Here is a 61182-nt window from a genome sequence, read left to right on the forward strand (position 1 = left end):
TTTGTGAGCTCCTCAAAATACACAAATACAGCAATGCATGAAGATACTGGTGAAAAAAAAACTGATCTTCATGTGGAAAATTGGTTTAGTGAACCTTAAACCCTCCAAGAAGAAAAACGAACATACTCAAATTCAGTCTGAAATATCTCCATAGCAATAAAATGAACAACCTTGATCTCCATGGCTGAGAGACTCTTTGGGGAATTTGGATACAATAAATACAATAAACCTCCCAGTCCCCATTACGAGGCCAGTGGAAGACTGGAAAAACTCCAGAGTACACTTGCATTTTTATTTCCACTTGATCGAAGCCAAATTACAGACTACAGAGACACTGATATTACTGAGGTTGTTTTAAGACCTAAAACTGCTGCAGAAATTAAGGAAAATAAACAATATATCCATTTTAATGTTTCATTTCGAGATCCAAGTTTGTAGCCATCCAAAAATGCTACCGATTCTGTTTTTTAAATGGACCCAAAACACACACCTCCTGATTGAAGGATGCCTGGTACTGATTAGTGGCCACACAAATTTCATGAGATTGCATTCACTGAATGCGGCGTCCACATCAGCGACAGGCTCGGTTGAAAATTGCAGTAGTTACTTGAAAACAGCTCTAAGTTACCTTGATTCAGCTGTGCCTCTTACCACATTCTAGGTGTTGCTGTTACTTTTACTGCTTTATTATCCTCAATACTTTACACCTGCCTTTTTTAAAAAATGATGTGAGTCTAAGTTGAAGTTTGGTCAGCTGTCATGCAGCGGTCAGCCTGTCAGTGCGGACAACACCAGGGAAACAGAGAAACAGAAGTAGTTCAGGGAAACAGGGCAAGGTATCAGTCAGTGGTCAGTTCCACTTTCAGAGTGATCTCATCCACTTACTAAAAGTCACGATAGTCACTGCTTTGAGATAGCACAAAATTGTGACCTCTTCTCACTCATGGCTTGATACTGACAGCTGTTTGCCTCAGATAAGATGGTAAATAGTGCGATTATTTCTGGTAATATTTTTGTATATGATATATTCTAATGTATATTATTGTGTCATGGAGGGTTTTTTTGGCAGATTAGGAGACTGAGAATCTCATACCTGATCTAATCAAGGAAATGAAAATGCTTTCTCTGGCTGGGATATTTACAGCATATAAAGCTTTTTATTTGGCATCCCTAATTGGCATCGTTGTTCTGTTCTGAACCATTTCTTGCTCCCGTGCACATGATTATGTACGGCAATAGACAGAAATTCACAGAATTACTGAGCAAACACCTCATACATGCAATTCTGTCACTTTCTTTGAACACTGATGTGATTCAGGTTGACAGATAGGACAGCAAAGAACAAAAGCAGCAGCCACAAAAAATAAGAAGAGTAAAGGATGAAAGCATCCCAGAAGCATATAGGTGATATAAACCACATCAGCGTCAACAGAAGCTGTGGCTAAACTGTATAAAGATAGTTTCTGGTTTTTCTGATTGTTTGGTTTGTCAGTGGCTATTAGCACATCACTGACTGAACCCAGCAGAGACACTGAAGTGAGGTAGGAGTCCTTAACAGCACATAAGAGAAAGTAATTAAATTTGTCACAGCTGCAAAGTGTGTCATTTAGAAGAAAGTCTATTAATGTCAGTGAGACACCTGTATTAGTTTAATTCTGAGTCAGACTTTCAAAACATTTTTTTTTTTACTGAGAATTGAGCGATCTGGATATTGCCTGCACTGCTGACGTTTAACCACAGTATGAGATGAAGTGCAATAATTGAAGCATTAGAGCCAATATGAGTTTACAGGAAATTAGAGAGTCTGATTTGCAAAATGCAGGTCGTTTGGAAGAATTAACAGGAGAAGTGATAGCTTGAATTCCTTTCTTTTGTGTAAATGTTCTCTCGCCAGAAGGAAAATGCTGTTTGATTGCGTCTTTTCCAACCATTTTCTTTTATGCGTCTGTTTGACTTTAAACAAAACTTTAAAAAGGACAAAAGTGGAAAAAATGCCTGTAAGCTGCTGATGTTCATTTGGCCTTGATCTCAACTTTAACTCCCTCCTGTCCTTCTCTCCTACACAGCTTATTCAGGCACTAAAACACTTCCCGGCTTAAGTAAATGAACCAGAACTAACATCTCTCCTGTGTTTTTGGCAAGGTCCTCCATGCTGGAAGCTCAATGACCTGGAAGGGGCCTGTAGGTGTGGTGAGTAAGGTGGGGGTGTTCGTCAGGGCAAAAAAGCTGGCTGTCCCCTTAAGGAGTGGACAGCTCACTGCCCCGCGCAGCATAATAAGTCAAAGGACTGTTAGTCAGTCCTTAAAGACTGTGAGGGTCATTTTAAATCAACGCATTTTAAATCAATTTCTCTTCCACCCCCCTACCCTTCCCCCCGCACTAAACCCCTCCATACACCAACAGCCCTTTACTTTCCTTCTTCCTCCCCATCATTATTATTTGGCTGCCTGTGGGAAATTGAGCCGCCCTGTGCATGTAATCGCTTTAATGAATGCATGTTTAATCAGCATATTTTTCATCTTTAGCTCCCAGATAGTGCCAAGTAGCCTTGTAGCAACGAGAGACCTTTAGCACAAGGCATGATGACTGCTGGGGCCAAATGAGCATGGCAGGAAAAGACAGTCAGACCCAGCTGTCCCCGCAGGCTGACGTAACACATATGGAGCTGTCTTTCCCACTTCCTTTCCATCTACACGGATGCTTTAACTCCATGTCACTCTGCCAGTCTCAAAGAAAAAAGGCAAACAGCAGGAAGTGGGGCAATTAGATCTAATCTGATTTTACATGCTCATTTGGTTATTAATTGAGCTGGCTCCTTGTTGCTTTTTTGTTTCAAAAAGATGAAAATATCATAATTATCATCAGTAAGAGGAGAACTGTGAGTGCAGTGACGTTAACCACGAGCTTCAGAATCGTTTGACGCGCCACTTTTCAATCAAAGCAGTTGGAGACTGCAATATCAATGTCAATCCATTATTAATGATTGCTTACTGATCTGTTACCTAACACCAGAACTCGAGTATATTGCCTTGCTGGCAGCTTCTTGAGGCGCTATGCGGAGTGTGTCCTAAATGCTACATAACAACATGAACAATGACAGTGTTACGTGTTAACTCGTTAATGTTCACAATCTAACTTTTAGTGGGAACATGCTAATGTTTTCTTTTTCTTTTTTTTTTTGGCCTGTCCCATTTGGTTCTTTAGCCGTCAGAATTGTTGTCTGAAGACCAACAAGGATACCCAATGGATTTATTTTGCCAAATGGATCATCATGGCATTGCCGTATTGGTCCATTTGATCGACCTTTGTTTTTATTTTTTATTTTATTTTATTTTCAGTTGTTACAGACGGGACAGACATGAGTGAGGGATAGGAAAGGGAGAAAGAAAGAGGAAGGAAAAGAAAAACAGAAGGGGAGAGGGACAGTGAGAAAGGGAAAAAAAACTCCTGGATCACCTGTTGAGAGAAAAAGAATAGAAAACAAGCAAAAAAAAAACAAAGCAACATACTAAACACAACACCATCGCATTAATCTAGCTAAGTGTAAACAGCAGTAAATACTAAATATTGAATGTTGTTGTGCAGCACGCAGGACAGACAGCGCACAATGTGCTTTGAAGTAGCAGCCAAGAAAGGTGTGATTTAAGTCTACGAACAGTGAACACCCATGTGCACACCTGTGTGGATCAGCGCGCTTGTATTCAAATAGTTTCCCCATGTAATGGTCTGCAAGAGGATGTAGAGAGCCATAGCCCTGTCCCCCAGGGCATGAAGCAGGCATGGAGGAGGCCCCAGACATCCAGAGGACCCAGAGTGTGAGAGCCCAAGGAGGACCACCGGAGGGGCATCCGTGCCACCCTCATGGGAAGGGCTGAGGATCCCATGCTAATGTTCTCTAATTAGCTCTAACACAAAGTTCAGGAGTTTTGTCACAAATAGAGAGATAAACCAAAAGTCGTTTTCGGACTGCAGCTTTGAAGTTTTCTAGAGATTTTCTGATTGAGGTGTAGTGAGAGGACGAATGTCTGGCACAATCAGTGGATCAGTTATCAAAATGTTTTAACGCTCTAGTTTCATAATATAAAGTCCATTTCTTGTTTTGTGCCACAAGTGTGAAAGGAAACACAAACAGCTCTTTTTCTTCTTTTTTTTAACATGAAAATTCCTTCAACAGTTTAAAAGAAATTTTATTCAAAACTACAAATATCAGCTTTAAACTGGAATTTAATAATAATAATGGATTGCATTTATATAGCACTTTTCAGGACCCCTCAAAGCGCTTTACAATACCACTATTCATTCACTCTCACATTCACACACTAGTGGAGGCAGCTACAGTTGTAGCCACAGCTGCCCTGGGGCAGACTGACAGAAGCGAGGCTGCCATATCACGCCATCGGCCCCTCTGGCCAACACCAGTAGGCGGTAGGTGAAGTGTCTTGCCCATGGACACAACGACCGAGACTGTCCGAGCCGGGGCTCGAACCGGCAACCTTCCGATTACAAGACGAACACACAACTCTTGAGCCACGATCGCCCGATTTTGGGAATTTGGGAGAAATTAGTCAAAAAATCAATAAAACACATCCTATAATGATCACAAATGTCTAATTTATCTAATCATTTTCAGTCCTTCAGCAGCTTTGCAAACATGGTTCTGTTTGCAAAGCTGCAAATTTCCCCTGTTATTGACTCAAACATTAAAGGAAAATTGTGACTTTTTGATTAATTACAAAACTCAGACTTTATAACCCCTGTTCCTGTTCCTGCAGTAAACATGGCAATAATTAACACAAAACACACAAACTGTCTCAAAATGGTCTGTGACTTGTATTAATGATTTCTTAAAAATAGTGCTAAAATGAAAAAGGTGAGAAAAAAGTCAAACACTCCATTTTCCGCAAACTCATCCAAACAAGACACGTCAAACCTTTTGCTGTGAAACTATGAGGGAGGGCTGACATACTGTAAATGACTAAAAGACTCAGACTGTTGTGACATAAAAAGTGGCTTAACCTTTAGTACATACGCCCATGTCATTGTGAATACAAGGCAATACAATCGTCAGATAAAATCTGAACTGAGATTATAGTGGGATTCAGGCTTTCTTTAAACTGCTGGATCAGGGAGAAGAGATGCTGTGTATTGCGGATGTTTGATTCCTGTCTGACACCAACCGAGAGTTCCTCTTTGTGTGAAATTTGGAGAAGTGAATGTGAGCTGGCAGGGGGCCAGGGTGTGGAGGATTTGGGTACACCACATTTTCATTTCCCCAGTAAGTTGCAGTAATGGGTCAGCTGTGGTGCCAGTGTGGCAACAGCAAGCTTTGAAGGAAGGGTTCAGGTCAGGAATCAAGCAAAAGGACGCACAAGCCCAAAACACATTTGAGAACAAATATTAATGATTCAATGAGAAACTCCAGGTGCTTTATGGACTTTATTGACCTTTAAAAGTCACAAATGACTTTCAAAAGTCATAAACAAAGTCATAACGCAGTAGTCTTTATATATATATATATATATGATTTGATGTCTTACTGCAACTCAGTGTAGTAACATGGCGGTTTTCCCTCCTGTTTTCAGTCTTTATGCTAAGGTAGGCTTACTATTGATTGTTTTTTATCCAACAGGATCTGGGTGATGTAAACTTCTTTGCTGAGAGAGTGTTTTATTTTAATTGCAAGGGAGCCCACCTAAAACTCAAAAAAGGAAGTGACTCTGTGCAAAAACAGCCCATCACTACAAGCATCTGAACTGCCTGGCTGACAATTCATGCAATAGCTCTATTATAATATAATATAATAATAATTATAATAATTTGGGAGAGGAATAATTTGTCTCTCTGCAGACACAAACCTCCAAGATGACCAGAAGACTAAGGAAAGCTACATATCTGTGTTTCCCATTTAAAAGCTCTGTTGCATATCTGGGAATACAGTCACAGCTTCTGGCAGAAAATCAACCATTTCCAAAAATGTTTCAATGCAGACGGTATGTCTTTCCATCAATAAGCTCTTACATAGCTTTCCTTTGTAGTGAGTAACTTACTTCATGTACTTGTGACACAGTATGTTGCATGTCTATCTTGGATTTTAGATTACTGTAATTAACATTATTATTGAGAGCAGGAGCAGGGCTGTGATTTATTTTCATCATGTTAAGGCTTCATCTGTGGGCATGGATTTATCTGTGCCTTATGGATTTGTGCGCATGCGATTTCACAGGAGCGATTTGCTCCTGTGAAATTAAGAAAGAGCTAAAATATATGTTGACCTGTGAGAAAGAGAACTCATTCACATGATAGTTGATCATAACATTAATCACAGTAGCGGGTAAATGACTTGGTTATTTACTCTCGGGATGTCAAATGAGAAGCTGTGGTATTGGTTTGAGGTGAGAGCCTCACTTCAGCCTACACAATTTCCCAGCAGGTAATTTAAATGAGAAATGGTAGCTATGTTTATGTTTCAGGGCAGAGTTAGTGTTGCTAATGTTAGATTATGTTACTGATATAGAAAAAAGTTTGAAACCCAAACAGCATAACCAGGAAACAGATTTCCAGGATATCTTGGAAATCTGTTCATGTGTTGTATTTACATAAATGCAATTTTAAAAGATTTTGATTTGTGTCTAATTTTCATTGTTCCCTGATTTCTAAAATGTGAGAGAACAATTTAATAAAAACAAAAATGAAATATCCTGAGTAGTGGTGAGAGTTAGGGTTAGAGTAAAGGCTTGGGGTCATCACCGATGATGACTTAGACCTCAGACTGCCATGCAACCGAGAGCACCTTCATTATGAGAAATGTTTACAGAGACACACAAAGGGGGAGGACAGGTCTATCTAATTGCGTGTTTACTAGAGATCAATGTTGCGAGTCTTGGTGAAACTGTGTAGGCGCCAAAAGCGCATTTTTGATGCACTCACTGTCACTGATGATCATTGAACTCAGCACTTCTGAACTCCATTGCTTCCTGGAAAAGAAAGAGACGTGCGTAGAAACAGATGCCATGGTATAATAATATAGCTGTTGCCATTATCATCAAAGTCTGAGTGTTGTGCACCAGCAAACGGGAGCTATATATACAGAGAGAGGGAATCTAGACGACTTGCTAATTTACGTTCAGTGGGTTCAGTGGTTCAACGGTGCTTCCCCACCCATTGATTCATTCATCAGAACAGCAAGTTCATCATGCTGTACTCAATGCAGCCATGTACATTTTGATAACAGTGCTGAATCCTGATGGCCACTCTGTTCTAGATGACTCCTTCTGAGAGACTCGGTTGTACTTTAAAACCTAAACAAAATCAGATTATCGATGTTGTTAAACTTTTAAATAAGCATGTGCAACTTCGAAGTTACTGTTTCGATTTCTAAAGCAATTTCATTACAGCGTACCAACCAACAATATCAAATACTTAACACAAAACTAAGATAATATTATTTTCGTATTCTAATTTCTTACATTGAGAGGGGTTACAGTCATAATACATGCTAAGTTAATCTCCTAATTAGTCATTCAAGCCCCTCAAACTTTCATCTGAATTCAGGAGTAAGAAGCGTTTCACTCAACCTCATTATTTACTGTCTGTTTCACAGCAATGTAGCGATGACACCAGCAAGTGAAGCCCACTTCTATTTAACTTACCAGAAGTGGTTCACCAGCTTGGGTTTTCACACACAGTCGCATATATGTGCGCGCACTCACACACACATGCACACACGCTCACACACGCCAACAGGAACTTTCCTGTCAAAGGATAGTTGTTCTCATACTAAGAAAGCCAAGTGAGAGAGTACAAAGGCGGTCAAAGGGGATTGCTTTTTATATCTACATGCACTGAATGCCTTCACGGAGCGCTATAACTGGCTTCCGCAATAATTTGGGCCAACCTATAAACGAATCAAACTGTGAAAAGAGGCATTTCAGTCCTTAAATGAGCAGCCGGCTCCGTCATTTACTGGATCTGCTGTTTTCAAGTCTTTTTACTGACGTTTGTGTGTGTGTGAGTGTGAATCTGTGTGTGTGTGAGATAATTCTGTCAGCCTTTTGTACTGGGATGCCTGTTATCTGACAGCTCTCTGATGTAAAAAGAATTTCCTGATAAATTACTCACCATCATATTGCAGCCTACAGATCTTGTAGTGTAATACATATGTAAAGGTGTATAGGTGGCTGCCTTGATCCGCCACACAGTGTGCAGGGAAAGATATGCTAATTATCATGTGACACATATCAGAAAGCCATTTTAGCGCCCAGTATTTAACCAAATCTAAGACATATTTGTACCGCTGTAAAATTCTGCCTAGCCACAAGGAACACTGACCAGCCACAACATTAAAACCACCTGCCTAATCTTCCCTGGATTGCCCCTGTTCCACTTAAACGACCCCAACCCTTTTGGGGCATGGGTATGAGTCCACTGTGGGCGTTTGCGTATGACGTCTGCAGCTGATCCTTTGGGTTCTGTGGGTTGCAGACCCACGTGAATCGAGTTTGTTTCAGCACATCCCGCAGAAGCTCTTTTGGGTTTCAGAGGAGGTGGAAGCTTCCTTAGGCTTGTTGAACCATTTCTGACCAGGTTTTGCAATATGACAGAGCGGACGGCTCTCCAGGGTAGGCTGCTATTGATAACGTGACGCTAACTCTTTCCCCCTTGAATGCCTTGTTTCTCTTTTCTGAAATGAGAAGTTTCTGTCATATTTCAGGCCTGCTTTCAGAACAAAGCGGCTGGGTGTGCATCAGAAGTTAGTAAGGGTGATCTCTGCCTATACAGCGTACTAGGGCTACCCTTGGAAAAACCCAGAACCTATTCTAATGGTTGTCAAACCACGTCTTTATTGATGTATATACTGTGGTGTCAAAATTCGTCATTAAGGGTACACAGAAGGTCACATGCTGTCTTATGGGGGAAAAGTTAAAACATTTTCCAAATAACAAAGAGTCTGTTTTTTAAAGTAACTGTTAATATACCATCAGTGGGACAAGCAAAGGTGATCGTGTTGTCTTTTTTCAGTTAATAGTTGCCAACTCATTGCACTGATTCTGAAGCACTACAGTTTTGAAACAAGTGCTGCAAAACAGACATAAGGAAACTTTTGTCATTTATAGAGTCAAGATAAAGAGAGTCAAGAGAAAAAGTAGTTTCATTGATTGTGCAGAAGTGGTCTACAATTGGAAACAAGTGTTAATGTGAATGAAAACTTTTTATCCCTGTGCAGCAGATTTGTTAAACTGAGCAAATGTAGATTGAATCTGCATTTGCATGTAACTTTACACTTGGAATTTAAACTTGGTTTTCAAGGCCATGGGATTGTAAAACTCTTTCAGCTGCGTCACCTCAAAAAATACATGTGCAACTACATAGGTGTGAAGTGTTTTGGTTTTACTTGTTTTCAGTTTTTGTGGATTCCACTGTGGTTAGCTTTCTGCGGTTGGATTACTTTTTAAACAATCTTCTGCATATTATGAATGAGCAAGTTAGCGCTAATTAGCATGCTCATCCTAGAAATAAAATTTTTTAAAAACTCCACCATATCTTTCTTTTTTCAAGTAAATCACCCTCACAGACCCACTTTTTCTGTTATGACAAGTAGTTTATGGTGAACCGTGAGTGGGATTCTGTCGTTGACTGCTGTTACTGAGTAAGTTCACCGTGTTGCTGATCTGCTCTTTTCTAACAGCTCAGAATTCCTCAGAAATGTCAGTTCTGACCACATACTGTGGTTGTTTGCCAAAGTTCCAGAGACTCACTTTAACCCTTAAGGACCCACAGTGACACTGGTGTCACTGCCTCTTTACACTTAGAGACTTGGTTATATATGATTCATTTGATATAAGACCCCCGTAATTTTCATGAAAGTAGAAATAGGTCTGGGCTCTTAAGGGTTAAAACAGAAGTAAGGCAGAACTTACCGAAAGCCTGCATTAACTTTGATTTCATAAACCTCTTCATCATTAACCACGACTCTGTTTGGTGTTATAATTCCAGTTTGCACAACTATTGCAAAACCGAGCAGTGTTGATAGCATAATTTCCTGATTCCATTGGCCAGTGCACGGGCAAAAATGTTCAGTACAGCAAAGATTTTGTGAAATCAAGCCTTCTTATTCAGATAGCACGACATTGAATTAATTGGTTAGCACAGTTTGCTCCACAAATTAAAAGAAAAAAGGAGTCCAAGTGCACTTGAGCAAGGTACTGAACTTCAGACTGCACCTGATGCATCGATCAGTGTATGAGTGTGAATGTGACAGTTAATGTGGTGTACATGTAAAATACGAGCTGTATGACTGTTTGAATGTGGTTTGAAGAGTTAGAGTGCTTCAAGGAAAGTGCAATGTACATGCCAGTTAATGTACCAATTTGCTTATTCCTTATTCACATTTATTTGTAAATGCAAGCAAAACTCATTTGTCTACTCTCTATCCTCATCTGTTTTTCATTACATAGTTTCAGCCCCTCATATTTACCCCCTTAGACTCCCATGAGAGCAAAGGGAAACAGAAATAGAGCAAGGGGGAAATGCAGAGTCATTTGTAGTCATAAAAAAACACCCTCCTGCACTAGCACTGAAATACATAAGTGGTGAACACTTTATCAGCATCTCTCAAGACGTGAAGGAAATGCGCTTGCCTCGAGAACTCTTGAGTTTATCAAAACATTTGGATTCATTTCAGAAAGGTGCAAATTATAGAGCAAACACCCAGCCGTTAGCGATGAGGCGCAAGGCTTAAAAATGCGTCCTCATAGCGTTCAGCTGGGTGTCAGGTAGCAGTAGAGACGGGCGTGACTGGGAGAGGGCTAGGGACACTTTCATCAATACTCACTAGAATGAAACTACTAATATAGAGAGACTGAGAGAGAAAGCTTTTAGTCAGATAACCACAGCCAGCTCAATTCTGTCTGGCAGTGAAACGGTTAAACTGCACTTTTGCTTTTTCTGCCTCCCAGCTGTCTGGTATTACTGGTGGAGCCTGATGCCCAGAAATGAGGTGGAGGGTGTTATCAATCAGATGGGTATGATAGTAACCATTAGGCAATGCGTGAAAAAACTGTCTTAGAGATTTTTCTTGGGAAAACTGTTTCCCTTTGTTTCTTGCTGTCTGTCTTCTCTTCTTATCTATCCATACTTCTACCTGTTTGTCTTCCTGTGTCTTCTTGTGCGCATGCATACATTATGCGTGCTTTGCTGAGCATGGTGTGTGCCCTTTGGGTGTTTTTTTAAATGCAGACATTCTTGGCACAAGCATAGTACTTAAAATTCTGCCCAGGGCAACACTTGACCCTTGTTTACAGCACAGGTGCATCCACAATAATGATGAGATTAAGTCTTCTTGTCATGTTGTTACTTAACTTTATAAAACTAAACAGGATTGCAAGTGTGCACATGCAGACGCTCGACTAACTGACGCCTCGCCTTCTGCCCCAGCATGGCACAGAGATCATTATAGTGTGGATAAAGCAAGCCTTTAAGTTTGTAGAAAGGTTGTTGAACATATGCTTTTTATTTGAAAAAAAAAAAAACTGTTTTACTGCACTGACTTTGTACCTTGACTGAAAATGAAATCTCAAGTTGACGATTGAATTTGTTACTTGCTAAGTTCTTCCCTAAGTGTGCCTTTTTAAGGGTTTTGATATTGTCTGGTTTGCTGTGCAGCAGTTGCCTAATCCAAGAAGATTTTCTTCTCTATTGTAGACAATAACGTAATCTTATTTTATAAACTATCTGCATGACAAAAAGCTAAGTCTGCAGCCAAGCGGATGGATTACCATTGACATGCCCGTAGCCCAAACCTGAGACACTGATGCTAAATCTGATTGCCCCAGAATTAAAAGAAAACAAAGTAGTAATCAGTTCATACTACATGAGATGAAATGAAAATAAAGAAGCTGGGATTTACCCCAGTTTTTCCTAAAACACTGTTTTAAAAGAAAAGAGTTAAAATGTAGAAATGTGTAGCTAGCTACCAGTGTTCATATACCAGTGTTGTGTTGGATTATAATGTAGGTATACTCCACTTTACAGGCTGAGCTTTAAAAACACGTTTTAAATGGTGAGTAATAAAAGTGTAACATGTGGTGAATAAGTTCATTAAAAGCCAGGATTAGTTTGCTTCTGTATGTGGTCAGCTAATTAGCCAGCTATGCTAATTAGCTGACAGCTAATTAGCCAGCTATGCTAATTAGCTGCCCACAATGATAAGTGTTAATGAACAAAGCCACAATGAGAACCTGTTAATCTAACTAATTATAATCAGTAATGATCTGGCTGAACACTTCAGATGTGCAGCACCTCTTTGTCGAATGAAGCTCACCATCTTGGGTGTTATTTTACAGACTTTTACTTTCCTAAATGAAGGACGATGCTTCTCACAGACAGTTTGATGAAGTAAAGTACTAAATCATGGTGACCTACTGTGCATAATTTAGTTTTAAATTGCATTTACACTCTACTCTAAAAGAACTACACATAAGGAGGGATTTGGGGCTTATTTCAAGAAAACAACTGCAGCCCTGCATGAAAAAAAACCTTTGAAAAATCTATGAAATAAATTGATGTAATGAGCTAAATCTAATTCCTGTCTTTGAAAATACTCAGTTGGTTCTCTCAGCATGCATCTTGTTTTTAATTTACCATCTCTCACACTCATACCATTGTGGCATTTTAAAAGACACAGATCTTCATTCATTAAACATGTGGGAACGAGGATCTCATATAAATATGATTACCACTGATTATAGTACTTCAAAAGTACTGTGAGTGAGACTGTGGTACACAGTGAGAGTAGCTCTCATTCATAAGAGACTGAAACACGGCAAGGCACTAACCTCACATCCTGTGTAAAAGCAGCAGGAAATGCTTAATTTCCTGTAGTGAAGTGTAGGTGGGGGCTATTACATATTTGCTCGCTGTGTATATTTGACACATTAGAGTGTATGATTATCTGTTAGAATCTACATTTTATCTGGAAATCTGTCACCCACTATCTTTTTTTTCTTTCTTTTTTTTTTAGAAAGATCTTCTTAGAAAGGCATCTTGATAAACACATTCAAACATTAAAACATGGGATAAGGGCAGGGCTCTTCTGGGTGATTATTAGATTGCCATAGATGCATTAGCATCACTTAAGTGTGAAAATCTTTCTTATCACCTCCATCAGTCATTTAATCAAGAGCACCTGATACTGTAGAATCAATCTGGCTATGTTGTCATTACTTTGTTTTCTTATTGCCTTAAATGATGTCAGTAAATTTCTAAGAAATTAGGTCATCTGACATAAGAGATTTGACGCACTGATAAGATTAGGTGTCTGTGCTGCTAAATAAAAACTCAAACCTGTTGCCTGAGGCCCTTCACATATACATCGCACTTTTCTTACATTTTATCGACTTGTGTTTGATAAACTTTTACACCTGTAATGACTTTAAGATGGAGAAGTAGTCCTTCTGTTAGTGATGTAAACAGTCGAATTCACCAGAATACATGACCTTGTTTTGCAGTTGCGGCCACATCCCTCTTGACTAACAAGGTGCATGGAGCGCATGCCCGCACGCACACACACACACACACGCACACACACACACGCACACGCACACACACACACACACACACACACACAGAGCTGCTACTTCTGATCCCTGAAAATACTATACTGTTGTCAAGGAAACTGCCAAAGCTTATTCTGTGTGTGTGTTTGTGTTTGCGTGTGTGTGTGTGCATATTAGTAAATCTTGGAATAGCTTCAGTGACGCATACATTTGCTCGCACCATGCCAGCTAACCGCCCTCTTTCACCTCCCCATTCTGTTACAACATACATCCATCTGTCCTCTGATCTTTTCCTTTTCCATTTCTTTTCTTTCTCCTCTTCATGCTTCAGTCTTTCTCTCTTTTCTCCTTCTCGCTCTGGTGGTCTCTTCCTTCTCATCTGTCTTTCCTCCTTTCCTTTCCTTTCATCGTATCCAACGCTCTCTTTATCTCCTTGATCGATTACTGTTCTTTTCAGTCATAACATCTTATTGGCTCAGCAGAAACACTACTGATCAATCCAAGTCTAATGTGTGTTGAAAAAAAGTTTATAAAAACCAGAATATTTCACCGGGAAAAGAGAAGAATGCACCACAGGCTGCCAAAGCTTGTTAGTTCGTGAGATCAGTGTTAGCAACTCTGCTTATGAGCCATGTAAGGTTTATTTTTACAGGCAGTAAAATCCCATGAGGGAGTGATGACTTCATATTGTCTCTGATTAATGGTTCGACATGAGGATGGGGGGAGGATGGAAAGCTCAGCCAGAATCCCTTCTCCTCTGTCCCTTCAAGGCATCTACAACCTACATTTATACAACAACGACGATGATCTGGTGGCAAACATAAATCTTATTTTCATATCTGACTGTTGAGTGAAAGGCTGCCCAGCTGTCACTTTCCACATGACATGGATTTTATTGTTGCTGATCTAATAATTATCCCCGTAAATAAGAAATCTGAGCGGCTCCAAGATCTTGTATAACACTTTTGGCATTTTTTAAGGCTGTGCCACCTAATATGGATTAATTCTGACATGACAACAATAGCTATTTTTAAAGACTAATCCTTAATCCACCATCAAATCCATCCTTCACTACTGATAAGTAACTTAAATGTTTGTGTTCACACTTTTATAGCTTCTGAACATATATATTAAAGATGTTTATTCGTTCCTGCTGCATTTATAATCACAAACAGAAGTGAGCACATGTGATGACACATCATATAGTCATATGCCATCGGATCTTCCACCTTTCTGTTCGAAGTGAGGTTAGGAAACTCTTTGTTTCAACTTATATGAGTCCAGCTTATTTAACTCCCAGACTAAATATAACATCACTCGTCATAATCAGCTCGCATCTACGGGAGCTCAGAGGACCACAACCAATAAAGTTTGTAGCAGTTTGGCATTTTGTTTGCGTGTATGTGAGAGTTTGTGCTGCGTGTGTGTGCATATGACTCGCTCTGAGTCACCGCTGCCCCTCTGGGTGCACAGCCAGGGCAATGAACACGGGTTTATGTGCGAGTGTGGGTTAGTGAGAGTGAGGAGAGTGCACATGTTTGTATGCACATGTGTGGATAATAGCATCCATATATTGGTGTGTTTGTGTGTTTATTTGTCCTGTGGAGCTGCCCAGACCTGAGCACTCTCCTCGGATGAGTCAAGACTGAGTGCATCCAGTCCTGAATCTGTTCAAATCTATATTCTTTCAAGAGCCTGCCTGGTTTAAGTTTCTCCCACACACAGTTCACATTAAAGTTCATCATTTTAAAGATTTTAGTTTTCTTCAAGTAATTTAATACATTATCTATCATAATGTCACAGTGGTGTTCAAATCAAACACAACCAAAGGTTCAGGAAATGAGATTATCAAACCAAGATGTATGAGACAAAAGCTGAAGCTTGAGATTTTTTCAGTTCTTGTCACTGCATGATGTCATAGAGAGCATATATTCCTAATACGGTCATCTCAGGCACAAAGCCGGGGCTGTGAGCACAGAAACTCCACCCACTTGGTGTTAAAAGTTTCTGCTCGTGGGGGGCAGCGAATCAGGAGAAAGTGTTCTTAAAGTAAAGGAAAAAGTAGCTAAAACTGCCCCAACACTGAGTAGGATGAGTAGAAATTTTTTTGAATCACAAATGATGTGAATAAAATAAGAATAGTGAGGTATAAATAGTCGTCTTACTGTAGCAGTAAGAAATCATATTAATAGTCCAAAATCACCAGTGAGCTCTCAGTCCATAAACAAGTCTAGTGTATTAGATTGACACTGGAAAAAAGCCCACTACCTCTATACAAACGTTATACAACAGCTGTCTAACATTTAAAGATTTACGTCTTATTGAAAGAATAAACTTGATGTGATTGCCATTTTCTCATTCCCTTTTGAATTCACAATGATAGCAAGTATGTGAGATAGTAAGTCATTATAGCAAGAACTGAAAATTTGGAGAACAGCATGGACACAATGATGACTTAACGACAGCAAGAAGCCCTCATCCAGCTGGTCTCAATCGTGTGATTGGTCATTAATCAGACCGCCTGTTAAGAGCGAACAGATTCGGCTGAGTGCTGCTCCACCTGAGCTTCAGGGTCTGAGTCAGTCCCACCAGCAGGAGAGCTGGTAGAGAACAGATACCATGGTCTCTTCCTTAGTGGAGTCAATTAAGCTGTCAGCATGTGTGTGATTGTAGCGGGACCAGCAGTCTGTGACTCAGAATGATGCCTGTGAACCAAATGGAAAACCAGAATTATTTTGGGGTTTTGTCTGTTTTTTGGGGGGTGTCTCTGTCTGAACTGGGGGAATAGATGTAAAAGATGAAAAGAGAGAAAAGGGGAGGGTATATTCTCACGATTGTAGTATGACTTTACTGTAAAACTCTTTTTCCTGGCATCATCAAGGGTGGAAAAAAAACAGTAGCCTCTTACAAACACTCAGCTGTGATTAAACGTGCGGTTTTCTTGCTGGGAGTTTACATCATGTGTGCTTATGTGTGTAATTTTGTGGTTGTATATGTGTGTGTTAGATGTTTAGGTCTTCTGAAAGATTAAAAACATATTAAACTGTGATGAATGTGTAGCTTTTTTAGAGTTAAATAGCTCTTCCCAGCATATGCGGTACCTTTATGACCCCCAGATGAACTGAGTAGATGAGATCAACGATAACTTTCAGCTGTAAGGAACCGCAGTCAGCAGATGAGTTGTTTCAGTGCAGACTGGACAAATGGCAGGAGGCGTGACGATGGAAGGAGCGACAAAATCAACAACATCCGTCTGAGACGACCCACGGAGGTTGAAAGCGCCTTGTGGAGATGTTCAAAGACAAAAAAAAGGGCCAGTTTCTAACTGCTCCAGTGACTCACTGCTCCTTCTCCCGGCTTTACGGGAACAGGATGTGTTTTTAATTCTTCGCTTTTTTTTTTTTTTCCTGCTGCATGCTCAGGTGGAGCAGAGGAGGGTCAGACTGTGGTTTAATGTTTGTCTGTCTGTGTGAATGCTGTGGTGTGTCTACTTGTTCGTCTGTGTGTCTCAAGTCTGTAGCTCAGGGCAGATAACCCAAATTGTTTCACAGGTGTCTAGAGAAAGTTGAAATGCTGAAAGTGCTTCTGTGGGAGAATAAGACCTGCTTTGGAATCAAGTAAATAATTGAAGTTAAAGCACAAATCATAAGTACGTATAGCTATTCTGTTTAGCTTAAATTAAAACCAAAACAAGAAACTAAACTAAAAATAAATCTATAGAGTAGATTACTGAGTTTTAGTTTCTGTTAGTTGGGTTAAATGTTTTACATGGTAAACACGAGGGGGTGTTATTGAACTTAGGACTTGAAGGTAACATTGAGTCAACTTTCCTCTGAAATTGTTGTTTGTAATATAACCTATAACATCGAATCCCATATTAGTTCCCTTGAAAAATATTCCCAGCTAAAACTGAAAGTAACAAAAAAATAACAAAAACAATACATTGTTAAACTGTCAAACTGAAACTGAAATGAAAACTTTTAAATGTCATACTGGGTACAGCTTAGCTTACCAATGAGAATATGGGGAAGAAACTAGCTTACCTCTTTCGTAGTAATTTTAATAGACTTGCCAACATCTGTAAGCTTCACCAATTACATGAACATCTTTTTAGTTTATTTTGTACAAATACTGAAATGTAAAACTGACGTGTTAGGTTACTCTCACAAGCTGTCATGTTTCTATTATGATGTTTAAAAGCCACAGCCACTATGTGACCAGCTATTGGTTTTGTGGAGCCATAAGTGACATAATTTTAGACAATTATTATTATTTAGACAATTGCTAAGTTACTGGCCAAGGCCTGTTCAGGGACCACCGGTCGGTAGCGAAAAACACAAAATTTCCCACTGGTTGTAATTTCACAGTTGTAAGTGCTTGCTGGTTGTTGCTAGGTGAAACTCATCACAAAGCGGTGCGTGGTGAAAACCTTTTTGTGATCGCTCTGGTAGCTAGCAAGTTGCATGGAAGATACTCAGTTGTCTGCAAACACTACCACTTAGCTATATGCTAAGTGGTAGTAAAGGTTTAAAAAGTGTGATGCAAACCAGAAGCAGAGAACATTTCACTTCAAGTTAATTCCCTTCAATTTCAATTTTATTTATAGTCACCGGAAGGTTTTTTATAGTAAAGACCCTACAATAATAAAGAAAAAACAACAACAATCCAACAACAAACCCCTTTGAGCAAGCACTTGGCAATAGGAGCTTGCTCCTGCTGGAGGGTTCTTCCTGTTTAAAGGGAGTTCTTCCTTCCCACTGTCGCCGAGTGCTTGCTCATAGGGTATTGTCTATTTGTTGTGGTTTTTTCTGTATCATTGTAGTCTTTACCTTACAATATGTTGTTGGGCACGATCTGATATCGTCGTGTTGGTGTTGTTCCAGGATCAACATTGCAAGTGACCAATCAGAATGTTGTGATGTCATACTTTTGCGACTTCGGGAAAAACTGCCATAAAACAAAGAACTGTACTTAAGCTGCGAGAAACTGCCTCTGTCCGCCGATCAACGGATCCTGACCCTGACCCTAACCCTTTAATAAACGCTAAGCAGAATTGATATTGTCCTTGCAACTTTCGAATTTCATAAATGCACGAATGGCTTGGCGCGCCAAAGAATAACGTCACAACAATGTGATTGGTCACTTGCAATGTTGATCAACACCAACACGACGATCTCAGATCATCCGTGTTGTTGGGATTCAGTGCTATATACATACAGCTAAAATGAATTGAATTGAACTAAACTAAAACCACTAGTGACCGAGGCAACCTCTAGCAAACAAAAAAATAGCAAAGAGGTTTTCAGCTACACCAATTACACATTTTTCTCTAGAGACCAAGAGGTTGCCAGGGGTTGGGTAACAAGTCTCTAGACCTGTGTAATAGAGGCTTAACTAGAAATCTTGGTTTGCAAGGTGTATCCATAGACTGCATGGGTGCCTTGCATAGACATAGATACTTGCTAATTACTACTAAGTGACACATATGAAATACTAGAATTTCTCTCACTGAAACTGGAACAGAAATGTATTGGATAAAGTGAGTTTAAATACCAACACACAGCAAACCAATTTTGACTAATTTTTGGAGGCATCAACATTGATTCAGTGACTTGAATTAGTTAAGGTAAAGCCTAGCGGACAGCTACCAACCTGTCATGCAAAATAGCCATAAACATGTTTATTTCTAATGGAAAGTTGGGCATCATAACTTGGAAGACAGACTCAAGCAGCAACTTCATTAACTGCAGTTTTTACCACGTCATGTTGACTTTATTTTACAGCAAGGAAGTTGCAGCTTGGTTTCTATTGATGCCATTATTTCTTGGCTGGATGCAGTGACTTCCTGAAGTTTTCGCTGGTTTCGTGCCTTATAACCTTATAACGACAGGAAGATAGGTCAAACAATTTCTTCAAGGCAATACCGGGGGGTGAACACAGGTTTAAAACCACAGCACAAGTTAAAAACAGAAGTGAAAATCATGAGGTTTGTCTCCTTTTTTCCTGTTAACCTTTTCAGTCCCAGAACATTTTTTGTTGTTTTGTTAATTTTCCTCTCAGAGGTTTAAAATAGCCTAAAATACACCAGTATTTTCCATTGCATTTTTCAGAGTAATCTGAACTTTCTAAACTGATGAATATGATGGAAAATATTATAATTGTCTTACACGTGCCTCAAAATTATTACAAAAGGCTAATATTTTGGAACAATTTACTAACTGTTGCTACCTATGTGACTTTTCTAGAAAGTTTTTTTTTGTCAATCTGGAAGTGAAACTCCACAGGTTAAGAAACACTCTCGCGAGTGTCTCTTACAACATGGTGGGATTAACCAGAGCTCTGGGAAAAAACCTACTCAAGCATGGGAAGAACATGCGGGGGCCTCACCTGGATTCAAACAGAAGACAGTCTAAACATGCTGCTGTAAACAACTTCTTCAAAGGTCTACAGATATACGGGGGAAGTTGTTCAGTTGAGCTAGGTCAGTGGTTCGCAGACTTTTGTTTGCCTTACCCTACTTCAGACTGAAAAACTTCACACTCAGCACCCCGCAATTTTTATCAGTCATAGAAAATGAAGGAAAAACCCTCCAAAGTCAGCAATGTAACATCAACAAAGTCTTGTACTTCCGTTGTTCAGTTTAGTTACACTCAGAGTTTTTCCCCTGGTCCTCCACACCTCACCTGCAGTGGCCCCATGACCCACAGTTTAAGAACTTCTTGGTTATTAAGTACATTTGATGGAATTCATGAATAGACTCATTATTTTTCATTAAATCAAAAATGCAGGTAAAAATGGAGCAGCTGTTTCTCGGTAGGTACCTCCAATCCAATGCTTTAAGCTGCAGATATGAATACTACATAAATACAGATAAATCTATCATAGTTTGGATTGTTTAATGTTTAGCCTTTAGTACGTTGAATAACATTGCTTCTAAGGGACTCATAATAAGAGTTGCATGCAATAAAAGAATCATTCATATAATAATAATTCATATAAATGAGCTTAAATTGCTCTGTTTTTCCTCTCTTGTACTGCACTTTAGAGCTGTTGTGGTTCTAAGAAGTGGTTGTAATGATAGGCGCTTTTTTTTATCTGCGTTTAAACATCACTTTAAGTGTTGGAAATGTAGAGTCTTGTTCTGTTGCCCCGTGGCTGCTGTCAGTCAAAAGCATCACCTCCAGTCCAGACCAGCTTCCTTGGAAACTCTTGGACTATTTCTGTTTGTCTAGGGTTTTTCCAGCCTGAGGTGGCTATTTTGGTCAGATAAATACACTGTTGTTTTGGGAGCAGGGGCTGAGGAGCATGGCACAGATGAGATCACCTCTCAAGACTCCTGAACAGCAAAACAACAGGCAGCAAGACAAGACAAGAACAGAAGTGGAAAATGAAGGCTTGGGAAATTATTGACATCTACTCCTGGCTTCAGGTTTGCCTGAGGTGAGGAATTGGGAAAGAATCTGCCCCGCAGTCTCCTCACCGGAGAAGTCATTGAAGAAGTATTTGCAATCACTGAACATATTGCTTTGTGAAACTAAAGAGAGGGAGATGTGTTTGATAGGTGTCGACAATATTTTAAGGTCTTTACCACAAAGCTGATGACTATTTTTTGTTATGTGAGTAGTTTGTGTGTGTGTGTGTGTGTGTGTGGCTTTGAGGCCATGGGAAAATAATGCTCACTACTTTAGAGGAGTTTCTTTCCCCTTGAGAAGGTGGGAGTGTACTGAAGTCTGCTTCATGTTTGCAGAAATGTTTTGTGCGGCCTCACTGTCTGTCTGTCTGTCTGTCTGTCTGTCTGTCTGTGAGCATGTCTGTGTTGTGACAATGGCAATGACTTGTGCCCCAGATATCATCTCATCATGGCTACAAATGAGAGTGTTGTGGTGAGTGGGTGTGTGTTGTTATGTACACTCATGTCTGCTTGTATGAAAGAGAGTTTATTGCCAAGTGGTTGTCTGCGGTTCCAGCCAGGTGTGGCTGTAGACGGACGGGTGTTTAGCTTTGCTGCCAGGTACTACACCTATGTGGACAAAAACAGCTGAACACAGTTTAGTGTGTGTGTGTTTTCATTACATTACATTACAAAAGATTCTAGAAAGCTGCCCACTTTCCCTAGTAAAAAGAAAGAAGACATTATTATGTCGCAGACCAAGGGAAGTACCAAGTGATAGAGGAGTTCTCCATTTTCTTTCCTTTCTTAATCATGTAATTACTCTCAGATATTTTTTCTGTTGGCCTCTAAACAAAGGGTGTATTTTCTCCATGTTTGCTCAGTTAATTGGTGGCTCTAAATCATGGACTCCCTAAGCGTGGCTGCGCCCACAACGGTCCACTCCTGGGAAGATTATCGCATTTAATACGCCCACGAATGCGGCAAAGAAAGAAAGTGCATGTCATACTATGAAAGCGCAGAATGAGACAAGGATTTCTTTATAAAATTGAATTGTACCAATGTGACCGTCTTAATCACTTTGAACTTTGACATATACATCAAAGAATGTACCAGCCACTGCACCTATGGTTAAACCAGTTCAGATGATCATTTATCATCATGAGCCACCAATTTATGAGCAGAAAAACCAAAGTACACTCCAAGATTCAGTTGCTGCACCTTCAGCAGTAGCTCAAAGTAAGTGTTTTCTGTATGACTTTATCAGTCTCCCACATCATTGGGGAGTAATTTAGGCTCACTCTTCTTTATAATGTTGCTTCACTTCATTGAGGTTTGCAGTCATTTGTTTATGCAAAAGTCATAATATCTCACCACACTACTAAGCTGAGGTCTAAACTTTGACTGTATCATTGCAACATCTTGTTTCTTTTCTTTTTCTGTCATTGTGTTGCAGATTTGCTGCCGCGCCCGGCTTCACTTTTTCCAACTGTCATGAACTTTAAGATTTAACTTAGAGTCTGAGATGTAGCGCTTGAGGGTTGTTGTTTTTTTCACCCCAGTCCTGAGCCTGTGGCATTGTGTTAACACACACCTGAATCCTCTAGACCAGCAAACTGCTTTTATAGAGCTTTTCACACGTGTCAATGATCAGTTGATCAAATGGATTTGATTATCAGCACCTGGCTGCTACTTACTCTCTTATTTCCCACTGAAGAAATAAGAGAGTACTTTATTTTCACATGACTTTACTTATCAAGTATATGTGCATTTTTTCTGCACAGCTGTAAGTCATATGCTGCCTGGTATGCAGCAATAGAAAACTTATATCCCAATGGAGGAAAACGCTCCAGCTGTGACCCTTAAATGAGTGTGGGTATACATTTGTCTGCCTAAATATTATGTTAAATATAATATAGCATAATAACTGAAATAAAAGGTACGCAACATGACCATGTGATATATAACTTGAGCTCCCTCTTGATATATGTCTTGTAGTTTCCTGCACAGGAGGTCAGATTAGGCAGAAAAGCGTGCTGGCTTTCATCCTGCAAAATGTGACAGGTTACTGTTATCATACCATAAGTATTGGGACATATTAACTGGCATACTAAATAAAAGAGTGCTATTTTATGTAGTGGTGGTGCTGCAAAGAGTAAGGGTTCTTCTTGCACCACTGGCTGTGCCTATAAAAGTGTGTGCATGTATATGCAGGCGAGAGAAAGATAAAGATGCTTCAGAGTAATTACATTTTAAGAAAGTCTTCAGAATGTCTACTCCCTGTTATCAACACAAGTTAATGTTATTATTTTAGACTTATTATAATTGAATGATTAAAAAAAGAAAAGAAAAAAACAGCACACACGTGTTTTTAAGGTGTGTGCATCCTCGTGCATCTGGGGCTCCTTAAAGATTGTGTGGGCGGGCATAGTTATGCGCTAAAAATGAGGTCATCATTGCTGTTGATATATGTGACACACGCTATTACTTACACTCTTGTGATTTCACCAACGTCTCCTCTGACAGCATGAATAATGCATGTCCTCACCGAAAGATGACATCTCCCACTTTCCCCTCCCTCTCATGTGCTGTTTCATAAAGTTTACTTCATCATTACTGACCCATGTCAGCGGGAAATGTGGAGTGTTTGTGTGTAAGTTTGCCCCACTTTTATTTCGAGCTCCTGTGCCCATTATCTGCCATCTTCTATCCAGTTCAACAAGTTTGCTGTCGGAGGTTTATGAAATTGCACAACAGGAAGTGAAGAAGAACGCGTGCATGTATCTGACTGAGTGCGAGGGGTTTTTTTTTATGGTTATGCCACACCCTAGTTTTAAGAAACAATTGACATATGGTGATCAGCTTGCTTGTGACACGTTGAGTAACCGTTTCGTCTTAACACAGATGTCAAAATGACTCACCTCAAAAAATATTTCTGTGTTTCATTTGAGTTGAGACAAGTATTGATACCTGCTGTAAAACTACATTTTTGCTATTTCAGAGACGTATGCAGTGATTTGCTTGCAGTCTTAGCAAATCTAACTGAACACCAGAGATTAATAGTCATGGATGGGCGGCACATCCTGCTCTCGATGTGCTTTTGACAGCCGAGCTCAGGCATTATTGTCCCTCGAGAAGCTCAAAGCCAAGCCACGGGATGACATCTTCAAAAAGCGAGGTCACCATGGTCAGACCAGAATGGGCAAGAGGAAAAAGGGAAGAGTGAAGGAGGGATGAGGAAAGGGGGTGGGAGAGATGGGAGCGGAAGGGTTGGGGTGATGGGTTAGGGAACGGAGGACAGCCGTTACTGTCAGCATCCATCAGGGAGCCCAGGGGTGACATGGGAGCAGGCAAAAGAGGAAGAATAAACGGAGGAGGAGGAGGGGGTAGAGGTCGGGGCAGGGAGTCGGCCTTCGACTAGTCATCCCTCAGCTCTTGGAGCAGCCTTGTTTGTTCTGCCCTTACCATCTGTTCACAGTGCAGATGTGCAGCCCTCCAGCTGCTGGATTTATCAAGATATTCTTCACAGGGCCATGATAGTTGTTTTGTTTCGCATCCAAATGTATTTAACTGGAAATAATTCAGACACGCTACTGATGTTAACTGGCAACATACCATTTATAGTTGGGAGAGTAGAAAATCGGAATAAATGAAAAATAAAGCAACCAATTCAGACGATTTTGTGGGAGACATGCAATAGCTGGGCTGATTGCTTAATGAGTATAAAAACCAGACTGTGTTTAACACTATCTGCTCCAAATATTCCAGCAATCATTGTTTTCAGATTGTTTTGAGATCACGTGATCTTTTCCCCCTAGAAGTTATATTTGCACCACCATCTTTGCTGCTGAAGATTTCTCCCTTATTTAAGGATTTTTTTCAGTCTCCCATGGTATCAACTTTCTCATGCAAGTGTCAGTGAGATAAGCATATTTGTATTAACCGCTCATTTATATCTAGATTAAAGAAGACATTATCTGTTGGTCACTTTATGACTCAAATATTGTGACGGTAAATACTTAACGAGCCCACTAAACAAATCAGATCAGTCTTACTAGTAATATTATCTAGATAATGCACTTACATGTAACACACAACAAATACAGTGATGCACATTTTTAAAAAAAATCAACACAACTTAGGCTATTCAGTTCAGAAATTAAAACTAATTAATAGTAATGAAGCCTGATCTGAAGGTTATTTCAAACTCTCAGGGCTCACAGGGAGAAAGCCTGATTGGCTTTATGTGCCTGACAAACAGTTAAGAATAGATTTCATTTCCATTTTAAACAGAATAGAAGAAAGAACGACTAGATCCCTTCCATGATTTCTGCGATACCACCTCACAGAACCGTGATCAGCTTAAATGCTAGAAAACGGACAAAAAGTGAGAGCAAGTGGCCGGATTCGGCAAACATGAGTGTCGTCAGTGATGTTGTGTGTTTTAAAAATAGACGGAAGAAGCAATATGTGTAGTGAAAACAGAGGACTCAGCATAACCCCTTCAGGTGCATAACGGCTCAGAGGGCTGATTTAGAAAGGTATTCACCAGTGACAACAAAAGATAAGCTATTTAAACCAGTCCTGATAAAGATATGCTGTCACTACATGATTAATAAAGCATTGAATGGACACCAGTTTTTGGTATCACTTCTTTAAAAGTAGAATAAACTCTTGTCTGTGATTTGGACAGCTGTACTTGATGATGGAGTGTTTAAGGAAAGTTTTTTGTCTTGTTTTTTTTACTGTTGACAGCAGTCAGCAGACTTTTAGGTGATTTTTTTAAGGTTTAAACTGCCAGTTTCTAAATCTAATCTCTGCGTCCAAAGTCTTCAGGTTAAATTCTACCTCAAATTAAGCTCTGTTGGTTATTTTTGGGGAGTTAAAACCAGTACTGTCAGGTTTTTTTAGAAAAAAGCAAAGTAATTTTATAAAATGGACTATTTTTAAGAACTGCCACCAGTAGATTTTAAAGGGAAACCCTGGTTTCCTGGTTATTTAACTTAATCCATTGACTTTCTTAACTGCTTATCCAATTCAGGGTTGCAGGAGAACTGCAGCCTGTCCTAGCTGCCATAGAGCAAGGGGTGGCGTACACTCTGGACAGGTCAGTGTACAGCAGGGTTAATACGAAGAGACATGCTCGCATTCACACTTGTGATCAATTTAGGATCATCAGCTAGTCTAACATGCATGTCTTTGGGCTGTGGGAGGAAGCAGGAGTTCCCGGAGAGAACCCATGCAACCATCCAACTCTGGATTCAAAGCAGTAACTGTGTGCCTGTGAGGTGTCCGTGCTCTCCACTGCATCGCCATGCCACCCTGCAGTGTCGCAAGAAAAATTATCCTTTCCATTCTACTTTGAATCCCTCCCCTTTCTAAAATCGACTCCACCTCACTCTCAATAATAACATGCTCAGGTTGACTCGGATAATAAGCTGCAGTCTGACTGTGGAGACATTGTCTGCCCAATTTTCAGACCCTAAAGGGGAAAAAACATGTTTTGTTGCTTCTGGCCACTTCTGAAGGGCTGCAGCCCAGACATAAACATCGATGTGGCCGGGCAGAGGAAGCTCTGAGGCCGCCGCTGCTGCTGCGGATGAAGGTTGGCAGCCAGACGGAGACAGTGACCAACATGTCTGCAGCGCTGTGACACTCAGGTGCAAACTCACCAAGTTTAAAACGCGCACTGGAAACAGAGTCACTTTTTTGGGGAGCTGTCATTTGTCATGCCAACGCTTGAAAAGTGAATCTGTAGCGAGCACACTGGGTGTAGGCATTTCAAACCTTTTCATATCAAAGTCTCTTCACCTCCACCCACAGCTCACCCTTTGCCAAAAGGAAAATAAAAACTGATTCGGATTATACCATGGACCCTGTTTAATTAGATTTTTTAAAAATGATCCTTTGGAAGTACATCTGAGAAGGTTGTTGTTGCTGTTAAATATAAATTGGCAGAGAATTATATAACTGTCATCTGATGCCAGCAGACTAAAGAAGAGAATAGTCCACATATTTACATATTTTGCTTAGGCAATAAGACATGCTTATATTGAATCTGGAATCCTGATATTCAACCCCTGGGCCCCCTGGGGTCTCCTGCACCCTGCTGTGATGAGATATTTATCAGCGTATGTGGGTGACCAGATAATCAGTGTATGTTTTCAAACAGGAGCTAAGCTGGTTTGCTTAGCTTTGCATAAATATTGGAAACGAGAAGCTTGATTATGTCTGTAGGTAACAAGATCCACCCACGAGCGAGGCACTTTAATTAATATGTTGCATCAAATATTACCTTTGAAAGATAAGAAGACTGTTGACCAGCTGAAAAAAGCGCAATAAGGAAATAAGCTACATGCTGGGTTAAATACACACTTAAGATTCCTTTAGACACACTTAGCAAAGCTTGAAGTCTTTGTCTTAAATCTCTAAAACAAGTCTTTGTTCTGCCATTCATCTTGATAACATCACACTGTCAAGCAGACCATTCAGAAACAGTAGGTTCATTCTGTTCTGACAGACGATACTGATAGAGCGGTTCTGTTTAAACAAAGTTGATACGAGAGAGACAACCAGTCTGTAACAGACAGGGCTGATAGACAGACACACACAGGGAGAACGAGACAGACGAGTCCTTAAGCACAGAAGCTACCGCTTCACGAGGCAGGGCGTGTAGGACAGGGAGTGCCCCGAAACACACACACACACACGCACACCAGACAAAAACAAATGTGAAAGTACAGGGTAGAAACGGTACAACAAACACTGACTGCAGTCACATGTGTGTTTACGCAGTTGAGAGAGGACGTTAGACTTTGCTGAGGTAGTAAACGGAGCGTCTGCACACTTCACTGGAAAATCAAATCAATAAAAATATTGTCGCTGCCATATCAACGACTTGTTTTTAATGTGCGCATGCATTCACGTGTCTGTGTGTGTGTTTTACTATCTATTATAATCATGAAGACACTGCAGCTCTAAGTTCTTTAAGTGGCAATAACGTGTATTTAATATTCTCTTTTTTTATTTGTGTCATCTTGTGTTGTTTTCATTTAACACAAAAGCGATTTCCACCCCGAGATTTTGCCAAAATTACAGGAAAGTCTAACAGGACAGGAAACACAAGCAGTCCGGTGGACAGACAGGTTTCCCAAGTATTTGAAAACAAAACACAGACAATGAGTGTCTGTTGTAAGCTGCCACATTTCAAAACCCGTCTTCCTGATCCAGAGTTGCTCTACTGTACTTACAGTATATTTGCTCACACACACCGTTTTCCTGAGCAATGTAAACGTATTACTGACATTTTGGGCGTGCTCACTTTCAGTTTTAGTTTGAAATAAAGCGGTTTAGGAGCTCCGTCTTCTTGTGGTTGGCCTCACTGATCACCCACCCACTCATATTTTAATACACCTGCTGGACTTGTGTGTTGTGTTCCCAGGACTAAAGTGTATCGGTGTATCATTCCCGACCGAGTTATAGTGAAAGCTATAAATATAGATGGAATAAATAAGAATTTCCTTTAACTGGAGTGTTTTTATATTTATAGGTTTTGGTATGGGTAAGCTGATGCGAGGAAACTGACTGTGATGAAGCAGAAATTTCTGTGATTCTGCAGCTCAGAAACTGAAGTAAGTAGGAGGAAGCTTTCACAACTGATGTTCAAGCAATGCTAACTAACAGGAATCTGCAGCATTTCTTGTGTCTGTTGTGGTCTTGTGATCCACATCTGTCATAACAAAGTAAACATTCACAGGTTTCATATTCCAAGAAGCTTATCTTGTGAAAGTTTCCTTTCTTCCCACATTTTTTGCTTTTTTCTGTTTCAGGAACACGCTTCTTTTTCCACAAAGTCCATAAACTGAAACTACACAGTGGCAAACACATATAAACAGTGTGAGTACTGAAGTGTGCAAACACACACTGCTATGTGGTAAATATGGGCTGATTGTTGGACGGCAGAGCAGCTCTGAGTCTTAGGCTTACTGAGATAGTTTCAGTAAGCCTGCTTGCTGACCTCAGTTCTCCTGGTTCCAGAGAAATGCACACTTCTTTGAAATCCTCCCCCACACTCATGTTTTCACACTTAATGACAGAAGCATCAACCACATTTCCCCTGAAGCCAGCACAAAGACTGGAATGGGTTGACCTTTGTAAAAACTGACTCTGGGAGACTGACAAAAGAGGGCTTCAGTACAAAAGTATAGCCACATGTGGCCGGACAGTTTCTGTGTTTCTTGATGTTCCCTGATATGCAGATACTGCTGGCCTTTGATGCTGGTCAAGTGATAATGAGGGGAATTACAGAATTTTTGGGTCACTGAAACTGGTAATGATTCAGTTACACAGACAAACAAACATGCGTAGTAAGTGCCAGCTCTTTGTAGAAACATCAGATTATTGCGACATGATGCAGCTCATAAAAAGACTCAGTCTCAATCTCTAACATCAATTTATTAGCATTGTTTTCCAGGTTGTAATTGTTGTGCCGATAACACTTTACGACACGCAGCTTTATACCCTATTTATTTCCACGTGTGTCAAGCTTATTGTGTTGTGTCACTGCACTAATCCCGTCCCGAGGGACTGAGTGAATGTCCCCAGATCAGCAGGATGGGATCCTTGACTTTGGAGAGGAGGCAGAATACTTCGGAGCACCTCTCCAAAGGAGGTCTTCTGCTCCAAAACAGCCGAGAGCAGCACTGAGCTGTGATGAGGGTAGGTCATGGGCCTTCTGCTGTGTCATTGGGTCAGTCATGCAGTTGTATTTTGGTTATATTCTGCTCATATTTGTCTTTGATTCGTCTGAAATAATGAGCAGCAACACAGAGGCAAGTCTGCACAAAGGCATCTATCTCAGAGGTGAGCTTGTATCTGCTTGTTTCTCTAAATTGATTTTAAGTGTCACAGATTTATTAAACAAGGTCCAGACAGGAAGAAGAGGGGAAATGGATCCTGGCAGCCTGGCAAAGCATTGCAAGTACTGCAGTACTGTTCAGAAAGCATACATAAAAATTAAGAAGAATGGCTTTGAGGATAACACTAACTTAAAAACAAGTCCACAAGTGATTGCATGGATTAAACAATATCACTGTTTGTTTCTTGTTTTCGTTATTTACCCATCTCCTTTGCTTCTAAGAAGATCAGACTGAGCCAGCATCAATACGAATCTAAAAATATGAGCGACCAAACAACTCCCACTTCCCACTTTACTGAGGTGACCTTTTGCACTCCTCTTTTCCACCCATAATAAGTCTTTCACTGCCTATAAATCAACCAAGCCACCTAAAATGATTGCGCCTTAGTCTTGTTTTGGCTCTGGGCAACCCATGCACCCAAATCAGTTCCATTTTATTAGATGTTAAAAATGTAGTTTATTAATCCAAAGAGCCGATATAGCTCTGAGGCAACTGTTAGACATGATCGAAATGGTGATTCGTGACGGGAGAAACTGTAGTTAACGTCCCTTAGTTTGAAATGTGAAAATTATTGTATCCTCTTGTAGGAGCAAAGCCTGTGTGAGGCTAAGATCGGGCTTGCTTAAGTACTTTGACTTTTGTTTTAACTGCCTTCTGTGCCTGTGCTGTTTTTTGTTTGCTGCTATCGCCCCCTGCTGGTCACTGTTGGTACAGAATGTACATTTGGCACTTGCAGATAACAGTGTTGTAGCTATATTATAACTATAAATGCGTTTTTAAATACTCATTCATTGGTCTGTTGAAACAGTGTATCAAATGTATAATTTTTTTGTTGAATTATTGTGTTAATTAATTTAAGCCAATATTATTATTATGAATATATTATAATAAGTAGTAGAAAATGAAAACAATAAGTCATAAATGTGTATGTATTTACTTTTTTAAATAATCAAGATGAATTAGATGAACATAGAAAACTGTGTCACGCATGCATTTTGCTTTCTTTTCAGAATAAACTTTGGTTAATGTTAAAAGTTTTAAGTTTTACAACTCTAAAATAAAATCTGCTATCTCTCATCAGCTATCAAGATGCAGCATGCAGATTACTCTGAGCTCTTCCCTTTTAAAAATGATAGAAATAACAATAATTTTCCACCTGCTTCCGGTTACAGTAATTCGAAATGATCAAACTTAAATAGATTTTTTTCTATCTCAGACAAACATGGATTTCCAAAGGTCATCGTATTCCTTTAAACATATCAAAACATAGTGTTATCCTTATTTCCTATCCCTCTCTTCCTTTTGATTTTTGAAAATAATTACAGATCATTGTTGAAAGCCAAACTTCAGAAGTTGCATGACAAAATCAGAGTGCTTTATGTACTAAACTAATTTCCAAAAACTGTGGCCACGAAGGTGCTACTAACTAGTAAGACTGAAAGTCCCACTTCAGTGACTAACTTCACTTCTGAAAGCATGCACTGCATCAAGCCTTATATTTTCAAACCATCGCAAGTTCATGTGAACCTACCAACTGTCCACCTAAGACCCTGTGAGCTCTGACCCCATGCTCACACTGCGAAAACGCTGAGGTTCACTGAACGGCACAGTGAGGAAGGACATTTTGTTTCCTCCCAAGGGAGGTTTGGGGGTGGACACAGCTTTGTTGTGACTGATAGCTGGCTGGGAGCTGCAGAGCTCCAGACTAGAGTGGGCAGCTGGGTGAAAGAGGAGAGCAGAGGGGTGACTCGAGGTGATGGGAATGGAGGAGGATGGTCGAGAAGACTTCTCTCTGGAGGACTTAGGTGGGGGAGGAAGCAGAGACACTGGAGCTCTGATTGTCTCTCCGCTCTCTCCTTTCCCTTCTTCTTCCCCAATCTGGTGCTCTTCGTTGTACTTACTCTCCACTCTACTCAGCTCTTTCCTCTCCTTGATGGCAGGTTGCTCTCCTGGCCAGTCCTGCTCAGACCCAAACTGAATCTCCAGCAAAGGCGTTCTGGCACTCTTCTCATCCCTAAAACTGCACACAGTGCTCTGTGTCTCCTGCCCGAGCCCTGATGGCAGAGACCCCGCTTTACCTATTTTACAGCTGTCCTCGTCTTCATCGTCGCTGTTGTACTGGTCAATGCCGGGCGAGTGGTGCAGTCTCTGGAGCTGTGCTGAGGTGCGTCGAAAGGCCCCTCCCATTAGGCCAGTCGGTGATGGGGCTGAGTTGAGAAGGCGGTTGAAGAGCGCCATGTTAGGATGGCGAGTTCCTGACTCCTCCAAGTTCTCAGCAATATCTTCCAGAGGCTGGAAGTGCATCTCCTCTTTAGGAATCCTGTCAAGTGAGACAGCAATTTACGTTCCATGTTCAGAGTTGTGTTTTGCGTTTTTAGCCTTCCTCTGGGGAACAGGTTTTACCATTTCTCAGCCCTAACTACGTCACAGTACTTGATTTAATTTAGGTGCATTACTTTCATTTTCACAACTGAAATTTTCCCACCATGAGGGGGGAATCCAGTTGAAGGTGTCAAAGTCACAAAGGAAGTACGCGTACAATGAGAAGGTAATGTAAAACTTACGCCATGTCAAAAGTGGACCCCTGGAACGAGGGCTTACGCAGGACGAAGAGAGTGGCTGCGGTGTAGGGTGGACGGGGATTGGAGTCATTCCAGTAACGGTCTCTCTCCATCATCGGCAAATCTCCATACATCTCATCCACAGCCATCATGGAAACCTACAGAATGAAATGCAAAGAGATGCACACATAAGAAGTATCCACAATAAGAGAAAAAGTCCAATTAAAATCAAGCAAGCACAACAGAAACATAAATTTTACCCGATGGTCGCTCTCTGCAAACATTTAAAACAGATTACAATAACTGCCACAGTGTCATTATAGCAGGCCAGAGACATGGAGGAGAAATTTAAAACACAAAACAATGAAGAAGCTGCATTTGGTAATGAGGCCACAAAGTTCCTCCCTGAGAAGTTGATTGTTTCAAGATCAGAAAAAGAGACAGCATTAAGAAACCTGGAAGTTTCTGTCTATCAGCCAGTTGGTCTCAAAGTCGTCATCATCTTCTCCAAAAGGGTTGATCAGCTGCTCAGCAACCTTCAGAACAAAACATAAAATATGAAAAAAAAACATAATAACTCTCCGTGTGTTTTTTTTTTAGAATCAAACAGGGAATAAATGTGCTGCCTAAATCTGACCTTGAGCCAGCCTGCATAAAAGAAGAACTGCAGTAGAGTGAAGATGGGCACATAGAGGTCAAGGTCATGACCTGGATAACCTTGACTGGGGTCCAGGAACTGGCGACCAATTAGACACACCAGGAAAAAACTGTACACGGCCAAAGTCACCACCTGAGGGACAGATGGATTTAGGTGGTTTTATGATTTACTTTGCAGCTTTTCTTTAACCTCTTTTTTATCATTACAACACTAGAATGATCAAAAAGAAGCACTAAAATACACTTATTTCATTTTACATTTACAACAGATTAAGTGTTTATTAAAGACAGTTTATGTGAACATCAACAAATGCAATCTGACTAATCAAACACTTGTTTAATAGCTGCATACAAATACACTGAGGCATATTCCTTAATTAAGTTATGTACTTACAAACACTAACAAAGTAAAGAAGTCTTTTTGGTTACTTATTTTTGACTGTTGCATTTTTGATCCTATATATCACGAAGCTCTAGAATGCAGCTGTAGTTATAGATGTGTTTTATTAGTTAAAATTATTACTTTTTATAAAAATCACCGTAAAAGCTAAGTACGTCCTTACTGTTTCCATTGGAAATAAGAGGATAAGTAGCAGCTAAGTGTTGCTAATCAAATGCACTTAATAAAATGATAATCAACAAGTGTGACCACCTCTGTACAAGCAGAGGTTTTAGCAGTTTGCCAGTCTGAAGCATTCAGGTAAGTGTTAACACAATGCCGCAATCATTCCAGGAGTGGACATCCCAGCAAATTCATCCCATGGTTAGAGTGTGCAGTGCTTAGACAAATTGCAAGAATTAGACTCTGAACAACATCTCAGACTCTACAGACCTCAGTTAGCGCTCAGTGTTCAAGTTCGTGGTAGTACAATTAGAAGAAGACTGAACAAGTATGGTTTGTTTGGAAGCTTCCCCTTCAGAAAGCCTCTCCTCTCTAACGAACATGGCAACATGACTTAAGCTACACCTGAAAGAAACCATAAGACTCCCAGAACAATGTCCGGTGGACATTACACACAGTACCACATTTAATGAAAACCAAGCACAGCATATTAGCATGAGCGCCTCATATCAGCTGTGAAGCACATTGGTGTTTTGGGCTTATTTTCCAGCCACAGGACGTGGGCACCTTCTAATCATTGAGTTCACCATAAACTCCCCTGTGCACCAAATGTTATAGAGTCAAATGTGAAGTCATCTATCTAAAACAACTGAAGCAATGAACATCGAAAGACTGATAAAGTCATACAGAAAATAATTACTTTGAGTTACTGCTGCTAAAAGGTCAATCTACAAGCTACTAAATCACAGGATGTACTTAGTTTTTCACGAGACTGCATAGAGTGCTGTGAAAACTTTTTATTTCAAATGAATGTACGTGACTTGTCACTAGGGACTAATTTATTATTTATATTTGAACAATTACAATTTGAGAGATGCAGTCTTTCACCTGTAAGGTTTTGTCACTTCAGCTGGAAGCAATCGCAGTCATTTCTTTGACATCGGTGAATAAAATTGAAACAGATAATATACAAAAGCCTAATGTAAAAAAAAATGTTTGTGTGAAAGAAAATCATAGTTTAATTAAAGATGTGTGATAGCAGTGCGATAATAGTGAGCACTTACCTGAGTGTAGACCAGAGGAACACTGATCATGTCATAATGAAACAGCATGCTACACTTCCCTCTGAATGCATTCAGTTCCTGTTCACACACAAATAAAGAAACTAGCTGTCTGTGTGAATGCATATCAAAACCTGCATATCCACCAAAACACAACTTTAATTCTGCTGTACCTCCAGCAGTAGTTTGAGAGTGTGATTGTCTTTGATTCTGCCCTCGCAGCGAGCCATAGCAGCCAAGTTGGTGAACCAAACACAGGGGATCCAGTACTTGTTATATGGAGAGTGGAGACCCTCAAACTTCTTTCGTTCATCTCTTGTCATGAATCCTGCATGGACCAAAACCGGACTTGTTTATTATGTAAGACTTCAGTTTAAATAACAGCAAGAAACTGGGATGAGGGGTCATAGACAATAGTCACAAAGAACTGTGTCAGAAAACAAACGTAGTCTTCTGACGCTGTTCAAATCTCTGAGAATTGTTTGTGTTTGTGAAATAACTTCACATTGCAAATCAAAGCAGGAGAGTCATCTGTTTGTGACTGGGCTAAAACACTTTGGGTCACTTCTTGACTACAGCCTGGGAAACATCTGATCACTGATACTCATCATCAGCATCATCAGCATCAGCGAGTAAATGGCTATTTTACATTAACAGCTAAGAATAGACCCACACCACTCCCATCACCATCTTCCCTCCTTCACCATCCTTCTTACCCGCCTCTACCACGTGGTCCATGGTGGGGAAACGTTTGAAGACAGCAGTGCTGACGGAGCGGAGGATGAGCAGGGCTGACAGACTGGCGTAGCGCATCATGGTGCGTCTCAGCAGACGGCCTCGCTCGTCGCTCCCCTGGAGGCCGCCTGACAGGACGCACATGAGTCTGTCAGGGAGTGGGATGCTGGTGTACTGGTTCCACCACCTGTTCACCACCAGGGTCACATAGAAACCTGCAAACAGCAGTGGACAGATGATTACTACTGTAAATCTAAGTTACAAACTGGAACTTTTAAAAAACATGAGATCATATGCTATCTTGTGAGGTCCATAAAGGGGCCTAAGGGATGTCAAGTGGTTTGAGTTTACTGTTACAGTGCTGAGAAAAAGTATTTGCCCCCTTCCTGAGTGGCTAATCCAAACCTATCCAGCCCTATGTGAAAATGTAACTCAACTCATGTTAAATCATGAATTAACTGCGATTAACCACGTTTTTGAAACACTGAGTTCAGTACCCACACCCAGGTCTGATTACCGCTAGACCTGCTAAATCAAGAAATCACATAATATAATCTACCCGACGAAGTGAAATAGGATAAAAGATCTTAAAAGAAACACATCAGGTGGTGGTCTAAAAATCTAAAGCTGAGAAACAAAGTCACTGATGTCTATTAATCTGAAAAGGATTACACAGGTTTTGGGACTCCAGTGAACCAGAGTGAGAGTCATTATCCCCAAAATGGAGAACATTTGGAATAGTGGTGAACCTTCCCAGGAGTGGCCATCCTACCAAAATTATTCCTAAAGTGCACTGACGACTCAACCAGGATCACCAAAGAGCTCAAAATGACATGTAAAGAACAACAACTTAAATAAAAAGAAAAGAAAAAACAACATCTCACAAGGAGTCAAAGGTCAAGGTGAAGAGGTTTTCAGAAGTGTTTTAAAAACAGGCAGAGAAGAGGCCTGTCTAATCTCTAAAGGCAGATTGTTCCACAGTTTTGGAGCTGCTACGGCAAAAGCACGATCTCCTCTAAGCTTACGCTCAGTCCTGAGTACATTCAGGCACAGCTGATCAGCTGACCTAAGCGAGTGAGGGTGAGTGTATAATGCTGTAGCAACTCAGAGAGATAAGATGGGTCTAGGCCATGGAGGCTTTAAATGCAAATAAAATAATTTTAAAATGAATCCTAAAAGAAATGGGCAGCCAGTGAATTAAAAAAAAAAGACTGGCAAAAAATGCCCTCAATGGAAGAGTTTCAAAGAGAAATTCTCTGCTGACCAAAAACAACACAAACGCTTTTTTCACATTTGCCAAAAAAGAAAAAAAAAACAGGACTTTTAGAAAATATTCTGTTGACTGATGAGACAAAAGTTGAACTTTTTGGAAGGTTTAATGATGTAAAACTAACAACAGTCAAACATGGTCGTCATAGTTGCCATTACTTGCGGCACCATGAATTCTGAGATCTACTAGAAAATCCTGAAGGAGAATGCTCAGCCATCAGTTCATGTCCTGAAGATCAAACACACTCAGATTATGCACCAGGACAATGATCGGAAACACAGCAGCAATTCCATCTACTCAGGTTATCTTTGTCTAATGATACAATTTGTTTGATGATCTGACAAATATCCAAAAAACTAAAAATTAGAGGCAAATACTTTTTCACAGCAATGAACATAATGTCTTGTTAAGCCTGATGGATCCCAATAGAGAACCAGTAACTTTGACTAATGACTCACAGGATGCATAAGAATAATTAGGTGATTTACATCCACAAAGTAAAACCAACGAAACATGCAAACAGTGCAAGGACAGATGAACTTCAACAAAAGCTGAGTCTGTAAACTGAAAATCCCTCATGTAGTAAATGCACTAAAGGGTTTTTAAGACCCACACAAAAATCTGCTATTATCACTGTTAAGAAATGTGTAGATCTCTTTTTAAAAACATTATTCTAATAATTGCATAATCAAACCTTCAATTAAAAACAGCGGATATGGAACTACAAACCCATGAAACAAGAGTCTCGATGTCTAGAGCTGAGGATCCCTGACCAAAAACAAAAAACATGAGCCTTGTCCTATTTAGCAAACTATTCCTATTTTCTGCATGCAAACATCAGGAGTAAATCATAAAAGTGAAAAAGATCCAGACCTGGGAGACAGCAAAAAGGTGATCATTAGCTTACCCAGTACAAAAGACATGGGGATGAGACTGGCATAGTGATTGCAGTAAATTGCCAGCTTTTCGAAATACCTTTTCTGGTCATCATACAGGAAAAATCTAAAAACAAAAGAGTAAAAGTTTTCCAGAGTTTAGTATTATGAATGGATCAAAGCACTGATAAAGCAGTCACCCTTTCTCACCTGTAAGTAATACTGATGGCGGTATACATGGCAAAGAAAGCCAGGAATTCTTTATATAACACCTTGTAGATGCTCCCTTTCCAGGCCCAGAGCAGCTTGGAGAAGCCACAGAATCGGGCGTTTGCAACTCTAGCCGTGTATGTGACCGTCATCAGTGACAGAAGAGCTACAAGTCTCCAGAATAAAAAAAAAAAAAAACAGCTGTTTGGAAGAAACAGCTAAACTCAGGTGAGCCAGAGACAATGAGAACATGATCTCACAAAAAACAGTTTTTATTTCTAGTTATTGATTGTAGTTATTTAAAAAAAGAAAAAAAAACCCATCTACTTACCTTTTGTTGTGATTTAGCTTGCTGAAATGTTCAGCGCATCCCCTGTGCGTAATTGGCACCTCTGGATAAGTGAATTCATATTTTCATTTAGTAGTACCGTCTTCCATTTGCCTTGTTCCGTGCTGTTTTTTCAATGAGCTCGGAAGCCTGTGATCAAGTGGCTCCGTTAAGTTGAAGCTCATTCGGCTGCGTGGCAGTAATCCTACGTGCCTCCTCAGTGCGTCCAGTGGTCAGTGCGCCCCGGGGTAAATCCCCAAAACGAGAAGGAGGAGCTCGTTAAGGCGACCCCCGACCGGGAGAGCGGGGCTAGGTGATGGAACACAAGCGACAGGCCGCAGCGCCGGGGCACCAGGACCGTGCAGTACAGTAGAAAATTATGCAACAATAGCAAGTGAACCATGGCAAAGTTTCGTGTTAAGTGATACGAAAGAAAATCACCCAATTTTCCAGTTACAGAATTACTGCGTGCTGCAGCTTAAATAACAAACATCTCAAGATACTCGTACCATCTTAAAGGAGCATTTTATGTCAAAGCTTCCTCCACTTTTCTTAAACTTAGTTGTACTGTAATAAGGAGATATCAGTGGAGTGGAGCTCTCCACCAGGATATAGTTTCTGAGACCTTTTTTAATGATGTCTCCAAAGTACCCAACACGACTTATCGACCACACTTTAAACTGAGACACTTCTTAGCGTTCATTGATACAATAGTCATTTTGTGTCATTTTTTCCTCCCACTTTTGCGTTCTTTTCAGTGGGAGACTTTTATGTTGCTCCTGAACTGCTTTGTTGGAAGGTTAAATGGGGCTTCATGCTCTGTCGGAGCTGATCTGCACACTGCTCAGTTTGGTGGTCTGTGCGCACGCAAGAATTTGCTTCAGTCCCCTCCAATTAAACGATTAATTCAACTGGCACGCAGATGAAAAAGAAATGACCATGAAAGACTTTCAGCTGAGGCAAGTTTGTTTTAATCAACACTGACATTATAATTTAAGGAAAATCTATAGAAAACAGATTCTTACCAACTCAAAAACTGTCCGTGACAGAGAGGGGAAATGGAGCTTTTAACTGAGAGTGCACTATCCTGTCATTTATTTATGTTTCACTTGGGAAGCACCAATCAAGGCAGCCAGGAATCTCATATTCAATCAAAAGGGAAAGGATGCTTTAAATTTCCTTCACCTCACCATTCATTTAACATTTGATTAAGTGACATTCAATATGTATTTTAATTAACAAAGCACTGAATAAGGCTACTAATATCTTTCAATAGTGTTCCCATATAGTTCTCAGTCAACAGGATGGACACAGGTTTGACAGAAACACACTGGATGAGTTTATGAGTGCTGTATAGGAACATGAACAGGGAGATCAGCAGTGCCCAACAGCTTTAGCTTCCAGCTCAAACATCACCAGTCACATCAAATAAAACTGCAACCTTCCTCCACATACCAACCAAAGCAACTACAGTGTCCTTTATGGATAGAAAACAATAAATCTGACTGATGTTCTTTATTGTCATCTAATGATCTGATAAATGGTAAAAGACACTCAAGTTTGTTTTGTTTCAGTTTGTTTTGGTTGCAATAACAAGGCTGTAACTAAAGACCACACAGGCTGTCTTCCTGTTTTTCTTAGTGTTTTCTTTTTTATTTCCCTGCCACCACCACAACCTGAATATAGAACTCTGGATGGAAAAAGTGTGATACACGAGTTTGTTTGAATTTTTAGTTGCAAATCAAATGGAAGAAGAGACACAGTCACCATGAATCACACAGAACAAACAAGTCATAAACATCAACCATCTGAAAGCTGTTTTCTCCTCAAACACACAGCACTGTCACTGGAAACACTTTGTTTTCACAACTGAGGCCGGACACTGCACGGGGTGTGGGGGAGGAGGGGACGATTTTTCAATTCTTCTGTCGAGAAAAAGTTAAATGCTTAAAGTAGGAACTGCCACAGTGGATATGAAGACAAGAGAAGGTGAAGTGAGAGTAAGGCGGCACGCATATGTACCATCTTATCTCCAAAAATAATGCAGCTTCTCTATGGGTTTACTTGTGATGCCGTGGGGGGTGGGGCACCCTTCAATGCGGGCGGGTGTCTCGCTGTAACCGTGCTGTGAAGATACTGCGTTGAGGACTGAATGGATCGTCTTGAGGCTGTTGCTGCAGGATTTGAGGCTTGCTGGGGATGGAGCTCAGAGGAGGATAACTCAGACTGCAGAGCTGTGTCTGTAGAATGGGGGGGAGAGGAGGCGGCCCTGCGAGGGGGCAGGACATCACTTGTTTGGGGGTTTGTAGGGTTCCAGAAGTTGCTTAGAGAACGTGTTGACCTTGTCGGCACCTCGAACTTCATGGGGCAGTAGAGGTAACTTGACTATGTGGAAATCCTCGTAAAGATCTTCCATCTGTTGGCAGAAGACAAACAACCAATAAAGTTGTGTGACTTTGAACTGTAAATATTGTAAATAAACTTTCCCATTTCTCCCGATTCATACCTGGTCTAAATATTTCGACTGAATTTTATGGCGGGCTTCACACATTTTACACGGCCGGTCTGCATCAGGGAAAACGAGCTGGTTGACAATGATGTTGTGCGTGTCGATGCGGCACTTGGCCAGTTCCTGAATCAGCCGCTCTGTCTCATAAAGTGACAGAAATTCAGCAATACACACACAGATGAAGGTGGTCTGCTCCTGAAGGGTGAGAGGAAGGTGCGTCACAACACACATAGATAAAAACTATTAATATGACAAGATAAAGCTCAAATCTGCTCCAAATACTGAATTCGTTATTTACATTAAATGTTTTGTCTAAACAGGTAGATGAGTTCCCATCAAAGAACAAAATCAAAAGGAATAACAAAACCTAAAGCAGTCAAGTAAAACACACTAGCTACTAGGGCTCAACAGGGGTGGAGTTACAACTTTAAAAGAAAATAATAAAAAGGTGAAACTGTTGTCGAAACTTCTTTTGTCCTAATGACAAAATAGTATAAAGAGGGCTTGATAAGAGGGATACATGCATGTGCAACAGGCCGCTGTGCACAGTGAGTCACTCCAAAAAAACTCTTTTGTATCCACACACACTATTGACACTCGAACCAGCTAAAGTTTCTTCTGTCATCAGATAAGACTTGTTACAGAGGGTGTGCATGTAGCTACCACAGCACCTCATTAGAACAGTACATGACTGAAGCGTAGTGTGAAAAGGCTTATTCATCAAGCAATTACATCTTTAATTGACAATGATGTTGCATCTGTTTCATCTGTACAATAATGCCAAAATTAGAAAGTGGTTGAAAGAAAAAAAAATGTCCAGGGATCATTATTATTTTTAGGCTAGACGACTGTAATTTTCTTTTATCGAGTTGTTCTAAAGGCTCTCTGAAAAGCTTTCAGTTGATCCCAAATGTAAGAGAACTAGAAAACACATATTTTATATACATAATAAAATCAGAGAGGAGCACCCTCCCTTAACCTGATCTCCACCAGAAGGGGGTCTTTCCGTTCTCCCCTCAATCATCAAATCAATAGTAAGCTAGTACTATATAAATCCCAAAGTTGTATAAGAATATATAAATGTGACTTACAGGGTCTTTGAACTGCTCACTAACTGAGCGAATGACTGGCAGGGTTTCTTCAAGCTTTGAGGCCAGCTGGTCTGCGTTCATGTCACCCAGACCAAGCATATTACACATCTAGAAACAGCAAAAGAGATGGACAGTGTGAGTGAAAACAAGAGAAGAGAGAAAGAGAAAACACTGGAGAAAGAAAAAGGCCAACAAAGTGCATATATTTAATCAGAAATCATGTTTTATGTGCAGAATCGTGATAATGGTTTGAACCGATCTGCTCGTCTCAGCACCCACCTGAGAGATGAAAGGGCTAATCTGGTTCTTGATCTGCATGAGGCGGCCTAGACCTCGCTCCACGATGGTGGGAAAGTTAAGCAGTCGCAGTGTGTGGCCAGTAGGGGCAGTGTCAAAGACCACCACTGAGAAGTTCATTCCCTTCACTAATCTGAGATACAGGCAAACAACAGTGGTAAGGATAACACTCACTAACTGTCCTTAAAACTTCAGACATGCTGCGAGAAAACTCAAATGCAAAACTACCTCATGACCTCTGCATAGCTCATAGCCTCATCGATGCCGGGGAAGGCGCTCATCGCTTCCTGCATCATCTTCTTGCCCATGCTGAGCATGTTGTCCTCCTCAAAGAACTCATCAGGCAGCTCTGCCACACCCAGGCTCGGGTCAATCTCCTGTATACACAATACATGCCCAAATCAAATAGATTGCAAATGTTTTTATGCCCTCCAGTGATTGAGTTTGTTACACAATGGTTCTTGTGAGACTCACATGTGGAACTGGCTAGCCTCATGACTCTGAAAAGATGGTGATCTCATGGACTAAATTTTATTTTCCAAAAACAGAATGAACAAACCCTCTGTGCTTTGTAAACTCTGTCTAAACGTTAGTCTTTAATATGACGCACAGATGAAAACGTGGAGAAGAAAATCCTTGTACTGTGGATGCTTGCTCATTGTCGTTTCATAGACTTCATCAGTGTTAATAATATTATTAATAACATGCATCTCAGAAAAAATATATTTGCAAACATTTGAGTTCAATTTTTAATCTCATCAAGCAGCAGCTCACACTTGTAACATTTAATAGCTGTTAGGTGTACACATATACTCACCATTGCAAAGAGGTTGTCATAGCCCTTAACCTTAGTGGGTACCTTTGAGAACTTCTGGTCAAAAGCATCAGAAATGTTATGGGCAGGATCTGTGGAAATGATGAGCACACTCTCCCGAACAGCAGCCAGCTGGACAGCCAAACTACAGCTGTCAGAAGGACGTGGAAAGGGGACAGGTTTGTGTTTAAAGAGCCTGTTAAGAGTATTTTGTGCCCAATGTAAACATGTAAGAAATGCTGTGCAACTGACCAACAATGAGATCCGCAATGTTTTGAATTCTTAATCCTTCATGTGCATGCATGCCGTGTAAAGCACAAAGTAAAAATCGAATCCATTTCCACTTTGTGAACATTACCTTCCCCCAGTTACTTTGATGAACGCAACTTTCGCATGCAATTATATCCCAACTGAAACACAGTAGATACGGTAACTTAAGGGATAGCACATGCGACAGTGGTCTATCTATCTATGCGCAATGTTATCGTGGCTGCTCTGGTGTGATGTACATATTTCTTTGAGACATTAATTAGATTTTTGTTGGTTATCTTGTTTGAAATAAGTCCACGTTCATTTGGAATCGCATTTATTCATATTTTTTTCTTCTTGTTATTAATAAAGATATGATAATACGGGCTTGACAGCCTAACTCTGGAGTCTCCTTTAACTCTGGGTGAAGTAAAAGAACAGATAATATTAGCAGCAGGTTATTGATGATGGCTTATACGGTGATTACTGAAGGTGTTGAGAAAGTCGTGAATCCATGTGTCAGCTGCTAACGTTAGCTGCTGACTGCGCTTCACAGCTACCAAACTGACCGGCGAAAGGACTCCTTACTCAAATCTAAAACATAACAGTCACTTTTTTTTTATGCTAGCGCGTCTTTAGGTAGAAATTTAACACCAGTCTAATCTCGTCGTGGGAAAATTACCCACGCAATTCATTTTCGGACAATGATCCGCGTCAACTTATGGTAACGGCTAATGCTAGCCAGCCGCTTAAGCCGAGTCAGTATCCGGAGGCAATTTAGCATTTTAATCAACTTACCTACATGTCGTTTTACCAACGCCACCCTTCCCACCCACAAATATCCATTTCAAAGATTTCTGCTCGATGATATTCTTCAGAGTTGGTTCTAACGGCTCCACATCGGGCGCATCTTCAAATTCGTCTTCCACCAAAGCTGCCATCTTGTATGTGTACAGTCAGCGACGTACAGCTCAGGAGTTACGCAAAGACGTGTCCACAGTTGATGCATTCACTGCTCCTCGGAGTTTTGACCACGCAAGGTTTCACACTGCCGCAGGGTTGTACGACATTTGGTAGTTTTAATCATACTGAAGACACTATTAATTTTTGACAGAAGAAGACAAGGAATCACATAGGTTCTGACAATTATATTTTATTCATATTATATTCATGCGCATGTGTACGTTAGAATAGTTTGCAAGGAAGTCATCTAGAAAGGTTTATGTAGATTTTTATTATTTAGAATGATTAGTATATATCTTCAATTAATACTGTCAAATATGATCAATCAAGCAAACACAACAGTGAGTTACCAAAAACACTTTCATTTTTAATGTTCTCTGTAAACAAAAAAAAAATGTTTAATACTGTTTGAATATGAAACTGCAAAAATAGAGTGAAAAAGAAAAATTGGAAGAAACATGCACAATCCACAAATTTCCCATAAACATGAATGTAGCACGAACTACACAAAACTCAGCGCCTTAGAAATTGCAGTTTACTGACGTAAAATATTTACTTAAATATTTATTAAGCCAGTTTGTAATAAAAATGTTGAAAGTTTAGAGCAGAGAAAATGAAAGAGCAGGTAGCGGCATCGTCTTAGTAATTAAAAGTAGCCATGTTTGATCATTTCAACTATAACACTGAAAATCAACAAAATAATAAAAAAAACACAGTGTGCACAGAAAAAAGCCGGTCTGCAGTGATAAAAACATTCATTTACATGAACACGTGCATGCAGTCACCACAGGATAAGGCACTTGTCTCCATAAACATCTTTTCCTTGCTTCACCTGTCCCCATCTGAGCACTGCCATCAGAGTTTTCACCTCTCAATTTTCTGGAGCGATCATCTCCATCTCTGATTTCAATGCAGTGCCAAGCCAGAATCTTTATGTGTGTTGTTTGAGCTCGCACGCAGTTCATCCCACTGGGAAAGGAACAACTTTGCCCTCCATCTGGCCCTTCACAGTCAGTCTGCCGCAGCCACCGTGGCCAGAAGGTTGGGCCCAGATCGACCCACTGGTGCTGTAATTTGCATGTTGCTGAGCGCACCAGCCATCCTCTGACTGAATTGGCAGCATCTGATGGCAGAGAACTGAGGTCCAGTTCTGCAGCCTCCTTCTCTAGTTTCTGCTGATGTTTTGCTGAAGCCTTTCTCAGTTCTGGAGACACATGCAGGTTAAATTTCTCTTTGAAGGCGGTAAGGGTGGGCTGACTTCCTTTGGGGGACTCAGAAGGGTGATCTACGGACATCCAAAACGGGTCAAACGAGGATCCCAGAAGACGCAGGAGGCGAGAAGGCCGGCGATGTCTGACTTTGGGCATGTAGTGGTAGTCGTCAGCATTTGTGATGAGGGTGTATGGACGGATTGGCTGTGAGAAGGATGGGAGACTGGCTCCCAGCTGAAGAAATGGTGAATCCCAGCCTGTGCCATCCTGGTCTTGAGCAACAGTCACATTTGGATGCTGATTTTGAGTTGAAATGTTGGAAATAAAGGCCAGAGATGCATCCAGGAGAAAAGATAGGAAAATCCAGCAGAGACAACTGTCAAACTGCCCACACATGGTCTTCAGATCTGGACTGTAGCTCAAAGAATGAAAAATTGCTCTTTTAGCTTTTCCCTTCAGTCCTTTAGTTATGCTTTCAGTTGGTGCTAGGTGCTTCAGGGACTCTGTGTACCCAACACCAGACATCCTTGGGCTCTTAAACAACAACATACTGAATTCAGTGTCTTATCACACAAGCAGCACTCTATTGAGTATGGCACACTTGAGTTCCCAAGACTCTGATATTTTGACTAACTTACAATCTGAATATAAGACAACTATGCTGAAATTTGGTTTAATGCAAGGTGTCACGTACCAAAATTTCCACCCTTCACACTTTTGCAAAGTGCCAACTTAAAATGGGTCATCAATGAAATATTCATTGGATAAAGTTGGTGTGTAAATCACTGGACTAAGGAGTAAAGTATTTTAAAAAGAGACCACATGAAAAATGTTCATGGGGCAAATGCCCCATTTATTTTCATCTACACAAAATCAGCATTATGGATCAAAGGCACATTTGGTGTAATATCAAGTATATTTTCTGCATCATACTAAACATCCAGTTTACTCTCATGTTATAATATTACATATAAATACAGTCACATAAAATTGTATATACGCACATACAGATAACAAACAGCAGAATTAACAGAGAAATACAGCATTTATGAAACAAGCTGATTGATTAGCAGTTCTGTAGTGTCAGGTTTCATCTGTGTGTGTGTGTGTGTGTGTGTGTGTGTGTGTGTGTGTGTGTGTGTGTGTGTGTGTGTGTGTGTGTGTCCTTTAGAAAAAACCCGACCTGGCACACTATACGTGTGAATGTAACCATATTTCAGTTTGTGATACTCCTGTGTTGACCTCCATCCTGTCGTCTTGCTTATTCACACACTCAGAGTGAGAACAGATGATCATGTGTGCTATCCCGTTGCTGGCTAGATGGTGGTGGCCGTCTGGGTGTGGAAGATGGCACATTGAGAATCGTCTGGCTGCTGTAGTCTGCCGACTTCGCCCGATCCTCCAGGAACTTATCAAACTCTGAAATGGTGACACGTATAATTGAATATTTGTGTGTGTGTGAAAATATTATCATTACTCAAAAGAAGCGACAGGACCAGACATACCTTCACTGGAAACTCCCTCGCAAACTGAAGACTGCTCTTCCGGCTTTTTCGTAGACAAAGAATAAAGATTATGTCATGTTATTATTACCCTGATTTTACTATCTATCTATCCATCCACACATGTGTTCTCTTACCACATCAGAAGATAACCATTTGTCAATATCATTCTGCATAGAGTTTGTCGCTGGCGGAATCTAAAAGAAATTAAATGACCCTGAGTTTCATTTATTTGTAATATTAAAACAGGGATATTACTCCAAACAAAATCCAGCTGCATCTTACTGTTGCTGTACACCCTCCTCCTGTGACCTGCAGCCTGGTATCAAGAGCTCCAGCCAGGCCCTCTACAGCTCCTGGATCTTCATACCTAACACTGAACACACACAACCACACACAGATCAGGCATATACAGCACATAAAAACACTCAGACACTTTGTTAGGTACACCTGTTCGACTGCTCATTATTGTAAACGTCTAATCAGCCAATCACATAGCAGCAACTCACTGCATTTACGCGTGTAGACAAGTAGGCTGAAGTTCAAACCAAGCATCAGAACGGTGGAGAAAGGGGACTTAAGTGACTTTAAACAATGCATGGCTGTTGGTACCAGATGGGTTCCTCTAAGTCAGGGATGGGCAATTCCAGGCCTCGAGGGCCGGTGTCCTGCAGGTTTTAGATCTCACTCTGGGTCAGCACACCTGGATCACATGATTAGTTCATTACCAGGCTTCTGGAGAACTGTGAGACATATTGAGGAGGTCATTTAGCCATTTGAATCAGCTGTCCTGGATCAAGGACACATCTGAAACCTGCAGGACACCGGCCCTCGAGGCCTGGAGTTACCCACCCCTGCTCTAAGTCAAGGGTTTCAAACTCACGGCCCAGGGGCCACTTGTGGCCCACGTCACCCCTGCTTGCAGCCTGTACATTGACATGAAGAAATATAATGGAATTTGGCCGTTGAAATTACTTTTTTGTTAGGGAGTAATGTTAAAATAAATTGTTTTTTAAAAGCAAAAAATTATTTAATATGAAGGCATTATGAACAGAAACTACAAACATGTTGAGGGATTGGCTGTGTTAGTTTAGTGAGAGAATTATTTGTAAAGAAAACAATTTTCACTAGCAGCAAAAAAAATGTATAGATTTTTTTATAGATTAGATTAGACTAGATTATAGCAGAAGTGCTGCCACGTGTCTGGCCAGAAAGAGAGTACCAATTTGATTATTTGGTAGTTCAATTAACTAAATGGCTTCAGTTAGTTAAGGGTGAAAAAAAATATTGCGTTCACATTTGCAGTTTTGTCTTGTTATAAAATATTAGAAATTTAAAAAAAAACAAACAAAACACTACATTTTCGGAAATATTTGTGGGCGTTTTCTTGTTTGTTTATTTGGGGGGGGGGGGGGGGTTGTACTACATGAACACTAAAGTAGCCCTCACATGAGATGACAGTGCCAGCAGTGGCCCACAGCTAATTTAAGTTTGAGACCCCTGCTCTATGTGTTTCAGAAACTGCTGATCTACTGGGCTTTTCCCACACAATCCTCTAAATCAGCGGTCCCCAACCCCCAGGCCATGGAGTCGTTTGGTACCGTGCCGCAAGAGTTGAGGCTCGGGTGTGAAATTTATGGTTTTCAGGGTTTTTATTGTTAACTCGGTTTCCCTGCGTCTTTTCCCGTGTTGTAGTTGTGTGTCTTACTTTGAAAGAAATATTTACGTGTTACCATAGCGACCAGAGAGCATTTAGGGGCAGAGAGGAGGATGTTACTCTCAATGTTGTTGGCGCATTTCAGGAAAGACGCTGCTAATAAAGTTACACAATTACACAGCGAATTTGCAGTTATTATTATATTTACAAAATACCACAGTTTTTGTCCTGCTCGCATCATTTTATTTTGTTGTATTTATCCGCGACACCTTAAAGGCCGGTCCGTGAAGATATTGTGTGACATTAAACTGGTCCGTGGTGCAAAAAAGGTTGGGGACTGCTGCTCTAAATCATTTACTGGTTGTTAAATATAAATAGTGACAAGGTCGCTGGGTTTCCTTATTGGAAAGGTCTTTGTTAAAGGCTCTGTGTTTCTAATAAAGTGTATTTGCTTACAGTCTGTCCAAAATTCAAAACTTAGCTTAATGTTAAAAAATGAAACGCAGCTCTGATAGGAAGATTGTAATTGTCAGGGGGCCTTAAGGTATTGTTTTGATAAGTATAAATGTGATTCATTATCTAGAACAGCGGTCCCCAACCTTTTTTGCGCCACGGACCGGTTTATGCCCGACAATATTTTCACGGACCGGCCGTTAAGGTGTCGCAGATAAATACAACAAAATAAAACTAGTACCGGTACCAAAAAAAAGAAGATTTATTCATAACACACGTGAAAAGACCCAGGAAAACCGAGTTAACGATAAAAACGATAACAAAATAACGCTGAAAACCGATAAAAACCCTGAAAACTATACATTTCACACCTGAGCCTCAACTCTCGACTCACGGACCGGTACTGGTCCGAGGCCCGGGGGTTGGGGACCGCTGATCTAGAACGTTAATAAATCGACTTGTTATCAGTGGCATGCAGATCCCTAACATATAAAACGCATAGATGATATCATTTATATCCATCATAAGTAAGTAACACTCACCTTTTCCTCTGGTCAGCCAGAGAGCTGCCTCTGGTTTGGGCAAACATGTCAAATTCCTCCTCTTCATCTGCAATGCAGAAGTCCTCATTTTATTTACTTTGTTATCTAATTGCTGTTAATTAAAACTGTGGTATAACTTTAGAGAAAAACAAAATTGTATTAAATTGGACCATGTTTTCAAAAACACATATTTAAAATGTTAAGCAGAAGTAGCATAGAAGTTACAGCAGTTACAGAAGAGAAGTTCCTATAACCATTGTTGTTGCCATTCATCACATGAGGTGACACCGGTCAACATGGAGTTTATGCATTTCAAACATTTCCCTGCCCATGTGACGTTCAGCCACAGCATCCTGTTTTTATCAATCATAAGACAAATGCTACGGCTGAATAATCAATTTTGCTCAAGGAGCACAATCACCCAGAGGCTTCTATAGAGCTGCTATTAAAAGATCTGCTCAGAAACCGTAAACACTAAAAAAGGTAATTCAGCACTTCCTGTATTACTTCTATTCAATATTATCTCCTTTTCTTTATGAAAGGAAAGGAGCCAATGCCCTCCCAAAATTCTTTCAGTGACACACTATCCAACAGTTCCCCAAAACAATAACAATGCAGATTATTATGCAGAATATTATGTAAGTGTTCATTGTTAGGATGTTTATCATTTCATATCATAACCTGATGATATGTTATGAAACTTCACCAACAGCCTATGTTTAACCCACAGGAAGTATGAGCATCACGCTGCTGCAGTAAGATCTGCTTCTTATGAAGTTAACGCCTCGCCTAAGGAACACAGATTTATATACACTATTTAAAAGGAAGCTCTTTGAATTAAGATCCTAAAACTAATTGTAATCATAATCACAGGGATTTTGCAATATTTCAGTTTGCATTAATTATGTTTATTGCTTTCTTCTGAGCTTGGGGAAAAAACATCTGGAGTACTTTAAGTTTCATAAAGAGCTTTCACCTTTCACCTACTCCAACCCTTCACTTTTCACATCAACTCAGTGGATAGAAACATAGAGGAGCTATTTCAACAAGACAAGGCTCAGCTGTACATCTGCATCTAAAGGATCAAGTTCACTTTTTCAAAGATGCCAATGTTTACATTTGAACCAAGAAGACAGATGGTTTGAAAGAGGAGCAAAAGACGCCCTCTATGTCCACTGTGAACGAGCATGGGGTGGTTTATGACGCCAACTGTCACCCACTTACAATGAAATCATGAAATCCCTTCCCAGATGGCTCAACTTCCACGCACGTCTTGTGTCAGGTGACGTCAATAGACCACATGATAGCGTAAGGGAACGTCTCACAATGGTTTCACCCGAAACCTCCGGTGATAATGACCCACGCCTTTTTTCACACCTTGGTTCATGTGATAATGTTGATAGTGGGTTAACGACCCTCCCACGGGACAACCCCGACTAGGATATCAATACCTGGGACTCTCCACCTTTTGGTTTTATTACTGAAGAAGCGTCTTGAATGAGAGGTGAAACATCTTTACAGTTTTTTAAAAAGTCCAGTTGCTTTTGTTCCAAGCTCCTGGGAATGCCATGACCTGGATGTTTAAGAAACTACACAGACAAATGTCCATTGCTGTATTTCTAGTCATTAGATTGATAATTAATTGAATTGACTTCAGTCACAGAAAGCCTCAGTAAAACAAGGGTTATACTGGAACATCTCTCCAGCAGAAAGAGAAGTGATATATGAACAAGATCAGCAACTAGTGTGAGAACCATTTGATTTCACTTTACACTCAATTTACTCCATTTTCTTTAAAATTCGAACTTAGGTAACAAAGTCACATTTTTCACTGGTTGTTTTTGTAAAAACATACAGGGCAAAGTAACCAAAATGCCCTTTTTTGAATTGTAATTTCACTATGTCAGAAGCGCCTAAATGTGTGAATGTAATCAGATTTTCGAAGTATCATAGTTCCCATTTTCTAAGTGGTTGTTTTCCCAACAACTTCAAAGAAACGTGATAAGGAAAAGACGGTGTTTTTTGAACTGAACCGGAAAGAAGCTCAAAGTTACTCAAAGTGTACTGACTGTGATTGGCTGATTGCTGCTGATTGGTCCTGGTGCTGGCGGCTGGTTGGCTGGTTGTTGAAATGACAGCTGGTTGTCTGACAGTGGAAGGCTCAGAACTGAGGTTGATAAGGTTTGTTGAAGAGCTCTGAAAAGTGGGCGAGAGCTTATACTCATTGCTTAAATGACAGTTTACTATTTTCAGACACACGGTGCAGCACACGTCATGTTAAAGAAAATTAAACAAGAGGATCTTTTACCTGTTGTGTGTTAGCAATCTGTGCCTTGTTCAATCTGTCAAACCTAAAAAACAATGCAGCACACTTTTGAGCACACTGTGGTTGTATCCCAACACTGCCTTACAAATAAAATCTGAAACATGCACCTTTCATAGCGAATGAAGGCATTGTTGAGGTCATCATTGACCACGAGCAGCTCTTCAATAAATCCTTCATCCAGCAGCTGAGGGATGAGCTCCACCACCCGAGTCTGCATGCTCTTACAGACAGAGAACAGCTGCTGCTTGGACAGAGGGGGAAAGAAAAATCCAATTATTTTGTCCCCAAATGACGGAGTCATTTTAAATAGATAACTTTCAGTCATTGGTATTATCCTGCTACATCAAAAATTACTTTCATGTTTTGTTTTCATCCTAATTTTAATCCATTGACAACAACATGAGTCATGCTCTAAACTTAGATAACACTAAAGGCAACGGTTTTACAGGCGGCATGAGACATCAAAGCAAATGTGCACTTCAGTAAAAACAAAATAATAAAGCTAAACATTAATTTAGATTCAGACTGGTGACGTTAAAGGATGGAAAACAATCACTCTAAAACCTGAAACACCTCTGAAACCTTTCGGTCAGTGTTGGTAATCTAATGTGGTCTCGTCACAACAGAAACTAAACTATGTGAAATAATATACAAAAACATTTTATGTCTGTCTTTTTTCACAAATAATGTCTTACAGTGGACACGACTGATTGAAATGTGGATACTGTTATCTGTGACCTAAGAGTAAATGTAGAAAAGGGGCATAAAAGTGGGGAGCTCCAACACCTCCCTGGCCACTCAACACACACTTGACTGCCTCTTGGAGGAACACCCAGTTCATCATCACCATAAGCTTTTGAGTAGTGCAACTGCCTTTCAGTAATTAGCAATGTCACCAGAGTCTATAATGCAGGGGTCCTGGTGCCCAGGTCCTTGCCTTTGTCCCCCACACATTTCAAAATGCATCCAACCTCAAAGCCAATAATAATAATGGATTGGATTTATATAGCGCTTTTCAAGGCACCCAAAGCGAGGCTGCCATATCGCGCCATCGGCCCAACATCAGTAGGCGGTAGGGTAAAGTGTCTTGCCCAAGGACACAACGACCAGGACAGAGAGCCCAGGGATCGAACCGGCGACCTTCCAGTTACAGATGCGCTTCCCAACCCCCTGAGCCACGGTCGCCCAATCTCTGTGGCCCATTTGAGCTGTGAATGGCTGGGTCCCATTGCTTAAGGCTAGGCCACTGGACACTCAGCAGTGAGCTTCCCATCCAATTTGGCTCAAGGAGTGGCCAAAGTGAAAACTCAGTAGGTAGAGTGGTGGCCCCATGATCGGAAGGTCGGGGTTTGGATCCCCCGGGGTACCCCCGAGCAAGGTACTGTCCCTACACACTGCTCCCCGGGCGCTAGATTGGTGGCTGCCCACTGCTTCACTGAGTGAATGGGTTAAACGCAGAGAGGAATTTCCCCACAGGAATCAATAAAGTATACATCATTACTAGAGCTGGGTATCGTCACTGATTTCTAGAATCGATTCAATTCCGATTCACAAGGTCCCGAATCGATTCGATCCACGATTCAATTTAATTCGATTCGATTCAATTCACTTCGATTTGAATCTGGGAAATTTTGACAGTCAGAAATATTATAATTCAGATCAGTGCATTTACATATTTTTGTATCTATAAAAAGGAAGCTGCAGCAAAATAGCTGAAGATAAAACACAGAAAAACATGAAGGTGATTTTCCTGTTCTGGGATTTTATAAAAATATTCTGCAGTACATCAAAAACGAAAGGAAACCATTAATCAACATATGAACATTACCTCTGAAGTTACAGCGGTTTTATTAGAGACACGGCTAAGCGTTTTGCATTTTGCACAATTTTAAAAAGTTTAAATTTGTTCAGTATTGAACGGCAGAAATTAGGTTTTCTTTTCGGAAGTAAGTAAAACGAAAAGAAAAAAAACGTCAGCCGACAGCGCTGTAAACAACGGTAGACTTGTGCGTAACAAGCAAGCGAATAATGCAGAAAACAGTACAGAGAGAGAGAGAGAGAGAGAGCTGTGCATCGTGGTCGAAGCAAAACAGTAAAAGTCAGAGTGAATACACGATGATGTTTATGTGAAGCCTAGTTTGGATCTTCTTTTGCTGCTGGTTCGGTCAATATTGTTTGGAGAGAGATCAAACTAACAGCTTTAGAATCAGCGCATAAAGGGCGTGAACACAAAGCGCGGACCCGCCGACAGATCAGAATCAGTGAGCTGTCGGCTTTCAGCCCCAACCATGAGAAAGGTGACATCTCACTGATTCTGATCCGGGTTGCGCTGTGTGTTTTGTGCAGAATCCGTGTTCCTGCTCTCATTTACTGTCTTAGCTGTTTGGTGGTTGTTGAAATTTTGTGAGATTTCACCAGAGATTCTGGCATTTCGGGCAAAATAAATTTATATTAAAAAATCGATTCAGGATTTTAATGAATCGATTTTACGTTATCCAAGCCAGAATCGATTTTAATCGATAAATCGATTATAAAAACCCACCCCTAATCATTACATTGTTAAAGTGGTGGAGCTCAGATGTACAACAATAGAACATTGTAAGGAAACTATATGGTGCATTGATTTTAGAACACAATTTAGGTCCTTAAACTGGCAACAGCAAATACACTATATTCACAGTCCACAGCTCCTAAAGGCACTTCTGACACACACACACACACACACACACACCTGTAGCAGCTGTGTATCATCTGGCTGGCTCTGTCCAGGGAGTAGCTCATTTAGCATTTCAGACATCACTTTGAGATTTCCTCTCACCAAATCGAGCTCACTTCGCAGCTTCTGCTCCTAGATTAGAGAAAAATACAAAAAGCAGTCAAACACTGCTAGAAAGGCCACAGTGATGCATTAATGTTACATGAAAATAAGATAAGCCATTTTCAGATACAGAAACAGTCTATATACAATGAGAGGTGTTTTTGGTCAGTGGAACCTGTTCTGCAGTAAGTGAGACTGGTCCTTCACTGGGCTGAAATGAAGGGGATGTATTCTGACTGGAAATACTTGAAGCAGCTTCCAGTTGTGACTCATTTGTAGGAGCATTGACAGGGGGCATCTCAGCGGTTCCATTTTCTGGGGTGCTCTGCAAGATTTGTCAGAGAGGTAACTATCCAAACATTCAAGTGGTCTTTTGTTTTTTCACTGGAAGATAGTCTCACCCTATTTGGAGTGTGGATGGGGGACAGAGCATCCAGGTCTGTCATGGGGAACTCCAGACCTCGTCTTCTTAGGTCATCGTATACATGTACCACCCCCGCCAGGGAGGAAGAGCTTCGAAATGCATCAGCCCATGACTGAAGATGAAAGAGAGCATGTAACAGATTGTAAAGAGATGACTGACCCCTAAATCTGCATCCAGTGGCACATAGAACAACACATAAAAGGCAACATGCAGAGAACAGAAGTGTACTGTCCTACAGCATTTCTAAGCCTGAAATTATGTTAATGTTAGCGGTCTTTGTTTATGATTACCCACAAGGACTCTGACCATGTAGCAGAGGAATGTACATATCAATGTAGACACCTGGATTGTGAGCATTAAAGATAACACTGGTGCACATTTCCATAGACATAACAGAGTCTGTGAGACTGATTCCAGCCTCACAATGTAAATAAATGGACCTCTTTAAGTTAACTTGAAGTCGATGTAAGCAAAAAGCGATTCTGTTAGGTTGTCTAATTTGAATTGACTAATAAATTAAACAATGGCAATTGATTTGTTATACAAATCATCTCAAGCTAAAGCTCTAGTGCCAGGATGTCAAACTCATTTTACATGGAGGACCACATACAGCCCATTTTGATCTTGAGTAATATCCTGTGTAATATCTTTAATATTTATAATTGAGCTTTTTTTATATATGATAGTGCTATTCCTTAAATTTTTAAACTTTGCAATATATTGTATTATTTAATTAGTTCAGTCTGTTGGGAATATTAAAGTATCCTTATTCTGATTAAATACTTTGGTGTAGTATAAGTGGTTGTGGGGGTGGTGGGGTTGGAAAGCTTCAAAAAAGTCAAAAAATTGATGCCCTCCTTTAAATTTTCCAAAGCCATCCAGCAGGCCGGATTTGAGTCTTTGCTGGGCCGATTCTGCCCCCCAGGCTGTAGGGTTTGACACCACCGCACTTGTGCACAAACACTCGGTCATGTACATACCTGTATGAGGCTGAGGACCCTGTCATGGAGGATAGTGGGCGGGTTATTTTTGGGCAGAATAGAACGAACCAAAACCCCCTCAACAAACTCCTGTGAGGCAACCAAAACGTGGAAACGATGGCCACAGTTCTTCACACACGTCTCCAGAACCTATATGAGAGTGAAAAACAATCAACACAACACGTAACATATTAAAAAAAAATGTGATTTTAGCTGCACCAAAATGAAAGTCTCTCTCTCTCTAGCATGACATCAATGGGTTAACTAAGACCCGAGTTAACTGAGCTACTTGCACAAGTAAACACAGAAATCATCTCCTCTTGGATAACAGCCAACCAGGACAAAGATCATTTTGACCTTCAAAATATTCCTCTCACATCTGACAGAACAAATAACACAAAAAGAAAAACATACAATCATTGACAGGCAATTACTCACAGTGAGAGCAAACATAATCTCTCTGAAGTTCTTGTTTCCTACTATTCTCTTCTTAATGGCTTTAACTGCATCTCTCGGCCTGGGGAAAAGCATCACATGATGTTTGTTTACTTATCCATACTAAAGTTTAAAAATTAAAATATGCAACATAAGTCATTAACAAAATACTGTAGATTATTAAATTAAAAATGGGTTTTCTCTGGCAAAACTATACATAACAACTTATTTTGTAATGGAGAATTTAGATATTTCCTTTTTCTGCTTTAACCTGTTTTTTCAACATGAGTGCAAAGAAAATGCACATGCTAGTGTTTACTTCTCCATAGTTTATCTAGTGGACATAACTATATATATAGTTATTTATAGTGGACAAATAACTAAATATATGAAATAAGTACATGTTTGAAAATTATTTGCATATTTACGCATCATTTCACAGTTTCATGGTCATATCTGTTAGCTAATTTTTTAATCTGTAAACTGTAAAGTTTACAGATTGTTTTTTTCTGACTATCTGCTACCACAAGTATTTATGCAGCGACAAAAATCTTTAACACTGACAACATAAAATGTTAAAATCTTTCCTCCTTTAAAATCCTCACAGAAGCTTTAAAACGTGTATGTTAGGTTCATTGTTGTTTTGGGTGTGCCCCGCCTCATGCCACATGACAGCTGGGATGAGCTCAACAATACTCCATTAGCCTTTTACAGCTGAGGGGTAAAAACTAGCAAAACAAAAAATATAACTGTCTTAACTGGGACAGGTAACCTACACTTTTAACCCTATTCACCTGTTTTGTCTCTTCTGAATTAACTACTTTCAATTCAGTTTCATTAATTTTATTTCTATGGCCCAGTCTTCTTAAGGTGTTTGACATTGGAAGGTAAAGAGCCTATAATACAACAATTAAACTATCCACCGTGAGTACCTCGTGGCAGTGGGGAGGAAAAAGTCCCTTACAACAGGAAACCTTCAGAAAAACATGTGTCAAGAGAGGCTTTCTCAACAGAAAATGTGCGTAATTAACTAGAAGACAGTGTTAGACGTAAGTAGGTCAATGGTGACAATCAGCACCGAAAGTAGCAACAAACCCATAAAGGAAGTGACACAGTAATGCAAAAGCAAAACATGCTTACATAACTTGCCTTAGCTATTTATCTCTTAAAGTTATTAAAAAAACAAATTTAAACTTTTTATTAGTTTGTGTCATTTATTATTACTAATACTATTATAAACAAAGCTAAAATTTTATATAGTGAGCATGTGTAATAACAAGTTTGACTTCGATGTGACTTGTGCAGAGAAAACAGGACACAAGGAATTAATAGAACAACTGTTGTCTCTTCCTGCATGTGCGCTTCACTGACAGACCAAAAACACCCCAACATAACAAATAACATCATCCCTACCCTTCGTCTGTCTCATTGATGATGTCACAGATCTCCATGTTGAGCCCCCAGTCTTCCGACTGTAGCGATCCATTGGTCGCTCGCTCTGTCAAAAGTAAGGGAATGAGATCAAACTACATTTAATATGATAATACTGAAATTGGAATATCTGGAAAATCACAGTAAACAGAAGACTTCCCCCTTCTTTCATCACATCGACATAACACAACACATTTAAGGGTTCAATATTCTGTTGTAATGCAAAAGACAAAAATGTGAACCAATGGTCTATATTTATAAAAGAAAGGTCACTATGTGATCATTTTATGCTCTGCTTTCACAAGGAGGGTTTAAATAAAATTATCAGTTACAATGGGAAACAGTTTACACATTTGCATACCGTAGTGTTATGCTAGGAATTAAATAGCAACAGCACAGATTAAACCAGGGTTAACTGATTTTTAAGGCCTGTTTTGGGAAACATACAGTAAAATCGATATCGTTTAAGCAGACTAATACCTTATTAACACACTTATTAACACTTCATAAATACACATGCTAAATATACCTCTGTGTTTACCAGGTAATTACCAAGTGTGTGTCTGTCTGCTGTTTAGTGCTGACTAGGTCCAGTCGGTTTTGGAGCTTTTAGTAGAAAAAAAACGCAAAAAAGTGAAAGATGTGACAGATAAAATTCCTACATGAGACACTATGTGCATGCCACAGAGACATCCCATTCACTGTTCACATAAAATTACTGATTAGTACCATTTATTAAGGACAATAATAGTAACAGAAGCTGAATAAAAATATGGAACTTCATGAGAACACTAAAAAAAGCACAGCTAAAAGCTGCACAGAGATATGAGAACTTTTTGTCTGTTTTAAAAATAACTCCTGACAGCTTATTTAGTTATGCTTCTCTAACTCTTTGCCTTCTCAAGCCGTTAACGAAGACAACACTGGTGAGAACCTCAAAATATGTAACTGCTTTCAGATAAAAATCCTCAGTGTAATGTTGTAGTTGAGCTGCACATGATTCTTAAAAATCAGACATGCATGACAGTCAGTTTTACAACACGGGCAGGAGTCTTGCCAAAACACGTATCTGCCCATCCAGCTACCCATTATAAGATAGCTAAACGTCAGGTTTTATAATTCAAATAAATTAAGTTAACTCTAAGGTAAACAGCTGCCACATGCATATTAAAGCTGGTTAACCACAAGACACAAAAGTAGCCTGAAAAAAAAGACATTACATCCACTGAAGACATCCTCATCAGTGGATGTAATGATGCAAACACGAGAGAGCTGTGCGTTTGTTTGTGTGTTGACTAAGCAGGTGCAGCATTAAATATGAAAAGTGAAGAATAGTTCTTACAAAGCAATACACAATGTCTGACAGACTGACCACTTTAAATTCCAGGATAAGATTAAAAAAAATGTTGTGTTTTCTTTAAAGTAATTTTTCCTATAAATTGACAGAAAAATTAAAATATGGGTCATATTCTTTTACCAAAAGGTCCCGCCCTTTTTTAACCCAACAAAAAACTTAAAATATAATAACACTGTCTTGATAAAGTAACTCATTATTTGTTGCATTGAGCTGATTAGAAACGTTTCCTCTAAAATCCTGCATCCTCCAAACTATTTTGCAATCAAAGCCTGCTTTTTTCCCCACTCCACCCTACACGGGCTCTTCATAAGTCTCTAAATCTCCTTCATTCCTTTCCAACACTCCCCACACTCCCCAATCCCATTTACTCCATTTCCCTCCTCGCCCCTTCCCTCCCACTCTCTTTCCCCAGCTCCCTTCCACTTCATGTGACTGTCAGCTGATTCTGCTCTCATTTGCCTCAGAAGTAGCTGACATTTATATGTGAGAAAGTGAGTGGATGAGATAAGAGGAAGGAAGGCATGAGATGGGTGTGTGACATTTTCTTAATACCGATGACTGTCCTGATGTTACACATCTTTCCAGGAATCTGCACTTGCAGTGGATTGTGGGAGCTTTTAGTGGCTGGATAAAGAGAACTATCACGGTGCCATTACGAGCAAATGGCAGATGCTTCATAAGATGTGTGACGGCACACACTTGTTGACACTTACGCATAGTGTGAAACTGTAACACATCAGTGATTAAGGAAGTGAGAAGGAACGCCAAGCGGCTTCTGGATTCGCCAAATGAATTGCCACTCAATTTATATCGACCAATCACGTGGAAGAATCAAGGGAATTAATCCCGCCTCACCTGCGTCGTTGACTGTAAAAACTATCTTATTTTTCCTGGCAAATTTGGAGTTGATTAATAAATAGAATAAAATGCGAAAGCCGGAAGTAAACAGGTTTGTCGCCACTGTCACGTGTTAGCGGAGTTTTTAAAAACAAAACGGAAAATATACAAATGGATGCAAACTGAACCGACTTGAACACAACTCTGAGCGGTTTTAAAAAGCAGCTGCTTACCGATTCTCTGTCCGACCGGCGTTGAAAATGGGTTTCCTATGAGAAACTCCATTTTCTCCCCGAGTGAAAACATCCTCGAAAATTACAGGCGTCCGCTGCCGAAGTGAATCAGTTTGCTTGTTGTGTTTGCTTTTGCTTTAAGTGTCAACCGCTGGCTCTGAGGTGCACGCGCTCGTGGGGTCACGTGAAAACGCACGCAGCCAGGAAACAGCATCAGCGTACAGACCGACGGCTGAAACTTCTTCACACCTCACACACTTTCCTAAATGAGGAAAAAGTGTAGACTTTAATCATTTAAGTAGAAGTTCAGATATTCGTGTTAAAAAATACACTGGTGAAAGATGGTAAAAGTACCGATTACTCAAAAAGTTCAGGCTCTGGCATTTCTTATCAGCTATTTTTATTCAGTGCTAACTGAACGTCATATATATATATATAATCATCATCATAATAATAATTTCCTTTTTTGAGCTCCAGCAGATTTTCTTTGTGTACTGGCTGTGGTCAGCTGACATGTGCTGGTGCTGCTCTGAGGTTTCGGGCTCTTTGTGAACTTACACAGCTGATTTCAACAAAATGTAACCGAATATTTCACAAGCTATCTTGGCTAATTTCCATTCCCTTCGCTGAAGGCGTACTGTTTATTATGTCTTTATGTTAGACAATATAAAGTTGGTAGAAGAATGAATCTAAACATAATATTGTCAACTTAAATTCAAAATTATTTCTGCTACAACTGATGCAACCCAACATTAACCATTCAGAGTTACTTACTGCATATTTACCACAGTACAACAAACTAATCTGTTTATTCTAAACTAAACTGCAGAGTATTTTCATTCAACCTTTAAATACTTAAGTTAGTATATCTTAGTCACTTACAGTTTGTTTAACAATGTGAACAAAAATAACAGATATGATATACATCTAATA

General features: G+C 40.1%; 4 protein-coding genes across 5 annotated transcripts; all 4 read right to left on the reverse strand.

The window, feature by feature from the left end:
* Nucleotides 1–30982: 30982 nt before the first annotated feature.
* best2 (bestrophin 2) lies at nucleotides 30983–37944 on the reverse strand. Its single transcript, XM_006790602.2, has 9 exons — nucleotides 37793–37944; nucleotides 37615–37709; nucleotides 35419–35652; nucleotides 34876–35030; nucleotides 34706–34783; nucleotides 33060–33212; nucleotides 32878–32958; nucleotides 32426–32580; nucleotides 30983–32181 (listed from the first exon to the last, which is right to left on the reverse strand). Exons 1-9 carry the CDS (start codon nucleotides 37942–37944, stop codon nucleotides 31404–31406), a joined length of 1881 nt encoding a protein of 626 aa, XP_006790665.2. The 3' UTR covers nucleotides 30983–31403.
* A 1131-nt stretch (nucleotides 37945–39075) lies between these two features.
* On the reverse strand, nucleotides 39076–44043 carry get3 (guided entry of tail-anchored proteins factor 3, ATPase). 2 transcript variants are annotated; one of them, XR_436878.3, is made up of 8 exons: nucleotides 43879–44043; nucleotides 42835–42982; nucleotides 42246–42394; nucleotides 42000–42150; nucleotides 41721–41828; nucleotides 40627–40824; nucleotides 40185–40536; nucleotides 39076–40045 (listed from the first exon to the last, which is right to left on the reverse strand). XR_436878.3 is itself a non-coding variant. In XM_006790601.3 (7 exons), exons 1-7 carry the CDS (start codon nucleotides 44019–44021, stop codon nucleotides 40408–40410), a joined length of 1026 nt encoding a protein of 341 aa, XP_006790664.1. In that variant the 5' UTR covers nucleotides 44022–44043; the 3' UTR covers nucleotides 39076–40407. The 2 variants fall into 2 exon arrangements, 1 of the variants encoding a protein (XP_006790664.1); XM_006790601.3 differs by having other exon boundaries at nucleotides 39076–40536.
* A 755-nt stretch (nucleotides 44044–44798) lies between these two features.
* LOC102791421 (noggin-2-like) lies at nucleotides 44799–45803 on the reverse strand. Its single transcript, XM_006790855.2, has one exon. The coding sequence runs from the start codon at nucleotides 45801–45803 to the stop codon at nucleotides 44799–44801; it is 1005 nt and encodes a 334-aa protein (XP_006790918.2).
* Nucleotides 45804–46349: 546 nt separating this feature from the next.
* On the reverse strand, nucleotides 46350–60437 carry LOC102791315 (target of Myb1 membrane trafficking protein). Its single transcript, XM_006790600.3, has 15 exons — nucleotides 60250–60437; nucleotides 57805–57889; nucleotides 56395–56473; nucleotides 55957–56106; nucleotides 54954–55088; nucleotides 54728–54877; nucleotides 54466–54582; nucleotides 51842–51975; nucleotides 51717–51759; nucleotides 51478–51604; nucleotides 49409–49475; nucleotides 47042–47132; nucleotides 46894–46953; nucleotides 46760–46802; nucleotides 46350–46673 (listed from the first exon to the last, which is right to left on the reverse strand). Exons 1-15 carry the CDS (start codon nucleotides 60320–60322, stop codon nucleotides 46528–46530), a joined length of 1500 nt encoding a protein of 499 aa, XP_006790663.2. The 5' UTR covers nucleotides 60323–60437; the 3' UTR covers nucleotides 46350–46527.
* Between the last annotated feature and the right edge of the window lie 745 nt (nucleotides 60438–61182).

This window comes from Neolamprologus brichardi, chromosome 6 (assembly GCF_056152115.1).
Source record: "Neolamprologus brichardi isolate AB-2024 chromosome 6, ASM5615211v1, whole genome shotgun sequence".
NCBI lineage: Eukaryota > Metazoa > Chordata > Actinopteri > Cichliformes > Cichlidae > Neolamprologus > Neolamprologus brichardi.

Bases quoted from the DNA above. Each gene is read 5' to 3' on its own strand.
- LOC102791315 (XM_006790600.3), bottom strand. From the start codon at position 60,322: ATGTTTTCACTCGGGGAGAAAATGGAGTTTCTCATAGGAAACCCATTT. The intron at 55,089-55,956 runs GTATGTACATGA...TTTCATCTTCAG, and splicing joins GGGTCCTCAGCCTCATACAG to TCATGGGCTGATGCATTTCG. The intron at 49,476-51,477 runs GTCAGTACACTT...TCTGCATTGCAG, and splicing joins GCAGCAATCAGCCAATCACA to ATGAAGAGGAGGAATTTGAC.
- best2 (XM_006790602.2), bottom strand. From the start codon at position 37,944: ATGACGGTCACATACACGGCTAGAGTTGCAAACGCCCGATTCTGTGGC. The intron at 34,784-34,875 runs GTACAGCAGAAT...GTGTGTGAACAG, and splicing joins CTCTCAAACTACTGCTGGAG to GAACTGAATGCATTCAGAGG. The intron at 32,182-32,425 runs GTAAGTTTTACA...CTCACTTGACAG, and splicing joins GGGTCCACTTTTGACATGGC to GATTCCTAAAGAGGAGATGC.
- get3 (XM_006790601.3), bottom strand. From the start codon at position 44,021: ATGGCAGCTTTGGTGGAAGACGAATTTGAAGATGCGCCCGATGTGGAG. The intron at 41,829-41,999 runs GTGGGTGCTGAG...TGCTGTTTCTAG, and splicing joins TTAGCCCTTTCATCTCTCAG to ATGTGTAATATGCTTGGTCT. The intron at 40,537-40,626 runs GTATGAATCGGG...TTCTGCCAACAG, and splicing joins AGTCGAAATATTTAGACCAG to ATGGAAGATCTTTACGAGGA.
- LOC102791421 (XM_006790855.2), bottom strand. From the start codon at position 45,803: ATGTTGTTGTTTAAGAGCCCAAGGATGTCTGGTGTTGGGTACACAGAG.